The 72,089-nt window shown below is 40.3% G+C and overlaps 1 protein-coding gene across 1 annotated transcript; it reads right to left on the reverse strand.

Moving 5' to 3' along the window:
* Nucleotides 1-5,896: 5,896 nt before the first annotated feature.
* Nucleotides 5,897-51,890, reverse strand: LOC126248571 (lysosomal aspartic protease-like). Its single transcript, XM_049949675.1, has 9 exons — nt 51,733-51,890; nt 50,644-50,794; nt 36,031-36,154; nt 35,828-35,946; nt 18,304-18,503; nt 18,063-18,185; nt 13,612-13,771; nt 10,863-10,955; nt 5,897-6,216 (listed from the first exon to the last, which is right to left on the reverse strand). The coding sequence occupies exons 1-9, from the start codon at nt 51,810-51,812 to the stop codon at nt 6,064-6,066; spliced, it is 1,203 nt and encodes a 400-aa protein (XP_049805632.1). The 5' UTR covers nt 51,813-51,890; the 3' UTR covers nt 5,897-6,063.
* Between the last annotated feature and the right edge of the window lie 20,199 nt (nt 51,891-72,089).

Consider the following 72,089-nt stretch of genomic DNA (forward strand, 5'->3'; position numbering starts at 1 on the left):
AGAATTTGAACAAAATTGTTTGATAGTTCCAGAACTACATCAAGATTTTATTTTGGGAGCAGATAGGTTACACAAAGTTAGTGCTGCTCTTGTCGGAAAGAGAAAACCTTATGTGTGACAGAAATAAAGGGAAACATAATCTGAACAAAATTTATAAAGGAGGGAAAGGAAGTTGCTTGTGAAAACGTAAATAGGTTGTCATTTAAGAAGGAGGGAAATCATATAGTAAAGAATAATTCAGAACAGGAAGTTGAAGACAAGGAATTAACCCCCAAGCTGGCACACTATTTTTCATAACACCAGCAGGTACGCAGCGCACATTGTATGCATGTAAAGAACTGCTGTCTTCAAGATACCAAGGTAAATATGTATGAGCAAAATCACAGTTTAATTAAACAATGATAAAATAAACTTACATGATATAAGCTAAAGCACTGATTAATTAAACAATAGTGAAATAAACTTTGATTGAAACACTCTGATGCCACGGACAGGAATTACCCTACAGTAATGACTCACTCAAGGCATTAAACGGTGCAGATGCATCAGATCCCATCCAACCATTTACTCGATTACAAATTATATCATTGAGAAAAGCCTCATTGTAGAATTGTGCTGCTAGCTTGTAATCTGGGTCACTTTCTTGCACCGATCCTAATTTTTTCTCACTTAGCTTGCTGTTCATTTTATACTATTGCTGCTCACTTGCACATATGGCAACACAATTTATCACTGTGTTTAAAGCAGTAATGAAGGTATAGTTATGAGCTTACAACTGTGAAACAACAATGGAACAACGCAAAAAAAAAATTATTTGTGGCTGGTGCACTTTATACATAGTCACACCCACTCGAGGGTTAATGAAAACAATTGAGGGAAAGGTATCTGAAACTGAGGGGCTGCATGATGAACAAAAGAATGAGTAAAAAGGTCTGTTATGGAAAGATGGGGACGTGTTCAGTGATACACCAGGACGGATACAGAATTTCTAATGTGTATTAAAACTGAAACCTCTTGGCCCATTTTTTATAAAACTATATAATGTACCAATTGCAAGTAGTTGCAAAAGATGGAAAAGCATGGTATAACTGAGAGAAGTAACAGTGATTATTATAAACCTCTGATGGTTCTGGCAAAATGTGATGGATGTGTTAGACTTGTTTTACACTCCAGACATCTGAAAAAGTTATACATCGAGGAAACAGCAAGCTGGGGAACATAAATGAGTTATTACAAAAGTTTCAGTATATTAAACTGATGACAGGCTTAGATTTGATCTCTGGATTTCATCAGGTTCCACTTGCTCCAGAATCTCAGAAATATACGACATTTTTGTACAATGGTAAAGGTTATCAGCACTGTGATGTATTCTTTGGTTTAAATTAGCTGAGTTCATCGGAGCTTTGAATCATGTTTTAGGTCAGGAATTGTCTTCTAAATTAACCATATATGTTAATGACATTTTGCTTTACATTCAGAATTGGGATGAGAATTTCCTGTTATTAAAAGAAGTGTTTGACAAATTGTGATCAGGAGGGATGACATTAAAATAAGAAAAATATAAATTTGTAGTTAATAAACTGAAGTTTTTGGGATACTGCATTACTGAGAAAAGTACACCTACCGACCACATGCCCATCCACATCCAGTGATGCCATTAGGCTGAGGATGATACGGCGGTCGATCGGTACTGTTGGGCCTTCTGATGCCTGTTTGGACAGTTTTCTAAAGCCATTGCTGAGTTTCCAGTACCCAACAATAAGGATCAATTGAAATCCTTTTTAGTCATGTATGGATATCATAGAAAATACATTAGTAGTCAAGGGTACAAATGCATCACATTTCCGCAACTTACTGAAAAAGAATTCTGTCTAGATATGGGACAGAGTGTGAGGAAGCTTTTCATTCTATAAAAAGTGCTCAGTAACTGCAACGTTCTGTACAGACTCAACTTATCCTTACCATTTTGTTTACAGAGTGAGGTGAGGCAGTGGTTGACACAGTGGCCTCGCATCTGTGAGGAGGATGTGGTTCAAGCCTGCATCTGGCCATCCAGATTTAGATTTTCCATGATTTCCCTAAATCACGCCAGGCAAATGCCGGGATGGTTTCAAAGGGTATGGTCGATTTCCTTCCCCATCCTCATCACAATCTGAGCTTCTGCTCTGTCTCTAATGACCTTGATGTTGATGGGACATTAAACACAATCTTTCTTCCTTAACATTTTGTCTATTTTATGATGATAGTGATTATGGATTTGTTCTATATAAAAATTTTGGATGGGAACAAACACTTGATGGTTGCTTCTGCATGTACGATGCTACAAAAACATGAAAGAATCTAAAATGTAACTAGGAAAGAACTGTTAGCTGTATAATGGACATTTACTAAATTCAGACACAGCTTGTTGTAACAGGACAAGGCATATCTGTGTAGGTCTAGTGGAATGCAATTTGATTGGGCACAGCATTTGAATTACATCCATGTGCAGCATTCAAGGGAAGGTGGCATGCATGCTGTCTCTGGCCAAGGGCATCTTCTGCTCTGCTGGAAGGTGTTACTGACATTGGCCGCATTGTCGCTGCGAGGTCTGTCCATGTGGTTTCAGACAAAGTGTGGACCATGAGTGACCACCAACTCAGAAGGCTGTGGCAGACAGGCAGCCCTTGCTTTGAGGAACCTGGCCGCAGGCCTTTCAAAGCCTCAGTCACCTCCTCCAAAAACTAGTCCCTCATGCTTCCAGCAGGCTCTAAGAGAAGCTGGTAAAGTCCAGGATGTAGACGCTTGATTCATGGGGACATGATGCTCAGCAATGAGCATGACAGTTTATGGTGATTACATTATTTGACTTTGCTGTGTAAGAATGCAAACATAATACCTTGACTTTCAATATAGTTCAGAAAATGAATACTTATGAATGAACATTCAATATCACCAGCATATGTGAGTGGTTAAGGAGCTGTACATTTTAGTTCAATTTGTACTTATTTGTAGTTTTCAATCTTTCACCATGCGCTGATACGGTTTGTCCGTACATTTAGTCACATGTTATACACTAATTGCTATAATATTTGTGTGCATTACTAATTTTCTCATGAAATATTATACTTCTTTTTTCACTATATGGAGGCAGCTTGTCTATTTTCTTCCAAAAAAGAATTTCACAATGAAAATACTGATCACAGATATGGAATGACACATCAATTAAATGGCTCTAAGCACTATGGGACTTAACATCTCTGGTCATCAGTCGCCTAGAACTTAGAACTACTTAAACCTAACTAACCTAAGGACAGCACACAACACCCAGTCATCACGAGGCACAGAAAATCCCTGACCCCACCGGGAATCGAACCCGGGAACACATCAATCCCATTAGCTTTATTAATATTTTTATTTATGCAGTTTTCTCATTGTGTTACTTCTGTCAGGTGACAACCTTTTCGTATTTTGTACCATGGCAATGCATCTAGGCACGGCTCAGGATTTATTTACTTATGTGCATCATGATCTGTATTTTGAACTGTATTAATGTTAAATTACTACAAAAATGAATCAAAAGATATGGGGTGTCGATATTACTGCAAAATTATATATGAAAAAGCTTTGCTAAGTTATTTCATACGATCAACATACATTCTGTGAAACACTCTCTCATATCCTCATCTGTTTCAGTACATGGGTATGATTGGTCGTTTAACTGTTGGTATACACGCCAACTTATGATATTTCATGATGACAGTTTCTTGTATATAAAATTTATCTTCACTTACATTGTTTGTCATCTGAAGATGCTATTGATTGTCTAACTTTACACGTGAAAACATCTTCAATGTAATAATTGTTTACAATTGCTCTGTTGCAAATTAAGTGGTATATGTTAAGAAATTTTACCTCACATTCTTTGGTAGTTTGTCTTCTCATTCCTACAATTCCAACTAAGCTTTGCTTTAATATATTTTGTTATGTGTTAGGGGAACCTGGTTCTGTGTACTAATGCAAGGAATATTTTGTGGGACAAACTGATGGTTCCTTAACGAAGTGAAAGACTACTATTACCATGCTTGAGCAAAAGACACTATGATGAAGAGGTAATAAACTAATGGATAACAGAGTGAGGACCATGAGTGTGGGTAAAGGAGAAGTCAGAAGAACTGATTGTAAGTCAAGACCAGAAGACAAGACTGTACATATTGTAAACAGTTGTAATCTACAATTTTGAAAATTTTTACAGTTTGTCTTGCAATATTGGAAAAAAAGGAGTTTCTGTTAGTACTGGCTTGCTGCAATCACTGTGCTGGCACATTCTCATCCATAAATCTTTATGCGAGGTTTTGGCATTTTTTTTTTTATAAATTTGTGTGTTCATATACAACTATACTCATTAAACTTGATTACTTCCAACATAACAGAAATTATTTATATCTTCTATGTTTAGAAGATTTAACATAAAAACTGTAAATTTAAATACTAAATTTTGCTAAATAGTTATCAGTTAACATATTTGATAATGATTTCAATCTACTGGCTTTAAATGTTATCTTTTTACTAGTTCTTTGGGAATGCTTGGTGGAAAGTTGTCCAGTAATGGAGAAATGTCGTGTTTGTGAAGCAGTAGAAAGCAAACACTTTGTAGTTGGACCTGATAGCTCACAGAAGCAAATGAATGTTACATTTTGTTATTCTGATGATTGAAGGGTTAAAATACAAATATTTACAGATATTTATTTTGTTTCATAAAAAGAGATTCAAAAGGCTTTCAGAATCCTACCAACAGTGGTTTTTATTCATACAAAGTAGGCCTGTGCCATTATCGTACTTCTATGTGAGGACAAGGAAGCCAACTTCAAGACAATCAGCTACGCAAAAATTGCATTTTAGTAAAGTTGTTAAATGCAACTCCATTTATAATAATGACAAACACCCACTCCAGGGACAATTCACTGTATAACCAGTAGTAATGAACTGGTATATTACCATATCCACCAAGCAACTCTTCCACTGGTATGAACAGCCACTGCCAAATTCTGATTGACTGGTTGCAGAGCATGCAACTCAACACAGAATGGTTGATTACAATGGCATCTTACTAAACTATGCCACAAAACCAACTTTTCAGAAACTTCCTGGCAGATTAAAACTGTGTGCCGGACCGAGACTCGAACTCGGGACCTTTGCCTTTCGCGGGCAAGTGCTCTACCAACTGAGCTACCCAAGCAAGACTCACACCTCACAGCTTTACACAGTTTTAATCTGCCAGGAAGTTTCATATCAGCGCACACTCCGCTGTAGAGTGAAAATTTCATTCTAGAAACATCCCCAGGCTGTGGCTAAGCCATGTCTCCGCAAATCCTTTCTTTCAGGAGTGCTAGTTCTGCAAGGTATATATATATATATATATATATATATATATATATATATATATATACAATAATCAGGTGTATACAATAATCTGGAATATAAACTTTCTCTCACCACTAGTGAAGACAAGTTGGTTGGTTGGTTTTGGGGAAGGAGACCAGACAGCGTGGTCATCGGTCTCATCGGATTAGGGAAGGATGGGGAAGGAAGTCGGCCGTGCCCTTTCAGAGGAACCATCCCGGCATTCCCGGCATTTGCCTGGAGTGATTTAGGGAAATCACGGAAAACCTAAATCAGGATGGCCGGACGCGGGATTGAACCGTCGTCCTCCCGAATGCGAGTCCAGTGTCTTACCACTGCGCCACCTCGCTCGGTTGTAGACAAGTCCGTACTGAAACTGACAGAACAGCTAGGTTCTTGAAGCCAGAGGTAGAGTATTTGGATATATATATATATATATATATATATATATATATATATATATAGACACACACACACACACACACACACACACAATGACTATAGCTGCAGAGGATTTTGTTTTTTAAATGGCATTTTTATTTATAATAAATCACATAATTATCAAACAAATGAATAGTAAATCAGTCTGTACAATACAGCAGCCTGTTTCAGCCAGAAAAACAGTGATATAATTGAAATGAACACAAATTACGAGACCGCAAATTTATCATCGACTTTATGCTATATATTAGCTTTTGCAAATCCGATACGGTCACTCTTCATATCAAACTCTGTGTAATACTGTGCAATAAATGATGCTCCTAGTGACCAAATATTACTTGCTTCATTTCCAACCAGTGCAGATAGGCAGACAGTGAAGCCCCACTTTGTAATCTGAAAGAAAAACAAACTTTTATGTATCATAATGCCCATTTATCATATGGTTATAAAATAACCTCTTTCACTTTTATGTACCAGTAGGCACGTGATACTGAAAGCTATGGTTATTCAAATGTGGCATTATACTTGACATTTTATAAACACATATTTGAAGAACAATATTAGCTTCCATCACTATACTAGTATCTCAACAGAAACTTTCTCAGGAAGCCTACAAAAAATGGATTCCAACATATCGAAAAGCACACTACTTTTGTATAAGGACACAACAGTTACAAGGAAAAGTTTACTTTCCATGTTTTCACCTATGATTACCACACTGGACTCGCATTCGGGAGGACGACGGTTCAATCCCGTCTCCGGCCATCCTGATTTAGGTTTTCCGTGATTTCCCTAAATTGTTTCAGGCAAATGCCGGGATGGTTCCTTTGAAAGGGCACGGCCGATTTCCTTCCCAATCCTTCCCTCACCCGAGCTTGCGCTCCGTCTCTAATGACCTCGTTGTCGACGGGACGTTAAACACTAACCACCACCACCACCACCTATGATTACAGCTCTGTGATATCCTTCAAGCTGATAATTTTCAAGCAAAGTATGGCAATGTTTGAATTTAGCCACCCATTTCTGACCTGTTGAAAATGAAAACTGCACATAAGCCTCCACCAGTTTTGGATAAATTTATGTCAATTATGAGCCACTCACGACAAAAGAATTTTATGACTGCACCATGTTCCAGTTTGCCCATTTAAATATAGCATACACAATTGAGCTTCTTTAAAACATATAGACAAGACTTGCAAAACTCAAGTTGCCTCTCTACTTCCATTATTATGCAACATATACCAAAAAATATAAAGCTTATTTCACTGATATCAGTACCATCTTTTAACTAGGCCAAAATATTTTCTTCTTGTCCTTGTTAGTACTACTATCCCTCCCCCCCCTCTCCACAAGCAACTTTTGAATGTGCTGCTGTGGGCAACTTTTACAGTGCCACTTGCCTTTCTCTTTTTCATATTCACATCTAATGTACAAGGGAGAAAATCAGAGTATCAGAGTTACAATGTAAGTATGTAATTTTTTTCAATTCTCTCACTGTGGTGCTTGGATCAAACATGTGGATGGAGGGTGTTGGCAGAAGATGGGGGGGGGGGGGGGGGTCACCTAATTGCCCTCATACAAGAATAAAGTTTGAAATTAATATGAGGTTGTTATTGTAGCCTTTCTTGTAGCATCCTAGATGTATGATTAATCAAGCATTTTACAAACAACGTGGAGCAGACACAGTGAATCATATAACACTTGTTTATTTTCAGCCTTTTTGATAATTTTAAATGGTTATGGTCTCCTCATATTCAAACAAAACTAAAGTATAAATTGCTCAAAAAATATCTATAGACCACCTCATTTTTGAATAAATTACACATTTCAGAATTCTTCAATGGAAAGCAATCTATCAGTATCAGACTTCTATTGTCATTGCCCCTTGGCAGACTGTGAGATGTTATCAACTTAGGAGGTCATTACAATGTGTAGTCTGCATTACTGAGAGTTAATTCCTCTTCACTACGATTATAAGCCAGCACTCATCAGCACATAGTGAATTTACATCGAGTGCCAGTTCTATCCACATTGTCTTCATAACACCTGCACAATTTTGTCACTGCCAACAGCCACTCTAGGACTTATCCATTACACCCAATTAGGGTATCAGCTTTCATTGCTAATCATATTTCAGCATCCGTCATTTTTTGCTCTTTACCTTTTAAATCCAACTTGGAAACAAAACCTATTTTTTTCAGTTTTATTCTGGATTACCCTCTTAAGTTAAATTGAAATACCAAGCAACAACGTCTTTGGCTTGAACTTCTGGTAGAACATGAATAAATTTGACACAACAAATTGGTTACAAGGATTTTAGAGCATAACAACATTATTACTCATCTATGATTGAAGCTATGTAGATTGCATCTTCACTGAGGAACAGTTGTGAACATACTGCCACTGCCGTTACTTTCTAGCCTGGTGTGCTCAAGAACTCACTCCACTGGTGGAGAAGTTTTCTCCTCAGGATGAGTCTTTTTCATTTATGGCAGTACAACTCATACAATCAAGTGTCTTGAGAGGTTTTGTGTCTTCAGTAGGAATTGCCACTGGGCCACACTTGTGTGTAATGGGAAGGATGGAAGGAAAGAAGGAAGAAAAATTAGGGTTTAATGTATCACTGCCATTGAGGTTATTAAAGACGGAGCACAAGCTCAGATTGTCTCAAGGATGGGGAAGAAAATAGCCCATGCTCTTTCATAGGCACTATCCTGGCATTTGTCTGGAGAGATATGGGGAAATTACAGGAAACCTAAATCTGGATGGTCAGACATGAATTTGAACCATTTTCCTTCCAGTAACAAGTCCAGTGTGCTAAGCACGCAATCAGGGACTTAGCAACAAGGCATAAGTCGATGTTGGCATTTTGTCTGCTCAAGCTCAGGATGACGTGTCTCATATATAGCCAGCCTCATATAACGTTGTCTTATACCAAATGTGATAGACCTAAAGTCATGTGTTGAAGTGCTGAATCTGAATTGTCCTTCACTCTAACAAGTCCACAAAATTGTTGATCAGCAGTAATTATGCAGGCAGCTGAAAATACCATTTTCATCATCACCAGTTCAATTTCACCATTCTCATTTGAGTCACCAGCATCACTGTTATTTGTCATGCTGCTCCAAGTACTCAAGCAACACAAGATCAAAATGCCCCAACTGAAATGCCCCTTTATATGACATCAGAATGTCGTAGCAGCACCAGGTAAACCATGCAGCTGACATCAGAGCTACAGGTGGATACAATAATCTGGAATATAAACTTTCTCTCACCACTGGTGCAGACAAGTCCGTACTGAAACTGACAGAACAGCTAGGTTCTTGAAGCCAGAGGTAGAGTATTTGGAACATATTCTCATTAAATAGGAGCTATGGCTGATTACTCCTCAACTAAATGCCATCCTTTGAGTCTCCATACCTTGTAGCACTGCCAAATTAAAATTTGTGATTTGGAACATTAATTAATATCTCAAGATTCACCCCAGATGCAGGCACAATTACAGTATTGATGTACACATTCTGTTTTGCACACCTGAAAGAACCAGCAGTCATCTTAAAAGAGCTTTTCTCAAACAGAGAAAACCACATGAGCCACCTGGTGTCCACCTACAGAGTTCCTTTCAAGTTGGTTATCATCCACAAGCCCTTTTGATGATTTCTGGGGTTGACTGATATATTCCTCATCACATAGCAGAATGACTTCAGGTTATTACAATCACTGCATTCATTTTAAACATACATCCTGCCACATCAATGCAGATACCTTGTCATATTTTCTAGCCAGGTAATAAAAATTTTGACATTAAAGTGGAAATTTACTGCCAGCCATAGGACCAGCCTCTGTGACCCTTCCACTAAAGGTTCAATGCAGATGCAAAAGTGAGAGCCTACACATTATACTGCACTTACTGCTACATGTGATACGACTGGCATCACAGTTTAAATTTAGATCTACAATGGTTTAAAACTCATGTCAAGGCATTCTCCTCATTTCCATGAGGTAGATCACATCTTAATCTCTGTAGCCAAAGAGACAGATCATGTCATGTGCTCTGCATTTCCAGTGGTTATTTCTTTTAAGTGTCACCTGCCTTGAGTGGAATTTATATAGAGTGCTAGTTTTATTTGCATTGTCCACAGCATGCTACGTCAGCAGCTGATCAATATCTCTCTGCTAGTGCCAGTTGTTATTCTGTAACTTATTGAGTCACAGCCACTCTTCGTATCACATTCAATATTATTGTCTTCACTGCATTTGAAAGCCTGAAATCCCAGGCATCTCCTCATTTAGTTTGAATCTTTCATACAAACTGAATAAAGTTTGTACCTATTCTGAAATTGCGTCTGTCAGCCTTCGGGCAGTCACAACACACTGAAAATAATGAAACATGATATGCTTGGCATCCATAAATACCAGCACTGGTTTTCTGTAAGAGGATAGACAGCTTGAGGGCACTCATTTATTTATTTGTTTGTTTTTGAAATCTACATGTAATTAATTATGTTCAGGTATCATGGAATGTACTATTCTTGCAATGTCTGACCTATTCAGTATTGCAACAGTGACCTACCATAAACAGCTACTAAAACGAAGCTGATAGCATTGAAATATACTCTCTGAAAGTAATATTGTTATTTCTTGAGGCTGAGCTTATTTTGCTGTTTTTAGTTGATAGTGTGGTGAGCAAGTTGACTTCAGATTCCATTACTACAGTGTTGCTTCATATAACTTCAGCTTACTTTAAAAAATATTAGTTTCCACTGTGGTCAACATGCAGTTTCTTTCCCTCTACATGAAATTATATTGCATCTTATTTTCAGAACCTTTAGTGCTCCTAAATGTATAACACAGTCACTTTCAGAAAAGCTATATTATCTGAAAGAGAAGCAACAAATTATAGAGTGTAAATTCACACAACGTTCTTGGAAATTAGAGCCACTGTAGATAATCCAGACTAAGGTGATATTTATTCAAACCTTTACATTAATTAAATACAGGTACTATGAAAAAGTAATTTATTACATATTGAACCTTACCTCTTGTACATAATCAGGACCTTTGAGCGTAAAATTTTTTCCCTGCAGGACAAAATGAATAGCAGGGAGTTTGATCACCTTGTTACATGGAACCTTTTTGAAGGAAAAATAAACACATAATTAATAAGTTCATAATGGAAAACTATCTGGAGTTTGTTTGGCAGATTTATACAAAACTTCACTACATATGAAAATACAATAATACACTGGTCACAGCTAATGTTTGGCCGACTTATATACAACTTGACTATATTTGAAAATACAATAATACACTGAGGTGACAAAAATCATGGGATACCTTATAATATCATGTTGGACCTCTTTTTGCCTGGTGTAGTGCAGCAACTTGACATGGCATGGGCTCAACAAGTCGTTGGAAGACCCTGCAGAAGTACTGAGCTATGCTGCCTCTACAGCCATCCATAACTGTGAAAGTGTTGCCGGTGCAGGACTGTGTGCACAAACTGACCCCTGAATTATGTCCCATAGACATTTGATGGGATTCATGTTGGGCAATCTGGGTGGCTAAATCGTTAGCTCGAAGTGTGCAGAATGTTCTTCAAACCAAACGTGAACATTGTGGTCTGGTAACATGGTGCATCGTAATCCATAAAACTTACATTATTATTCGGGAACATGAAGTTCATGAGTGGTTGCAAATGGTCTCCAAGCAGCCGAACATAGCCATTTCCAGTCAATGATTTGTTCAACTGGACCAGACGACCCAATCCATTCCATGTAAATACAACTCACACCATTATGGAGCCACAACTAGCTTGCATACAGCCTTGTTGACAATTTGGGTCCATGGCTTCATGGGGTCTGCAGCACACTCGAACCCTACCAGCAAAACTTACTAACTGGAATTAGAATTCATTTGTCATCTAGGATCCAACTAGTATGGTCACCAATTCCTGGAGAGGTGCTGCAGCTGATGATGTGCTGTTAGCATAGGCACTCTTGGCAGTCATCTACTGCCATAGCCCATTAATGTCAAATTCTGCTGCACTGTCTTAGACGAGACATTCATCATTTATCCCACATTGATTTCTGCAGTTATTTCACACAGCACTGACAATTCTACACAAACACTGCTGCCATCAGTCATTAAGCGAAGGCCACCAGCCACTGCACTGTCTGTGCTGAGATTTAATACCTGAAATGTGGTATTCTCAGCACACTCTTAACACTGTGGATCTCAAAATACTGACTTCCGTAATGACTTCCAAAATGGATTGTCCCATGCATCTAGATCCAAATGTCATTCCGTGTTCGAAGTCTGCTAATTCCCACTGTGCAGCCATAAACATGTCGGAACCCTTTTCACATGATCTACATGAGTGCAAATGACAGCTCTGCCAATGCAGTGCCCTTTTATACCTCGTGTATGTGATACTACTGCCATCTGTATAAGTGCAAACACAAAGTACCAACACATTTCCCTGGGGCACATCTGAAGTTACTTCTACCTCAGTCGATGATTAGCCATCCACAACATGTTGTCTCCTCCTTACAAACAAATACCCAACCCAGTTACAAATTTAGTTTGAAACCCAATCTGAATGTACTTTTGTTAATAAATGTCGGTGTGGTATAGACTCAAAAAGCTTTTCAGAAGTCAGGAAATACTGCAGCTACACAACTGCCTTGATACATGGATTTCAGTGTGTCATGTGAAAAAAGGCATAAGTTACATTTAACATGGCCAATGTTTTTGGAATCCATATGGGTTTGATGGAGAAGACCTTGTGTTCAAGGTAACTCATTATATTTGAGGTCAGAATATGTTTGGGCATGTCCAAAAGAACAGACATCATGCATTAATATAACTGATTTGCCTCGATGGCCTGTGAATCTGTCACCTTCAGAGCTTATGCACAATCACGTTTGACCTCCTGTGAGAATCTCAAAGTAGCGACAGGGCGAGGGGGGGGGGGGGGGGCATGGATGGGGAAACCAGATAGGTGCAGTTGGTGGGGATGTTGGTCAGCCGAGGGGCATACTGAGATAGTCGATGCAATTGTGATAAACACTGTGTCTGGGTGGTGCAATGGTTAACATAACTTCCTACTAAGCAGAGGAGCCTGGGTTCAAATCCTAATCTGGCACAAAATTGACACTCGTTTGCACTGATTCCGCACGAAGTCCCAATGCAGCTGATGTCATGAATTCCTTACCTTACCTTTCCTTTCCTTTCCTTTCCTTTTCCTCCCCCTCCACCTTCAAGTTGCATAACATTCCTAAAATATGTCAGATCTATTTGTTGTTATGAGATTGAATGAATTCTCATGATGAGTGGTTTTGAGAGAAGGCATTTAGTTTTGCTTTGCAGGATCTCTTGTCATGCACACCACTTGCAAAACTTCAATTATTGCATTGATCCAGACTGTTTTGTTGTCAGCATTTTCAATTTTGGGAAATCTTAGATACACAAATAAGTAACTTCCTGCACATAAAACATGAGAAGAACAAAGATCAGGACACCTTTTACCTGCAAATTTTGATCATGTTTACTGTCAGAAGGCAACTTCTACAAACATTTTTCATAACAGTTACTCTCAGGATGTGAATGTCTTGAAAATTTTTTAATACAAATTACTGACTCTCCAGAAAAGCACATGTAGTCAAAACGCGGTGTCCTAATCAAAATTACTCTATGTCTTAACATGTAAATTTCTCATGTACATCAGTAAATAAATGCAACACTCCTTATATCATTACACGATGAGGAAGGAAAAGCCGTGCTTACCCGATACCGTCCCAGGACAAATGATGACACTGGCAATAGTTCATGAATTTTTTCAATTTCCGATGCCGGACCAGTTATTGTTGTGGTACTTGTATCAATAAGTGCTTCACAACCCTTTTCACAAAATGGAATCAGTTTTGTTCCAAGGTCGACATCTATTCTGTACATATGAATGAAAAGAACAGTTATGTCAGCAAGTTGAATATATCCACAGGTACGAAGAAGTTTGCTATAAATTTCAGCATTCTAATATAATGTATGCTACGTGATGAATCAATATTTCAGTTATCCACCTACGTCTCAAATCATCTTTTAAAAAGCAAAGTAGTGCTTCAATCTTAGAAGGTGCAAGAAACACTCTATGTTAAAACTCCCCCTGTCAACTATCTTCTTTGAATAATTTTAAATATTATGAGATAAGACTGCCATTACCATCTTCTATCAGTGTCTGTTAATTCCAGAAGAGTAAGCCGAGAGTCAAGTACAGTTAATATGTCTTTTCTTACAGCAGTTGACTGATGCAGCACCCGTCTTACAGGTACCTACCGTATTTACTCGAATTTAAGCCGCACTTGAATCTAAGCCGCACCTGAAAAATGAGACTCGAAATCGAGGAAAAAAAATTTTCCCGAATCTAAGCCGCACCTGAAATCTGAGACTCGAAATTCAAGGGGAGAGAAAAGTTTTAGGCCGCACTTCCAAATCGAAACAAAGTTGGTCCATTGTAATATGAGACACAATTTAGGTTGAATGAATGACAATACAGCTGTAGTAGTTTGGTTTGAGTCGTAAGCTTAGCAGTTAAGCTTTACCAGGTAGCCGTTGTTATGCGTCAGGCGCTCAGTCCGTATTTATACGGGTACCCTTCCTTTTTCACGTGCTTCGTCTGGTTTGAATTGATTGCTTATTTTTCTTTGATCTGACAAGTGCAGTTCTCTTTGTTATAGGTGTTTCCGTCACTCAGAGCTGAAAATGCATTACTGTACTGTGTCATCCATTGTTTGTCGCATTCTGAAAATGAGGGTTTACGGCCTGTCGCCGCTCGCGGCATGGCTTGCTTTTGTGCACGCTACCGCCGCTTAGAATTAAAAAAAAAAAAAACAAAGAGAGGAATCGTCTCATTAGCAAAACAATGGCAAGAGACTGCTATTCGTTGCTACGTTCACTGCTGCTTTCTTTGATAATGATCAACAAGAGCCAAATAATAGGCTGCGTATGACAGAAGATGTTCTGCATGAGAGTTTAGCGAAAATTTTTCTCCGTTTGAAAATCTTTGCAGACGCCTCTTTAGTACATTACATTATGCACAGAAATTAGAGTCATCTTAGATTTAAAAATCTAATCAATTGCCGTGCTTCATTTCTGACTGTATCACTATTAGGCATAAGAATAATACGAATATAAACATGACATGGTATGTATATTCTTCCGCGTCTGCTGTTGTCTCACTCTAGTTTCGTAGTTTATTAGGCGGACAGGATTTAAATGACATAGCAGCAAACACGAAAGAATACATGGCAAAATGTTTATATTCGTATTATTCTTATGGTGAAGAGAATACTGCATGTGATTCACAATTCATAAAAGTTCTTATTAGCAACCATTTCTTCTCACAGTTAGGAAAAAATTCAGAAAGCAGAGCTGGCCATATTGACAAATATCCCAAACAGTCTTGCCAGTCGGATTTTCGTAGTACATTGAAATGCTGCTATGTTCGAAGAGGAACAATACGGAATTTGTATTTACTTCGTTGGATAATGTATGAAAAATGCAGTGGCCGAAACTCGGGGCGGAGAAAAAAAAAAGCTCGTCTTCCACCTTTTTTTTTTTATTTATTTACTGATGCAGAGGTTTTGGTGGTAGTATTTGTCTTTGTGTCTGCGAAGCATGCCTGCGTAGGGCTACATATATTCGACGACAGAAGTTAGTTGTGGCGGCACCTACCAACATTTTTCAGAACTTCCGCTTACTTTGCACTCGATTCTAAGCCGCAGGCGGTTTTTTGGATTACAAAAACCGGAAAAAAAGTGCGGCTTAGATTCGAGTAAATACGGTAAGTCTTATCAGAGATTGGTAAGTGACTAATAATGTCACATATGGAACAAATATGCAATTTTCACTGTCCTCTCTGCAGTTGGAAAAAGCATACTGAGTTTGTAACAATGCCAAGTGAACACTAGTGCCTTCCTGACAAATAACAACATGATCACTGCTCTTAATCACTCGACATACACCCACTCTTTTGATATACATTTCTTCCTTTCCAGTTGAGAAACCAACACTTCAACTCCAATGAAGAGAAACAAGTAGAATCATAAAGAAATTTAGTAAACAAGAACTTTTACTACTTTTTTCTACAAAATTCTTGGCATGTTTGGATAGCATCATGTACTGAAATAAATATTAACATTCAATGTACAAAACATTTACTAGATGACTGAAAGTGATGGTGGAAGAAACATGCACAAAACTTCAAAGCCGTCTTATCGAGAAACATTACACATGTCTTAATAGCCCATTAGATACACACAGTATAGTATGTGGCAGTAACTGACTCCAGTATTAAGTATTCCTAATCTTACCAGAGCTGGAGCTTGAAAAAAAAACAACTGTCTGAGCAGGCCCCAGTTCTGATTTGTTCTACACTGATATATGTGAGTAGCAAAATAATTCACTACAGATATGGTAATTGAATTTTAACACCTACTCTTGAAAACTGCATTTCTTTTTAAATGTCTTTTAACACATCTATTGACTATTTTCACAGTACTTCAAGATGGAGTCACAAACACATTATAAAACCATTTATTTTCCTTTACCCTTGCTCAACCGTTTCTGTCAATTTGCTTTCTTGGACTGTACATTCTTCAACAACATGTTTTATAGTAAGGGAAGATAACCATCATTACCCAATACTGCATTCTCATAAAGATCGGTTGCTTTAACTCTACTTTGGCCAGGCTACCTTCTGTATGTAATGTAATGTCCCATAAAATTAATACAATAGTCACTTGTCTACACTAGCCACTGTGTTTGTCATCAACTACAATTGCAAGAGTCTTCCTCTGAGAGACAATCATCCATCCTGCTGGTTTCCAGGTGGAAAATTTGTCTGTACACTGTATCCTGTTTTTATTTTTGTCTCTCATACAATCCAACACCTGACTATGTCTGAAATATAGTTATAGCAGCAGTGGGTACCTAGGTAAATAACACTGTGAACTTGAAATAAAGAGTATATTGCAGTAAATAGGCTGATATGAAACTTCCTGACAGATTAAAACTGTGAAATAGGCTGATATGTTGCATGACATTGTTTTCTTGTTGTGAATACATTGTTTTTTTATTATCCACTTGTTCATATTGTTACATCCATGCCTCAGATTGACATGTACAATGATGCTGAACTTAGTGCCATTTCTACTATGGCTTCCACATTGTTACGTGAGACATCTAGACAACGTATCTCCCAGCTCATAAAACACATTCAAAGACAATAGTTGTTCCAGAGACAAAGCTGACAATTCATACTCCTGAGCATACAGTTCACTCTCATTTACAGTGTAATTTTTTTTTAAATCTTTGACCATTTAGGTAGCAGTGACACTGTTGTCATAGGTACAAATGTTTGTGCAACAGCCTCTGTGCTTGTCATAAATGACTGAAGCCTGACCCGTATGAAAATGATAGTCCTATTCCATAAATATTTGGACCAACTCCATTGTCTTAGCAACCGACAAATCTGTTAGACAACAAAATTTAACAGTTACATGTTAGTTTGTGCCTCAATTCCAACTTTGTCATAAGTGAACAAAATTTATGTTGATAGGCCAAGAGTTGCATGTTATTAATGATAAAATGCACTATAACCAGAAAAGGGTGGGATTAGATATTTCAGCTGTACTTTCCACCCAATGAAATTGTATGAGCTCTTTATATTATTCTGTTGCAGTTTTTATTCTGAATCCCTGATTAATGGTAAGTTTGTTACTTGGTAGTTTAAAGATTCTAACGCACAGAAAGTAGGACAAAAACAATGTGTAGATAATGGAACAAAGCAGTAACATATCATGTACTGAAGTAGATATACATGGTATTCTGTTACATGCTACAAAAAATTCTAATATGACAGGGGGGGAGGGGGGGAAGAGAGAGAGAGAGAGAGAGAGAGAGAGAGAGAGAGAGAGAGGGGGGGGGGAGGGGGGGAGAGAGAGAGAAGGTGGGGAGGGGGGGTGGAGGGAGGGGAGACAACTGGAATAAGTGGGGAAAGTTGGGCAGGAGCACTTAATTCAGTATGCAAACTGCAGTTTACATATAAAGAAATGCTTCACTGGTGTCCTCTGGTGCTGCAACAGCAAATTTCTCAACATTTTCTGATTAGACTATCTTGTACTTCTATATTCATAGTAAGTCGATAATTAAAAAAAAACAAAAAATTCTCTGACACTAACTTATCCATATGGAACTGCCAATACTCCTTTTTTGTTACTGGCAGATATGTAAAGCTTCCATTGTAATGTTTTTTCTCTGAAGCTCCTAGTATTAGATTGCCACCTCTGTCTGTTGTCCTGTCTCTGTGGGACAAAGAAAATCTTATATAATGTTATGTCTACACTATAAGGATAATTAATTTCTATTATTTGGAGTTCTGCCTATTCTAAAAAGCAGAATAATTTTTCTATTTTATTTTACCTGTTTATATAGAAAGAGAATATTGGAGGGGCTTTGATCAGGTTTTGTTTCATTATATTGTAAAAGACTGGAACAACATTATCAATGGAAAGACTGTCATATGCCAGTCCCACTACCCCATCTGCAATACTAAATAAGTACATCATTGGCAGCTTCACAATTTCGGCAAAAGTCTGATTTTCAACTACAAGATGACCAATCTGAAACAGAATAATAGAGTTCATGTGACAAAAGTTTATGTGACGCATAACAGTAAACAAATTTACTACAGTATTAACTCTGTTATAAAGTTCACTTTCATTTTATTACATAACACAGACTCTGAAGTGATAGGTGCCAATGGGATTGTACATTCCACCAGACTACCAAAGAGCTTAATTTATAGAAGACCTCTATGACCAGCGGTTAGAGAGAATAAATTAGTTCACTTTTTTATATAATGTTTATTAAATACAAATACAAACTCCACAATTGCTGTTTCTCATTTTAATTATGATCTAAGGCTCTATTATCCCTTTTTTCCAAAGAAAATTCCGCACTGGCTGTATGAGTGATTTTTATTAAATCTGTGACCGGTTTCGCGCCACTTATCGGTGCATTCTCAGGCAATCTGTACAAAAAATAATATAATAAGAGCTCATATAAGCTATTCGATCCCCAATTCTGAGGTACAAATTAAACTTTTAAACAACCATTTTTTTGAATGAAACAAGAAAAGTACTCACATACACTATTTATAACATAGTAATGTTGAACATTGCCCTGTAGCCACTCCCCACCATTCACATCCAATATACTGTCATCTGGTGAAATCTGTAGTTAAAATTTAAAAATCTTTTTTAAATGATGGGAACGGCAATGACCTAGAAAATAAAAATAAAATACGATGCTGAAAAAAGTGGTGCGAAACCTGTCGCAGATTTAATAAAAATTAATAAAAATCATTCATACAGTCAGTGTAGAATTTTCTTTGGAAAAATGTCCAAGATTGGCTGTGGTTGCCCGCCCTACAAAACAATCTATTATCCCTCTTTGACACAGCTAGTATTAGTGGAAAATTGACTATTTATGTGCTCAATAAATTTTATACCATTTTGGTAATCTTTCCCTTGAGTGAATTTTTCTTTCATAGTAATCACATCTGCTTCATGTATGCTGAAATACTAATTTATATTTACTTTAAATCATGAAGATGTAATTTGAAAAAAACACTAACATAAACAGAAAGAAGGCAATCATCTATTAATCTGGTCTCCCTCCCTTGATTTAGTGATCATTACTCTTTTACACACTTGGCATCCACTTATAAAAGGACACATTGCTAAAAATATGGCTGGTTAAAGTGAGACAACATAAGAGGCAATCTAATATAGGTTACACAGAATATTACATCACTGGAATAAAGTGAGATTTCAGGTCTTGGCGTCTTCCCCATATGAATTAAAATCAACAATCTTATGTTTTGTGTAATTATGGTGTAGTCAGGAGGAGTTGATGTATAGTTTGGTTAAATGATGTAGTATATTAACAATCAACACAACAGCTCCAACTACACTGATGGAAAAAGAATTGCGACATCAAAAAATTCTTAACATAAAGTAATGAAATATAGGGAGTACATCTGTCTACGTCACATATTTAAATGATTAACATTTCAAGATCACAGGCTAATGTAAGTGCAAGATAAGCCACTCAAAATGTGAAACGCTGGTATATTAATAACTAGTGTAACTGCCAGAATGTTGAATGTAAGCATGCAAATGTGCATGCATTTTGTTGTACAGGTGCCAAATGTCAATTTGTGGGACGCAGTTCCATGCCTGTTCCACCTGATCAGTCAATACAGAGACAGTTGTTACTGATGGTTGTGGATGACGCTGGAGTTGTCGTCCGATGATGTTCCACATGTGCTTGATTGCAGAGAGATTTGGTGATCAAGCATGCCAAGGCAACATGTAGACACACTGTAAAGGCCATTGGTTTACAACAGCGGTATGTGGGAGAGCGTTATCCAGTTGGGAAATATTCCCTGGAATGCTGTTTATGAATGGCAGTGCAACAAGTCAAATCACCAGACTGACATACAAAATTTGCAGGGTGCATGGGATAATCCTGAGAGTGATCTTGCAGTCATATGAAATCGTACCCCAGACCATAATTCGCAGGTGTAGCTGCAGTGTGTCTAGCATGCAGACAGGTTGGTTGCAGGCCCTTTGGCCTCCTCCTAACCAACATACAGCCATCACTGGCACCAAGGCAGAACTAGTTTCCATTAGGAAACAAGAAAACACAACAGACTTCCACCATACCCTCCAATGAACTCTCGCTTGACACTACTGAAGTCACATATGGCGTTTGGTTGGGATCAGTGTAATGCACACTACAGGGTGTCTGGCTTGGAGCTGTCCTTGAAGTAACAAATTTTTAACAGTTTGTTGTGTCGCTGTGTTGCCAAATGCGGCTCAAATTGCCACTGCAGGTGCAGTACAGTGCAGCCAGAGCCATACCCAGAACACAATGGTCTTCCTTCTCTGTACTGCCACGTGGCCATCAGGAATCCGTCTTCTTGCATCATTACATTCTCATGACCACTGCTGCCAGCAATCATGTACAGTGGCTACATTCTTGCCAAGTCTGTCTCCAGTACTGCAGAAATGAGGTGCTGATACTAGTTTTATTTTTATTTTTTTTACCTTAAAGGCATTCTTGACTTACATCAACTTACCACCTCCAACCTCAAAGGTGGGAAATGCTCATGACCATTATAGTATGTATTTAAAGTAAATCCTATTTCCATTTTCATAGTGGTGCTACTAGTGCCACTCTTATGCCACTGGTGTGAAATTTGAACAGGCATCATATCTCAGATGTAGTATAGTGGGAGCTTCTGCCACTGAATGTATCATGATGACCAAATATAGTGGGAAGAGGTAGAAGGCACCGTATTTAGACTCATCCGAACTTTCCAAGTGATTTATTGTTTCCAACTACAGTGCCCCCATTCCTCTCGATCTGCGTCACTGGGTCCCGCAATGCTGAGGGACACCACTTCGCTGTCTGCGAAACGGCTTGGCGCAATGGCTGCCCCAGCAACCCGTGGATGCACTGTGTGTCGGCCTTTTATGCCAGCGTAGTTGCGGCGTCATCAGGACGCTGGCAATTGACTCAGCGGTAGGCGTCCCTGCCGACTCGGCGCCGCTTGGTGTGAGCCGCAGGCGGCCAGCTGCATGCTTCTCGCTGGCGTGAATGAGATCGCGGCGACAACAAGCGCCCACAATCCGGCGTCCGAATCTGCAGCCCTCGCCTCGGGATGCCTCCGGCATGTGTTGGAAGCCAGGATGACTGCCCGCGGTAGTGAGCTGTGGAGTGGCCCACCACTGGCTGGTTACGGACCCCGCGTCGGCCTCAGAGGGTCGAACCAGCAACCTGCCATGGACTGGAATGCTGGCACCCCATCTGCTGCTGCGTGTAACTGGTGGTGTGACATGCCCTGCCGTCCAGGAGAGCTGCCACACCTCAATGAATCTTGTTAGAAACCTGCACCTATTTATATGCAGCTGTGCACCTCTGTTTTGCCATATGCGCCGCTTCGCGTCACATACTCATAACACGCTAGGTTGGCCAGTGGGCCCCTTCTTCCTGTGATTTGTAACATGCAACACCGCTACGTATACTCTTCCAGCAATTTGATGGCCCTGTGGCCTCTATTCTAGTTTGCAACTGTTGGTATGCGTAACTCACTGCAATCTGGCCTGCCCCTGGCTGTAACTTGTGCTCAGAATATTGCACAAAACTAACTTTCCCTACCCTAAACGGTGGTGCCACTACAGTAGAAAGATTCTAACACTAACAATGGTTGCATAGTCTGTGCATCAGCTCCACAAAAGCAGAACAAAGTACATATATTTCTTTCACCATTACCCGAGTGAAAAAGTTAACGAGTATTATTCAGTTAGACTATCTGGAGTAGTTTCTGACACTGACATTTTATGAACAGTGTGTGTGTGTGTGTGTGTGTGTGTGTGTGTGTGTGTATACTCGCGGATGTTTAAGCTGCTGTGAGGAATTTAGTAATTTCTGTAAAGGATAGAAGGAAAGTGTCAAAGGAATTCCTGTAATTCAGATCTGAAAACCTGAGGTTTATCATTTCTGTTGGAAGTTTCCTGAAAACTGAACCTGTAGAATGGTGCACACTTTTCTTCACAATCATTACAAACAGGTTACTCACATACAAGTTGTTTTTGGGTCCAGTATTCACACAGTGACTGCTGCAGTTTCCCTTGAACAAGTCCATATTATTAACCACAAACACTATGTCTGTACATGTACAGAGATGACAGAGTCAGAATTGAGAACTTCTAGGAATCCTGATTCCTGTTCTAGAGTACCCACCGAAAATAAATATAAAGCTTAGAGCCAAGAACTTTTGTAAGTGCGACTAGTTGCATACCCCCAGAGTACAATTACACGTGTCCCTATATATTTGCTGCCTGCCAGCTGTCACTGGACCCAAAAACTTCTTAAAATTCTAGGGGGTGTAGGTGAAGCTCTGGACCTAGAAATATTGTGTTTTACTAGACTTGTAAGTAATAGGTGAAGTAAGAGTAGTTAAAATTTCAGACTGCTGACTAGCTTTGCAGTGCCAGAAGCAATGATGAAATCCTACTAGTGTAGGAATGAACTGTCACTTCACGTCTTCAAAAGTTACATTTAAACAACTGCGGATAGAAATTGTATAATAAATCATTATTTTTGCAGCCTAAACTGTCAATACAACTACAATAAATCATACCTATTTTTATGTAAATTTTGCTTTTGTCAGAAAATCATTTGAAATATTTGTTGCGACAGAGTATAAAAACATTTTGAGAACTTACCTCAAGAATTACATCGAAGACTATTTGACTACAACTTTTTCATCAGAAGTTTGCAAAATACATTATGATATCCTGTTTTTTTTTTTTTTTTTTTTCAAAATTAGTAGAACAGCTTGTAGTGGAAGTCTATACAGTTGCATTCCTTCAAATAATTTCTGTACAAGCAACAGAAACGTATACAGAACTGAGAACAAAGCACTTTTTTGAGTGCAGCGAACGACTATTCTCCTTCCAGTTTCAAGTTTTAACAACATGAGCCAATTTGTAAATTGACACCCAAGGACTGGTTCTTCAAAGTGATGTGTGAACACTCAACATCACAGTACCCAATAGTGTAAGTTGAAGTACTAAGTGTGTGGAATTTTAAGCTGCTACTTGTAATGCAGGTATAAGCAATGAACAGAGTGCAACAGAGTCTTCCTAAAATTTTCTGGACTGTTTTGTACCATACCAGCGGATACACTTCAGGTGATGTTCTGGGAATGACCACTTGCCCTAAAAGGTGTACCACTTGCCCTAAAAGGTGTAAGGAAGCAGCTATGTACTGGATGAAGAAGAGATAGCGTTACTTACAAGGAGAGGTCCCCAGTGGTGGGATCGACTTTTTGAAACAATCTACAGTATAACTCCACTTTTACGATCAAAAAATTAACGTTTTCCTGCTGTTTACGACATTTTTATCACTCCCATCAAATTTCCTATGTCCCCAATGTTAATTCACACCCAATTTTGCGTCAACATATTTATAATTTTCCTGTGATTTACACTTCATGAAAAACTGTTCATGGAATAAAAACTGACACAAAATGACGCTGGCATGATGTTGACCATCAAGTAGTGTTTACAAACATCATGTGGTCAAGTTTCTTGACACCAGGGTGCTCCAATTAGCAGATATAAACCAGTAAACATGTTATAGTTGGAATAATTCGTGCCATATCTCCTACCACTGCCAAACTCTACTCTGCATGGTGGATGACAGAAGTAACTAGGTTCACACGAATAAAGGATCATGATCAATCGCAACCATTTGCAAACTCTCTCTACAGTGCATGCACAATTTTGTGATTGTTGTCACACCTGTGTGAAACCATATTTAATGTTTTTCATCTTTTGGCCACTTGTAGCGCTAGCTGACACCTTCATTCAGTTTGCATTACTCAAATTTTTTTGGTTTGAGCACGGTGTGAATTACGTATATCCCCATTCTGAGCAAAACGTGTTTCAAGGATTTATTCTTGATGTTAAGTGCAATATTTACCTACGTATTTTTTGTGATGTTACACAGAAAAGCAATGTGAATGATAGTTTGTGTGTGTGTGTGGTTTTCTACATAACTGAGGAAGCATAGTACCAGATAACCTCAGAAAGATGCCTACAGTTCAAGAGACGCAGAACAACACATATGCAAACACCACACAAAATACTTATGTAAATATTTGCACTTGATATTGATAAAAAGTTCGCAAAACGCACGGTGCTAAGCATGAAAAAATATGTAACTGATGCAATGTTTCATTATTTAAATAATGAGTGACAGCTGTGGCGTTCCAAAAACATCGATAATGACGTATGAAACTGAGTCAAACGTTTCTGCTTCCCAATAATCAGATCCCATTATATCAGCAGTTTTATTAGATAACAGACCATTATTAGGTAATAAACAAGTCCCTGGCATGAGTATTTTGATGCCTATTATGTGCACATACATAAAGTGCAAAAATGCAAGGGGGTATCCTATACATAACTTTTACAGCTTAAAATGCTGTTTCCCACATTTTACACCTTTTTGTTTGAAGTTCCTTGAAAAGTGTAAAAGCAGGGTTTCACTGTATATGGTGTTGTAGGTTAAGACCCAAGAAACCATACTCTGCACCCATTCATCCTGGTGGGCCCTTGTCAGGCAAAAGGATGAGGGTTTGAATTTTGCCAGGTGCTATGAATTTTATTTTAAATCTTTATCAGAATGACTTCAATGACTATTTTAATTCAATTAATTGGTTTAAATGTAATTTTTTTTCCATTCCTTTGTCACGGCATATTAGTCACTGAATAAAATTAATCGTCAGCTCTCATTTTTCTTCCTATTCAGTCTTTGTCCACCGGGAACCCTTCTTCGTGTGATTTTCATTATTGTTATGTACCAACTTTGACTTAATTGCTTATATTACATCATCTTACATTTTTGACATCCATGTTTTTGCATTCATTATTTCTATTTCTCATTCTGCTTGAATTTCATTTCACTTATAATCCCTGCTTTTATTTAAATCATTATCCATTTTATTTTGTGCATAGTGCAATAAGAATTTATGCTTTAAATGTTTACATGATGATTGCCACTCAAAAAGACATACACCTTTTAACAACGAATACATTCTTGACACCAATGTACAGTCAATATAAAAGATTATTTCATCTTTTTTTCTTTTTTACTGACAGATTGGTACTTTCAGATGTTTAAACATTAAGACAGATAAATAAAAATAGTTAAATTCACATGCACGAAGATTGCAAGTGGAAAAAGAATGATAGCAAGAAATAATAAGAGCCATCGAAGAAGTTAAAATGTTGATTAAAATGATGTGACCAAGGAATACGAATAAAAGAAATTGTGTGTAAACCAATTAATTGCATACCAATAGCGATTAATCACAATGAGGGCCCACCAGGATCAAGGCTGCAGGGTGTAATTCCTTGGACCTTACCTACATCAGCACATAGATTGTTTCAAAATGTCGATACCACTGCTGGGGATCTCTCCTTGTTAGCCCAGAACGTCACACAGATGTCATACACATAAAGTAGTAAAGAACTAGATCTTTTATTTGGTAAGACTGCAGAGATGATGCCAAGAAAGGAAGACATAGTTATAACTTATCCTCAAAATTAAGCAAATGATTAGTTTATGATGCTTTTCTCAGAAAATTACTGCTAACTACTGGGTGCCAACTGTAACTAATAATGAATGAATTAAAATGGTACTGGGAAGATGATACTTGTAAACACGAAAACAATGAAGAGGCAGGAGGGGGGGGGGGGGGGGGAGGGATGACAGATGCCAATTCAAAGCACGGTCTTGCACCCTGATTTCAAATTTTCAGCTGAAAAATTGGCAGTATGATTTGTTTTATAAGGGCACATCATATCTTTGAATGAGATGGGTCACCCATTTCTAATTGAACTTATTTTGAAACCCTTATCAAATTTTAGTAAATAGACAACTTATAAAAATATCAACTAATTCCACTGCATTTATTCATCACTGTGTCACAAAAAATAATGAATGTTTTTCACTGTTTTAATGAAAGAAAGTTGAGGCTTTCTTGCTATTAATATACCTCTCTTTTCTTCGACTTATCACTTCTAATGTGAATAATTAGTCTATTTACCTTTTGGTTTCCACAATAAACAATTTTATTACAAGGCATTTTCAGTTCCTGAAAATTTTAGTATTTTATGTCTTAATAACATAGTTTCTACTGACTTCCACAATATTTGTTCTTTTGGTAATTTCTTCTTCTCTTTCTATGGGGGGTGGGGGGTGCATAGCACAAAAACAACTGAACAACTGTGGTCTTAATCACCCATGTCATAACCTTAGAACACTAATAAGTACAAGAAGTTAAAAGTAACTAAATGTTAATCCCAATCAATGGGAGGAACGAGAGCTAAAAACATGGATTTCCCCTTGGAGAAAGGACCACAAAATATGCCACAGGCACAGCGGAGGCCCCGAACCTAAGATTAAATGTCCTTTGCCACATTGCTATGACAGATAAAAAGTAAAGCGTGGTTTACAGCTCGCGCGTCATTCGCTAAAATGGCCGATAACTGAGACGGCAAACACACACTGAAATGTAAACAGTTAAAAAAAAAAAAGTATTCAGTCAGAAACTGTCAATGAGCATGAGGTGATGGGGGTCACCACTTAACAAATGGCGATGGCTAAAATGACAGTGTCCAATACACAATTTAGATAAAAAGATCTTGCAACAAGAGGGCTGAGAGGAGGTTGGCCAAGCCGCTGGCACAGATTTAATTCTCCGAAGCTTGTTTCAATGCAGAGAAGGCCAGTGGTGATCCCAAAGTGACACCATCTGCTGATAGCCAGCAACATGGAGATCATCCGAAGGAATGAAAGAGCTAGCAGGCTGAGGTAGGAGGACTGCAACCTTGGCAACAGTGTCAGCAGCCTTATTCCCCATCACATCGATGTGACCCGGAACCCATACGAACATCACAATGGCTCCTAAACAGTAAAAAAGCTGAAGCTTCCTTGGGCCCATTGCAATAAGGGGCGGTCTGTGTACAACACACAGAGGCTCTGAAGGGCACTGAGAGAATCAGAGCATACAACACAATTAGAAAGCTTGTGTCACCGGATGTACTGCGTAGCCTGATAGATGGCGAAAAGCTCTGCTTTAAAAATCGAGCAGTGTTCTAGAAGCCGATACTGAAAATGGTCAGTACCAATGTTGAAGAGACACCCAAAACCACAGTCAGTCTTAGAGCCATCAGTGTACACAAAGGCGCTATTGTGGGAAGGTCAAGAAACTTACAGCGATAGATTAAATTTGGAGTAGTGTCCTTGGGAAACAAATGAAGTCCAAGATGAAAGTGGGCCGCAACACCAAGTCAAGGCGGTGAACGGTTCACGACCATCGGGAATGTGGCAGGTAGTGTGAAGTTAAGCTGCTGGAGCAGTAGACAAAAACAAACTTCAGGAGCTAACATAGAAGAAAGGTGCACCCCATCCTAGAATTCAAGGGAGTCATCAAAAAAGTGGGCATAGGATGGGTGGCTCGGCATGGCAGACAAATGGCATACATATCTGTTGAGGAGGACATCACACCGGTATGACAGTGGTAGTTTGGCAGCTTCTGCTTAGAGTCTCTCAACCAGGCTAGTCTACAAGGCACCAGTGGCCAAACATATTCCATGGTGAAACTTCCTGGCAGATTAAAACTGTGTGCCGGGCCGAGACTCGAACTCGGGACCTATGCCTCTTGCGGGCAAGTGCTGTAAAATTGGAAGGTAGGAGACGAGGTACTGGCAGAAGCGAAGCTGTGAGGATGGGACGTGAGTCGTGCTTGGGTACCTCAGTTGGTAGAGCACTTGCCCGCGAAAGGCGTAGGTCCCGAATTCGAGTCTCGGCCCAGCACACAGTTTTAATCTGCCAGGAAGTTTCATATCAGCGCACGCTCTGCTGCAGAGTGAAAATTCTGGATATTCCATGGTGGTTGATTGTGTTAAGATGGTGTAAGATGGACGTGCATGCAGAGGAGTAAATGAAACACCCATAGTCCAGTTTTGAACAGACAAGAAATCACTATGAAAGAAATGGAGGAGGGTGGTTCGATCCACTCCCCATGAAGTGACACACAGGACATTGAGGGATCAGGGATAGCATGCAGACAGGTAACACACGTGGGAGGACCAAGAAAGTCTCCAGTCAGCATGTGCCCCAGGAATATCATAGTTTCAGCAAATAGAAGAGCAACAGGCCCAAGATGTAAAGACTGTGGAAGAAACCCATTGCATCACCATAAATTCATACAAACAGCTTTTTCTGTGGAAAAGCTCAAGCCATTGTTGACACTCCATGAGTAAAGACGATCGAGACATCACTGAAGACACCTCTCAAGAAGACAAGTCCATGGAGAAACACAACAGATGATGGGGGACAGTCCATAATAGGGTTAATGGCTATAGCAAAGAGGATGGTGCTCAGGACGGAGTCTTGAGGCACCCCATTCACCTGAATAAAGTGGTCCGAGAAGGCAAAACCCACAGATACATTGAAAACTCCGTTTTCAAAGGCTGTCACTCGGCACCCACCACAGTGACTGCCCTTCATTTGTTCCCTCCTCCCCATTCCCCATTATGACTCTTCTTCGATGGAACATTTCTGGCATTAGACCCAACAAGGTGAAATAACAGCCGCTATTGTAATTGCAGCATTCACTTGTTTTCTCCCTCCAGGAAATGAAATTGTGTCCTCATGACCGTTTTGACCTCTCGCGTTTTCTTCTGGTGCACTTTGATCCCACCTCCCTCCCCAAGGATGGCATTCCATCTCATAAGAGAGTCATGCTGCTCATCCGGCTCGATGTTCATAGCCAGGCCATCTCATTGAACACCTGGCTGCAAGCTGTTGCAGTCCGCATATTCCTTCCCTGTTTCACCTTTTTTCTTTGCAAAGTCTACATCCCTTTTTCATTCTCTGTCTCCAGGGCAGACTTACTCCAGCTTATTGGTCAGCTCCCTCACCGCTTTTTTGCTGCTTGGCAACTTTTATCACCCATCATCCCCTTTGGGGCTCTTTGAGATCCTTCCTAAAGGTTCCCTTTTGACTAACCTTTTGAATCAGCTCCATCTCGTCTGCCTTAACACTGGAGCACCCATGTTCCTTTCAGACTGCATGCACACTTATTCCCATTTGGTCCTCTTGTACTGCCCATCTTGCCCATTATCTCAAGTGGTCCATTCTTTCTGACACATATTCTAGTGACCATTTCCACTGTGCTATCCATTTGTTGACCCTTACTCGACCTAAGTGGTCTGACTGATGGTCAGCCTACCCAATTGGCAGCTTTCTAAGGCCGACTGGAGGCTTAATTCCTTCCTGGCAGCCTTTGATGAACAGCATTTCCGCTGTTGTGATGACCAGGTAGAGTATCTTACAGATGTTATCATTATCGCCACAGAATGTTCCATACCTCGCATTTTATCTTTATTGTGCCATGTCCAGTCTCGTGGTGGACTCAGGCATGCCATGACGTAATTCGCGCTCTGAGTCATGCACTCCACATTTTTTACCGCCAATCCTACAATGGCAAACTGTATTCATTGTAAACCGTTGCATGCACAGTGTCATTGCATTCTACGGGACACCAAAAAAGATAGCTGGATTTCATTTACTAGTTCTTTGAACAGTTTAACTCCCTCTTCTTTCATGTGGGGCAAGCTCCGTTGGCTCTCTGGGACCAAGGTGCATTCCCCGATTTCTGGTCTGACCATTGTGGAGCCTGTTGCTATCTCCAACACCTTGGGTCACTATTTTACTGGGATTTTGAGCTCCACCCCCTATCACCCTTCCATCTCCCCTCGCAAATGAGTGGAGGAGGCTCGGGTAATATCCTTCCCATCTCAGAATCATGACTGTTATAATGCTGCCTTTACTATGAGGCAGCTAGACCATACTCTCACTTCAACCTGATCTTCCACCCCAGGGCTGGGCAATGTTCACATTCAGATGTTGCAGCACCTCTGTCTTGTAGCTAAGCACTTTCTCTCTGGTACAGGCAATTGCATTTGGGCACTGGTGTGAAACCACTGTCATACCTGTACCAAAGCTCAGTAAGGTCAAACAGCTTTCTTCTAGCCACTGCTTCATTCCTCTCACCAGATGTGTTTGCATGCTGATAGAACATATGATTCATGGCTGGCTGGTATGATGGCTCGAGTCTCACTACCTACTAGTCACTGCACAGTGTGGATTTCGAACGCAGGGCCCGAGGATTCTGTCTGAAGAGATCTATAGAGATGTCGACATTTCCCTGGGTTGGCCTGAGGATTCCAGGGCAGAAAAATGGTACGCAGTGTGCACTGACGAAATTGAGGTTGGCCAGGTGAGGGTATCAGGCGATGACACCACTGAAGAGGATCTTAGAGTCAGGGAAGGAGAAGACCATTTGCTTTTGGTTGGTTGGTTTGTGGGATTAAAGAGACCAGACTGCTACAGTCATCGGTCCCTTTTTCCAAAGAACTAAAACCACCCAAAGAGAATAAAAAACGAACAACAGGAAAGACGGCAGACGACACAGGACAAGAAATACTCCGACAGATAACAGACAAAACAAATTAAAATCACACCGAGTGCGACGGTGGTTGGCCGACCATAGAGAAAAAAAGGAAAAGCCAACCACCGAGAACACATTAAAAACTCAGTTTAAAATCAAATCGGAGGCCAAAAGCCAGAATCAATATTAAAAACAAACACTCAGATTAAATGATAAAAAAACCCTGCTCAAATAAAACGCAAAACTAAGCTAGACATAGCATCGTCGTCAGTTAAAAGGGTAGGGAGCGTAGCAGGCAGCCCAAACGTCTGCCTGAGCACAGTTAAAAGTGGGTAGTCCAACAAAATGTGGACCACCGTCAAAGCCGACCCGCATCGACATAGAGGTGGGTCCTCATGCTGCAGTAGAAAGCTGTGTGTCAAGCGGGTGTGGCCAATGCGGAGTCAGCAAAGGACTACCGAGTCCCTGCGGGTGGCTCGCAGGGATTACAGCCACACAGTCGTTACCTCCTTGACGACAAGGAGTTTGTTGGGGGTGGTCATACCGCGCCATTCAGCGTCCCATAATGCAAAAACTTTTCGGCGGAGGACTGCTCGCAAATCAGTCTCCGGGAGGCCAACGTCCAGAGATGGTTTACTGGTGGCCTCTTTCGCCAGGCGGCCAACATGTTCATTGCCGGGTATCCCAACATGGCCGGGGGTCCACACAAAGACCACAGAGCGGCCGCAACGGGCAAGAGTATGCAAGGACTGCTGGATAGCCATCACCAGACGAGAGAACAAGGGAAACACTGGTCGAGAGCTCGGAAACCGCTACAGATAATGAAGGACTCACCTGATCAGGAGCGGATATACCCTAGGGCTCGAAACATGGCGACCAGCTCAGCAGTGTAAACGCTGCAGCCAGCTGGCAAGGAACGTTGTTCGGAATGGTCCCCTAGAGCTAGGGCATAACCGACACGACCAGCAACCATCGAGCCGTCAGCGTAAACAATGCCAGAGCCCTGATACGTTGCGAGGATGGAAAGAAAGCGGCGGCGGAAAGCCTCCGGAGGGACTGAGTCCTTCGGGCCCTGTGCCAATTCCAGCTGAAGGCGAGGGCGAGGCACACACCACGGGGGTGTACGCAGAGGTGCCCGGAAAGGAAGCGGAAGAGGTAAAGCCCCAAGCCCGGAGAGAAGCTCTCGGACGCGGACCGCGATCTTACATCCAGCCCTGGGCCGGCGTTCCGGAAGATGGACGTGCGACTGTGGGAATAGTAGCCGATAGTTAGGATGCCCGGGCAAGCTGTAAACATGGGCAGCATTAGAAGCCAGCAAACGTTGGCGGCGTAACCACAGTGGAGGGACACCCACCTCCACAAGTATGCTGTCCACTGGGCTGGTCCGGAAAGCACCAGTGGCAAGGCGTATCCCGCTGTGGAGGATTGGGTCCAGCACCCGCAATGCAGATGGGGATGCTGAGCCATAAACCAGGCTCCCATAATCCAAACGGGACTGGATTAATGCCTTGTAGAGCCGTAACAGGGTAGATCGGTCGGCGCCCCAGCAGGTGTGGCTCAAGCATCGCAGAGCATTTAGATGCCGCCAACACATCTGTTTAAGCTGCCGAATATGAGGCAGCCAAGTCAACCGAGCATCAAAAACCACCCCCAAAAACCTATGTGACTCCACCACTGCAAGGAGTTCGCTGTCAAGATAAAGCTGCGGCTCCGGGTGGACAGTGCGTCGCCGGCAGAAATGCATAACACACGTCTTGGCTGCTGAAAACTGGAAGCCATATGCTACAGCCCAAGACTGCGCCTTACGGATAGTGCCCTGTAGCTGACGTTCAGCAGCTGCAATGCCAATAGAGCTGTAGTAAAGGCAGAAGTCTTCAGCATACAAGGACGCTGAGACAGACATTCCCACCACCGCAGCGAGCCCGTTAATGGCTATTAAAAACAGACAGACACTTAAAACAGATCCCTGTGGCACACTGTTCTCCTGAACGCGGGAGGAACTATGGGAGGTCGCGACTTGCACGCAGAAGGTACGATACGACAGAAAATTTTGGATAAAGATCGGCAGAGGGCCCCAAAGACCCCATCCATGAAGCGTAGAAAGGATGTGATGACGCCATGTTGTATCGTACGCCTTCCGCATGTCGAAAAAGACAGCGGCCAGGTGCTCACGGCGGGCAAAGACAGTACGGGTGGCTGACTCCAGGCTCACCAGATTGTCGGCGGCGGAGCGGCCTTTACGGAACCCACCCTGAGACGGAGCCAGAAGGCCCCGAGACTCCAGAACCCAAATCAAGCGCCAGCTCACCATCCGTTCGAGCAACTTGCAAAGAACGTTGGTGAGGCTAATGGGACGGTAGCTGTCCACCTCCAAAGGGTTCTTGCCTTGTTTCAAAATGGGGATAACAATACTTTCCCACCATCGCGACGGAAACTCACCCTCGACTCAGAGACGGTTGTAAAGGTCAAGGAGCCGTCGCTGGCAGTCCACTGAAAGGCGTTTCAGCATCTGACAGTGGACGCCATCTGGCCCAGGAGCGGTATCAGGACAAGCGGTTAGGGCACTGCGAAATTCCCACTCACTGAATGGAACATTGTACGATTCTGGATGGTGGGGGCGAAACGAAAGGCTCCGACGTTCCATCCGCTCTTTAATGGAGCGGAAGGCCAGGGGTAATTCGCAGAAGCGGAACTCATAGCAAAATGCACCATTTGCCTTTGTTTGATTTCTTAGAGTGTTTATGGTTGGCAGACAAAGACTGATGTTTGTTGGCTGGAGTGACATAAAAAGTCTTTGTGGGGGTATTCCTTTTGTCCTTTCCAGCCTGCTGGTTGTGTAGCAGGTGATTTTGCCACCAGAGATGAAGATTTGGTGGCTTGTTGCACAGATGTAAGAAAAGGAGATGGGAGTGCTACTGTGATACTCGGTGATTTCACAACTGCACCACTGAATTGGAGGTCACAAGTCTGCATGGCCATGTCCTTCTTGGAGTGAGGTGTAGCAAGAACACTACACATGCCAGATGGTACAATGCAGGGATTTTGACTAGCCGAAAACTTATGAGTCACAGGGTAGGGTACTTTTTCCTTCATACATATCTTCTGGATGGCCCCCTCATCAAGAGACACAGGACGAGGTGGCACGGTCATCATTAATATTAATACTGCAGGGAGGAGGCAGGCAATCACCCTCATGAGCACCTCTACCACAAGTGACACATTTGGCCATTTTTTGACAGGACAAGTGAGTGCGATTATAACGTTGACACTGGTAGCAACGCATCAAGTTTGGAATGTACAGTCAGACCATGATGATTTCATAGTCTGCCTTAATTTCGATGAAGGCACTTCTTGATCAAATGTGAGAAAACGAGTGCGTGTAGGCACCAAATTTGCATCAACCATTTTCCTAACTCGATGGATCACAGTGACACCCCAATCAGAGAGAGAAGTTTGGATTTCTCCCTTAGCCAGACCATCAGGCAGCTGAGTGTAAATAACACCACATGAACAATTCAGTGTACGATGGGTCTTGACATGAACAGGTCAGGTGTGGAGAAGTAAAGCTGTAAGTAGTTATTGGGCTCGAAAAGTGCCATTGGTCTCCAGAAGCAAAGTCCTATTACGTAAATGAAAGCAGGATTTCACAGAGCCTGCAACTGCATCAAGATCTTTCTGAATAACAAATGGATTGATTGTAGCAAAGGACTGACCTTCTTTGGTATGTGATACCACTGAGGAATCGAGGTACAGCTGGAAGAGTCTTTGAATCTTTAGCCTCATTCCATTTACATTTAGTAGATGTAGACTGAGATTGTGATTGGCTCATTGCAAAAAAAAATCCCCTACGACTGCCAGCAACTCCAATGGTATGCTCCTTCCAACTGGGGGCTCACTCACCTTAGGTGACACTTCACACCTCACGTCAAACCTCCTTAATTCCTGACAGAGGGACACAACTGGCAATTAGGATGGTAAAAGCTCAGGCAATCAACCCTCCCTGGACCTGGCCTATACCAGGGAGTAAGTGCAAACCCTACTTGTTGACCTGGAGCTGGGATTTAAGCATTACCGAGTCACCTGTTATGTGTCAAATGCATGGGCTGGCCTTCGTGAGAACACAGGGAGGAAACAGAAACAAAGAGAAACCTCAAATGCTGAAGTGGAGGAAGGGGAGGAGATGGAGAGTGAAGAAAGGAAGAAAAAACAGATGAGGGCCTATCCTGATGGCAGACTATCGAAACTTGGGAATGCATTACCAATACTATCCAAGACACATTCCCTAAGGGAGGAAAAAAGAATAGCAGGAGAATAGACATGCAGAATGAGAAAGGAAGGGGTGCAGCAAAGGCTGGGGCCCTGCAGTAGCCAAGCATGAACTCACCAAAGAGTGGTGAGCCCCCGGAAGAGGGGTTTGGTGAATTGTAAAAACTATGAAGAGTAATACTTGCCCTTCCTCCTTTAGTAAAAAATGTTATTACAAATGAACTTCATCTGCAAATTGCCTTTAATTTTTTATTTATTTCCAAGATGATTAATTTTCTAGTTTAAATTGGATGCAGATGTAAGGAGTTGTCAACTGGTGTCCCTACCTCTATACTAATTATAAATATGGCCTTAATTGTTTTGTTCTGCTCTACCAGTATAAGCTACCAGTCTTTTTAAAAAAAAGTATGCACACTAACGAAAAAACCTTGTAATAATTCAAAGATGGTATTACATTTCACCACCTGTTGCAGTTTTGAAATCAGCTTACATCTAAATGCTTGTCATAATACTTCACATTGTGAACAAGTTCAGTTTTCTTATTTACATAATTTCATAATCTGAGTAATAACTTACATTCAACCTGTCAGTTGACAGAAAACCTGTAAGATTACTTGAACCCAAGTCAACATTAAAAGGCGTTCCATCTTTCACGTAAGTTGTAGACTTTTTTGCGTCATATCTGTTATGTAGCCCTAAAGCAAATAAATTACACAGTCTGATATTAATTCCAATTCTTTAAGTATTGTGTTATAAAATATAGTACACCAGCTACTTACTGCAAGCAATATTAAAATAAGAGCATTTTTCTGAGGCTACATATGTATTTGCCCAAGCTGTGTCGAAGATCATTTTGACTTTTTGAGCAGGGTGTCCAAGGCCAATTTCACCATAAAATTCATTCTGCAAAGAAGAACAACACATGACACATGTACGTATATCCAGTAAAACTCTCTCTCTCTCTCTCTCTCTCTCTCTGCACGCACGTGTGTGTGTGTGTGTGTGTGTGTGTGTGTGTGTGTGTGTGTGTGAGAGAGAGAGAGAGAGAGAGAGAGAGAGAGAGAGAGACATCCATGAATCTGTTTGTGGGAGGATACATAATTTCTTATTTCACTATTATAACAAATGATGTTCAAACAGATACAGAAATAGGCTTAAAAAAGAGAATTAAGAGATATGTAATACAGGATGGATGGAAAGGGGATTGCAACCAGTCATGGTGTAATGTACATAATAAATTGGTTATTTATTGTGCTAGCTGCATAATTTCATACTACTATTTCCAGTTCAACTTACGAACTGTAATCAGACTCATCACTTGTTGTAGATGGCATTTTTGATTTCAAGTAATTTACTTGGTAAAAACAGAGGTGTACATTCTGCTGTTTTTGGTCACCACATATTTTAAGCCAGTCATTGATTCATCAAGCTACAAAAATACAATTAATATTGGAACACGATTTATGTTTAAGACAAACACAGCCTTTCACATAATATGAAAGGGCACACTTCTGAAAAGTAAGAAACAACACCAAAAGTAAACAATACTTCCAGACAAACTGTAATTAAAGATCAGTGAGGTTCAATCAAATTCACTAAATTTACAGATGGCTTCAAATTTCTGTGTGATCTGACAAGACTACTTCAAGCACTATAAATGTGGTAGCTCCAGAAAGTGTTTAAGTGTAAGAACAGGTTTGTATCTTTTAGGAACTGATTTTGTAGTCCTAGTTTGTATCACAAAATAAATAAATTAACACTTTTCTGAACATGCTATAACACAAAATAAATGACGTATAGTTCATAGGAGTTATTGATCCTAAGAATTTTCCATGACTACAACTGAAAACAATCTCAATTAATACAACATGGATTATTGTGATGGAAACCACTCTGAAGTGAAGCTCAAACCAATCACTTGGTTAAAACAATATCACAGTCTGACAAAGTAGAACTTAATAGTACTACACAGACGGAGATATCATTATACTCAGATCCCAAGAAGGTCCAGTTGTCATGAAAAAATAACACAATCAGTCCAAATATAATATCCAGGTATAATGACTGTAGTGCAGTCATCATTGATATTTCAGTTGGTCACGGAGAGGAACACATTTGCTATCGAACAAAAGTGGGAATGGGCCTGTGCTCACTTGGCCTTAAAAAGACTGGCTGATGGGCCCATGTGACCTGCCAACCTACTCACCACTTACAATGACCCTTCTGGAAGTAAGTGTAGTGAGACGTATCGATAATATGGCATCATCCATCAATATGTCTCATGGGATTACAAGAATTACTATGAATCTTTTTTTTTTCCTGACACATACTGAATTCTTCCATAAACTTATTGACATAAGGTTACTATGACAAATCGAAATGCTACAGGACTAAAAAATAAAATTAATGTACTTATTGTCTGTTTATATGATATAGAATATCAAGTGGGAGTTGACGTATGTTGCATATTTTAAACTAATAAAGTAATCTTCCAAAAAGAGAGAAAAGTTCGTTGCACAGTTCTCATGCACTCCATGTCATTGACATACTACAATGGGTCATGTGTTTATTCAGTTCCTTTGGCAACAACAAACTCAGCAAGAATAGAAGTAACATTGCACCCACAAACTACACAAGCCATAAGGGTAACAGGAACACACTAATCAAACATCCATCTCTCTCTCTCTCTCTCTCTCTCTCTCCCCCCCCCCCTCTTTCTCTCTCTGTCTGTCTGTCTGTCCATCTCCTGCTCCTTCCCTGCTATTTACCATTTTTTGTAAGAATCCCAGACAGGTAAACTGTGCACAATAACTGATCTGAATACAGAGTTTTGCCAGAAGCTCCAATCACAGATAAGTTCGATTTTATCAGATTATTCCAATGAAACTGCCCAACATCTGCTTTTCTGGGAACAAGATTTATGTAATTTTCCATCTTCAGTAATGTAGATGGGAGATAATTGCCCATTGCAGCTGACATTAATGACGAACAATGTATAACTCAATAATACAGGAACTTGTCATCTGTTCACACTTATTGAAATTAACATGTTCTTGTAGCAAGCCAATCTTTGAACTAACTACGGATAGTACTGTCTACCTTTCTGCATCTTGCAACTATTTTCTGCTGATACAAATTTCCAATACATACAAATTTCACCCATGAACAGTCACAAACAGCTAACATTAAGTTGTTTATATGTTTCATGAGCATTAACACTCTTTTACACTATCCTGAAATAAACACAGTGTTACTTCTATTGTTTTCTCTTCATTGAGGACAGGAAATACAGTTCTATCTGCTACGAGCTTATTAAGTATAGTTGCATGAGCATTTTGATATTTTGTAACCACATACTTTGTTTATACAATAACATTGTGAAACTTTATTTAAAGATATTCAGAAGTCAAGAAATTTAGTGTTAACCTGGAGCCTGGGTCTATGGCTTTTCCAGTCTCGTGAATGAAAAGGGCAAGATGAGTTTTGCATAAGTGCAGATCTGAGAATCTATGCTGGCAGTTTAATAATGAGAACTTCCAATAAGGAGCTGCTAGAAGAGAGATTAATTATGCTGTGTCACTTATATAGCATCTAATAGGTATACCAGCTGGTCCACCGCTCTTACCATTACTGAGTGACTACTCATGAAGTCTGCAGTCACTTATCTGTGCATCTATGATTCAGATTAACAGCTTTCATTACATCGTTATCCTATTTGGTACCGGTACCTGTACCTTCAAGAACTGCTGTACAGTTGGTTTCAGTCACATAATTGATTTTTAAATGAGACTTAAATCTCTCTTTCTCTCTCAAAACCCGTTTTAACAATATTATAGAGAGACATTTGGTTTCACATCCACTGGCTGTTTCTCTCATAGTTCCCTTGGCAAGTAATGAACCTTCTTGAAAGTAACTCCTCACTAACAGCACAGCTGTTTGGCTTTTGGAGAAATAAAGCCATAAATGAAGCCCACTTCATGAAATTGACCTGATAATACCCTAAGAAGTGATCAAAAGTATCCAGACACCCCCGAAAAACATACGTTTTTCACATTAGATGCATTGTGCTGCCACCCACTGCCAGGTACTCCATATCAGCGACCTCAGTAGTCATTAGACATTGTGAGAGAGGAGAATGGGGCACTTCACAGAACTCATGGACTTCGAATGTGGTCAGGTGATTGGGTGTCACTTGCGTCATATGTCTGTATGTGAGATTTCCACACTCATAAACATCCCTAGGTCCACTGGTTCCAATGTGACAGTGAAGAGGCAAGTAAAGCACAAAAGCGTACAGGCCAACCTCATCTGTTGACTGACAGAGACCGCCGACAGTTGAAGGGGGTTGTAACGAGTAATAGGCAGACATCTATCCAGACCATCACGCAAGAATTCCAAACTGCATCAGAATCAACTGTAAGTACTACGACAGCAAGGCGGGAGGTGAGAAAACTTGGATTTCATGGTCAAGCTGCTGCTCATACGTCATACGTCACACATCACACTGGTAAATGCCAAATGACGCCTTGCTTGGTATAAGGAGCATAAACATTGGACAAATGAACACTGGAAAAATTTTGTGTGGAGTGATGAATCACGGTACACAATGTGGCGATCCAATGGCAGCGTGTTGGTATGGCGAATGCCCTGTGAACTTCATCTGCCAGTGTATGTAGTGCCAGCAGTAAAATTTGGAGGCGGTGGTGTTATGGTGTGGTCATGTTTTTCATGGAGGGGGCTTGCACCCCTTGTTTTTTTCCATGGTACTATCACGGCATAGGTCTACATTGATGTTTTAAGCAGCTTCTTGTTTCCCACTATTGAAGAGCAATTCAGGGATGGCAAATGCATCTTTCAACACAATTGAGCACCTGTTCATAATGCACGGCCTGTGGCAGAGTGGTTACACAACAATAATATCCCTGTAATGGACTGGCCTGCACAGAGTCCTCACCTGAATCCTACGAAACACCTTTGGGATGTTTTGGAATGCCGACTTTGTGCCAGTCCTTACCGACCGACATCAATAATTCTCCTCAGTGCAGCAATCCATGAAGAATGGGCTGCCATTCGCAAAGAAACCTTCCAGCTCCTGATTGAACATATGCCTGCGAGATTGGAAGCTGTCCTCAAAGCTAAGGGTAGGCCTACACCATATTGAATTCCAGCATTACCGATGGAGGGCGCCACAAACTTCTAAGTCATTTTCAGCCTGGTGTCCGGATACTTTTGATCACATAGTGTATATACACTTAATGAAACACGTGATGCTTCTTGGCTTTTCATTCACCTTGAAAGGCATTTGATGAGTCTGCAATGAGTAGTTTCAGTCATACCTATCAAAAAGTGGACACCCAGTAGCAGTAACATCACAGGACAAAAGAACAACCCATTCAGAGATAATCATTCACTTCAGGTGTCCCAAAAAGCTCAAACCCTATGATCAAACCTCTTTATTCTTATTAATGAACTCCCATAAAACCTACAATCAACAGCACCAATATTCATGAACAGCACGCATATTAATCACCAATGATATGAGCCTCCACTCTCTCAACATCTCTCCAGAGCAGGTGGGAGTTAACGTAGCTGGCAGCAGTGACAGGTCCTTGTAATGGCTCTATGATAACAATTTCTTGCTCAATAAGGATAAAACAGCTCATATGATGTTCTGCCCATCAAATAATTGTACAGCATATGTAGAACCAACATTCTTTAAATTCCAGAGAACAGGGAATACTGCCTATATATGTCTTAGTAACTTTCATTTCTGAATAAAAACTACAGTGATATGGAGGAAAAAAAGGATGTACACAATCACTATGCTTGCACTAGTGGTACATCTACATCATACTCCCACAAGTCACCTAACGGTGTGTGGCGGAGGGTACTTCTGGGACTACTAACATTCATCTGAAAAGATGGAGACAGAGGGATATAGAAAGCATACTTTATAACAGATTGCCTTGCTCAGTCTGAAACGACAAGAACTCATACAGGAAGAATATCACCAGCATACTGTTCCAACAATGCTTTTATTTGATTGCTGAACATATGGAGACCTACTTATGCCAAATCATTGTCAACTTTTCCTGCCATCCACTATCACAGTACAACCCTGGTTAACCAAACTAAAGGGGGTAAGCCATTTCAGATATCAATTTTTTTGGTTAAGCTATGAATATCTAATAAGTACTGCAGTAGTTTGTTTCGTAATTAGTACGTATTTTTGGAAGGTTGTTTCTACAATTTCTTGGTTCATGACTTTTTGTGAATGATCCACGACAATCAATTCATCATTTAATTCATGTTTTTGTTTCGTGTGTCACTACCTTGCACGATGGTTTTCACAAATAGCCCACAGTAGTGGCATTTAAATGCTGCTATTAAGCCCTGATCCACTGTCTGAATTATACTGCTATTTCTTGGGGAAGGAAAAAAACAACAAATTCACACTTTTTAATTTCAGTACTTTAGAGAAGCCTTTTTTAGTTAAAAACTTTTCAACTTTCGGTACAACTGATTGCTAAAACATCCGGCAAAGAGTTCACTAGATGCCCAAGAAGTTTTCTGGGCTCTATAAAAATCTGATACTGTATTTTGGGAACATCTTTCAATGCTCGAGGTTTTTTAACTTCCTGATAACATATTGGGGGCAGTCTATGTGTGCCATAAATGTCTGATGCCAAAAGATCTGTTTTCCATTCTTTTTTTTTCATTTTGTGTCCTGAGGTAGACCTTCCTTTCAAGAAAGCTAGTGATGCTGCAGTTAATATCTTAAAGTTAACAACCATTTTATTAGCATTGTAAATATGGCCCTTAGTCTAACATCGACTGTAATCTTAAAATTCTGTTTTCAAAATGTCAACTCCATCTGGGTCTGCTAATAACTTTCCTCCACATACAATACATTGCTGAATGCTCTGTTTGTAAACCTGTCTAACCACCCAGAGCTTGAAAACAAGTTAGTAAACATTTTAGCTTTTTATTGCATTATCTGGCCACTGACAAGCATGCCTTTTTCTTGTTTTTGGGCGAACCAAAGATAAAGAGCTCTGCCTACTTTTTCAGAGTCAGACATTTTCAGTGTTTTTTGCAAAGATTTATCACAGCTTGCTCTAGAAACTTAGACTTCCTCCACTCCAAACAATAGAAACACCAACTCTGTGATTATCCACGACAGTTTTCAGTAAACTTTCTTTCCCAACTTCTTTGATAGCAACTAATTTATCAGTGAAAGTAATCGCAAAACACTTCCGCTTAGTTGCCATAGTATAAAAATACACATACAACAGAAGTAAACAACCACTTGAATTCATCATTGTTAGCAGTGTAGCTATACTTAGACTGGTGAGTTAGTGGCTGGTGAAGCAACTCAAGGTCGGGCGCCCACCCCTCCATAACATTCTCATCCTCAAATTATTTCCGTGCAGTACAATACTGATTTTTGGTTTTGTCATTTTTGGAGGCATTTTGGGTGATGCAGGTTTCAGTTGATCTGAGTTAGGTTAACTGGAGTTTTACTGTACTTCTCTAGTGCAGTTCCTACAGTATACTTTAATTTTTGCCATACATCATTCATATTTCCACCCCATAACTGAAAGTATGCTGTTGACAGCAACAGAAATTAGCACACAGTTCCATCCTGTAATTTATTGTCAATATTATTTCCCTGTCTCTCTTAATGTAGATAGTGTCGGAAGTTCCATGCGGCTTTTCGCGGATGATGCTGTAGTATACAGAGAAGTTGCAGCATTAGAAAATTGCAGCGAAATGCAGGAAGATCTGCAGTGGATAGGCACTTGGTGCAGGGAGTGGCAACTGACCCATAACATAGACAAATTTAATGTATTGCAAATACATAGAAAGAAGGATCCTTTATTGTATGATTATATGATAGTGGAACAAACACTGGTAGCAGTTACTTCTGTAAAATATCTGGGAGTATGCGTACAGAATGATTTGAAGTGGAATGATCATATAAAATTAATTGTCGGTAAGGCGGGTGCCAGGTTGAGATTCATTGGGAGAGTCCTTAGAAAATGTAGTCCATCAACAAAGGAGGTGGCTTACAAAACACTCGTTCGACCTATACTTGAGTACTGCTCATCAGTGTGGGATCCGTACCACGTCGGGTTGACAGAGGAGATAGAGAAGATCCAAAGAAGAGTGGCGCGTTTTGTCACAGGGTTATTTGGTAAGCGTGATAGCGTTACGGAGATGTTTAGCAAACTCAAGTGGCAGACTCTGCAAGAGAGGCACTCTGCATCGAGGTGTAGCTTGCTGTCCAGATTTCGAGAGGGTGCGTTTCTGGATGAGGTATCGAGTATATTGCTTTCCCCTACTTATACCTCCTGAGGAGATCACGAATGTAAAATTAGAGAGATTCGAGTGCGCACGGAGGCTTTCCAGCAGTCGTTCTTCCCGCGAACCATATGCGACTGGAACAGGAAAGGGAGGTAATGACAGTGGCACGTAAAGTGCCCTCTGCCACACACCATTGGGTGGCTTGTGGAGTATAAATGTAAATGCTTTTTTCATCTAGACTGATGCTATAATAGCCTTGCAGGTGTTTACTCCTTCCTCTACACAAATGAAATGCATGAGTTCAGGCCTGTTCATTGCCAGGACGTCCAGAGCATTAGCATCTCGTGTTTTAAAACTGTCTAACCACCAAGAGCTTGAAAAAAGAATCTTTTTGTTCCTCACCTAACAACTTAGTTAACATTTTTGCTTTGTACTGCAATTTTTATATACTAAATGTGTGCATTCCTATCAGCCTTTGAGAGATTGAAATTACCTCCCATTACTATGGCACAAAAAAGAACTATACATGCAATAACCTTCAGATTTTCTTTGATGCATTCCACCACTTTTGACAGTTGAGGCAACAGAGCCATCCACTTAAATTTTTGATCATATATAAAAGTAATTTAACAGAGGTTTGACCGTAGTTAACGTACAATCTACACTGGCATCCAGTTTAGCTATATAGCTTACCTATGTTCTATTCACAACAGAAGAATTTCACTATAGCATACATCTGGTTGTAGCTAGATTTCTGTTTGCAGCACTATGTGTAAATTAATACTGTTCTTGTGAATAATGCTTGAACTTAACCTTGGATGCTCTGACAGCTGTGTTGAGTCAATGAGGTCTATTTTCTATGACTGGCCTACAAGGAAGTATTTTCCTCCTCTGCCATGATGAATGAGAAGATCAGTTTACTGCCCTGGGAGTGTCTACAAGTTGGTGCTCAATGTGTCAAACTTAGTATAACTCTGATCATATGAGTGCTGCATGCAATTTCTTACCAGAGTAATGTATGCTTGACCTAGTCAGGGGAGCCTTGTAGCTCTCCGTCCAAATACTGCAGTTACAGAAAGCTAAATCCAAAGTTGTCACACGGTTGACAGAGCCTCAGGTTTAGGGGCCCCATCCCATTCCAAAACATAAGACCACGATAAGCCCTGGGAACAATGCTGCAAATTATGATTCTTGCTTTCATGATACAAGCAAGATTAGTGGCAGTCATAACTCTGAACATATTTCAGAAGTGGCTGAAGATAGTCTCTGAATTGAGGTGAAAGGTATAGTCAGTGAAACGCTGCTAAATTCTATTAATATCTTGTGCAAAACCCCTCAGCAAACATACTACACATATGCTGAATTTACAGGACAGTAGCTATTTTATGTGGCTTCATTACCTCGCTCATGAAGGAAGGTTCCAGTTTAGCATTCCATCAATGATTATCACTGGAAGCAAAACACTGGCTCAGATTTCAGAAAAGAAACTGGCTATGTCCTTTTCAAAGAAATCATTCCAGAAGTCAACTTCAGTGATTTAAGGAAACCTTGGAAAGCTTAAATTTGTATGGTGAGATTTGGATTTGAGCCTACAGTCCTCCCAAATAAAGAGTCCACCACCTTAGCCATTGCACCAAGTTGTTTAATGGACAATGATGGTTCTCCCTATAATTAACAACACCTTCTCCCTTTCATGCCTTCTCACATCTTGTAGGGATACTGGTCCCATTCTAAACGGAAGAAGCAGTTCATCCTGGCTCACACATCTTATCAGTAACATACAGTGTCTCGTGCCTGCCATTAAGGCATACAGGGAATGCCACATGCGAAGTAATAGTGTTCATTTTCCCAGATTTGCAACTTTGACATTGTCAGTTCTTCACTGATTGAAACAGACTGGAATAAATATATTTGGCGCCCCAGTAATATGTAATACCTTATTTTATATTAGCATCTTTAGCTAACATGTAGCCCTCCAGATAGAAATGCTTCTGTCTGCTAATCAGCACTGATTTAGAAAGCATTGTTCCCACGAAATTCAGCTCGTTCTTTTCTCACACAATGTCCTGTGAACTAGCATAGAGGGCAACAGGCAGAATCTGTGCCCCACTCCAGACAGTTAACGAAGGTCTGAGCATATGAAATAGATTCACAGATATATGAATGGCATGAAGGCTTCTTAAGTAATTGAACCCAGTATGTTCTCCTCGACAGTGCACATTCATAAAAGACTAGAGTATCATCAGGAGTGCCCCAAGGAAGTGTGATAGGACTGCCTGTTCTATGTATGCATCGACAATCTGATGGGTAGGGTGAGCAGCAATCTATAACTCTTTGCTGATGATGCTATATTGTATGAGAAAGTGATGTCAGTGAGTGACTTTAGGGTACAGGATGACTTACACAAAATATCTATTAGTAGCAGTAGTAGTAGTAGTAGTAGTAGTAGGCTTCAAAGGGACTCTAAGCTCCCATGCCAATCTCACATCATTCCTCCAGATGCTCCTGTCTTGTGCTGCCTCTTGCCAGTTATTTATTCCCAAACTTTTGCATATGCAATCAATTTCAAATATCTATTTGGTATGCGAAATGGCAGCTTACTCTAAATGTAGAAAAATGGTAATTAACATTGATGAGTAGGAAAAACAAACCTTTATGGTCAAATACAGTATTAGTGGAATGCTGCTTGACACAGTCATGTCAATTAAATATGAAAAGGAATAAGCATGTAAGGTTGGGAATAGGGAAAGTGAATGGTTAATTTAGGTTTATTGGGAGAATTTGAGGAACATGTAGTTCATCCACAGAGCAGATGGCATGTAGAACACTAGTATGACCTTCCTTGTGGACAGCCCAAGTGTTTGGGAGCTGCACCAACTCAGATTAAAGGAAGGTGGCAAAACAATTCAAATGTGAGCTGCTAGAATTGTTACCAGTAGTTTCAATCAACATGTGAATACTACAAAGATGCTTTGTGATCTCAAATGAGGATCTGTGGGGAGAAGACTATGTTCTTTTCATGAAACAATATAGAGAAAATTCAGAGAACTGGCTTTTGTGGCTGACTATGGTAAGATTCTATTGCCACAAACACACGTTTTGCGTAAAGACCACAAGACAAGACAAGAGAAATTAGAAATCATATGGAGGTGTATAGGTAGTAGTTTGCCCCTCATTCCATTTGTGAGTGGAACAGGGAAAGGAATGTCTAGTAGTGGTACAATGTACCCTCTGCCATGCACCATGTGGTGGCTTGCAGAGTATGTATGCAGCTGTAGATGTAGTGACTTCTATTTGAAGTTCAGAACTGAGTTTTCCTTATATTCTAATATCAGTGTTGGGGAGGTGCCTGAGGGGGTCCAGAAACCCCACATGGGATGGCGTAACCCATCCCAATTTGGATTACGGAAAAATGTAGGAAGATGCAAGGCAATACTGACCCTATGACTTATCTTAGAAGATGGGTTAAGGAAAGGCAAATATATGTTTATAACATTTGTAGACTTACAGAAAGCTTTTGTCAATGTTGACTGGAACACTGTCTTTGAAATTCTGAAGGTTGCAGGGATAAAATATAGGAAGCAAAAAACTGTTTACAGGTTGTACAGAAACCAGGTTGAGGGGCTTGAAATGGAAACAGTGGTTGAGAAGGGATAAAGACAGGGTCGTAGCCTATCCCTGATGTTAATCAATCTGTACAGTTACCAAGCAGTAAGGGAAAAAAAAGGAAAATTTGGAGTAGGAATTAAAGTACAGAGAGAAGAAATAAAAACTCAAAGGTTTGCCAATGACATTTTATGATATAGCAGTGCATGTATTATTCTGAATTATGATGTAAAGTTCCTTCAGACATGTATGCATGTCCAAAGGAACTTCACATTGTAATTCAAAATAATACAGAGCCTGCAATATTTTATTTATGTGCCAATGCCGAGCAAGCGACTTTCAAGTAAAATATCTCCCCCATATGGGGGGATGTGACACATAATGAACGAACGAGTACAGGATGTAGACACATGGTTTTCGACATATGGAAATTTGGGTCTGGCCGTGAGTTGAGCTTGGATAGCTTAATGGTGAGGTGCACAGTATCTTTCTACAAGGAGAATGAATCTGGTGGGTCATTGTGCAGCCTCTTCAAGCTGATGAAACACAATCTGAAGGTACATAAATGATGCAGAATTTGCAGTTAGGTCTACAGGCAGGACATCTGCTGTACTAACTGGACATCCTTGGGCAGTTAAGGAAGCATAACGAGTCTAATACTGGGCTTTAATATGCGGCAGTCCTTGCCCATAGGGCCACTTAGTGTTTCCTTTTCCTTGGAATCATCTCCACAATCTTGAAATGGTGCCACAGGTAACATTCAACTCAGTCCACCTTGTGGTTACTGTGGATGGCTGGCCTTTAATCTGCCAATTATCCAGTCACATGTAACATCATATTCCCTGTAATTCAAATGCTGCTTGCCAACTTCCAGTAACATGCAATTATAACTAATACAAGACCTCTGCACACAGAAACTGTTACGTGGTCTTATACTGGTGTATTTCTTATCTGTTTCCCACTTCCTGCACAGTGTCACAATGATTTTTCATAGATATCAAATATCGTTCAACTTTTGCACATGGGTTAGTGTACATAAATGATTTACTTGTTCAGTCCTTAATCTTGTGAAAAACAAGAATAGAAATCATTCTTACTTTTCATTCATACATTCCCAAAATGTTCTATATACCACAAAAGCATGCACACACACACACACACACACACACACACACACACACACACACACACAGGAGAGAGAGAGAGAGAGAGAGAGAGAGAGAGAGAGAGAGAGAGAGAGAGAGAGAGTCCTGGTTCACTACACTGACCATGAAGAATTAATAGCAAATTATTAATCACCTGTGTTCAGTCAAGGAAATTATGAACTACTGGCGAGAGGTGTCAAAAATGCTCATGAAGAAAATGCTAGGATGGTGAGTCGTTACATGCTTGTGCAACATCCCTGGCACTACTGGGCTCAAAAATAAGTGAAAACCTCAAATGAAAATGACAAGATATTACTATAACTGCTCCAGAAATGATACACAATTCAAGTGTTTTCTGACAGTTCATAATCTGCAGTCTACTGAGTAAAAACCTAAAATGCTAATAAAAACTTAATGCAACTGATCTAATGGTTTGGTGATTAATATGACAGTCTGGAGATGAAAAAGTGCTGGTTAATATCTGAACAGTGGTTAAAAAATTCAACATTTTCTTCTATTCTTGCCACACAAGGCATATAGATCACACCTTTGATTTCAGTAGGTAGTAAGAATCACAATGAAATAAATAAAGGGAATAGAAATGAAAATAAGTGTCTGAATTGTTATGGAATCTATTGTTATTTTGTATCAAATATATCTCAAAAGAATAGTGAAGAATACTTCAGAACCAAGTGATAAATAGTTGTCTTTTACTGAGTCGAGTTTTTAGAATGTATTTCAGGCTTTTAAACTGAAGGCACAAACTGAATTTTTGGCATTTCACTTGGAATGTACCATCTCCTAGGCACAGGTTTTTCCCTTAAAAAAAAAAAAAAATGGGCACTTCTCAGGCTTATGAATATCTGTTTATATTCAAGTATACAACAGCTAACAACACAAGCAAGGTGGTACATAATACTGTCATTTGTGGAACAAGGAAATGGGATGGGATGTCCTCTGAAGAAAGGTTTCTTACTGCAAGGAGAAACACTTTTATAGGGAAACACTGGCAGTATGTGATCTGTATTATTCCCAAGAATATTTTAGTATTTAGGAATATACTTCCACTTTGAGACTGCTAAAAGAAGAATGAAGTTAGATTTCCAAATGCACTGAACTCCTGCACATTCACAATCCCCACCAACAGCTTTAAACACCAACTACTGTTCAGACATTTTATGGACACACATCAGTGGAAGTACTGCTGATTATAGCTCCACAATTTTGAGTAGTGCTAATAAAACTGAAATTGACACAGAGAGAACTTCTAACAGAAACTACCAAGGGTAAATGTATACATCAATTAAAGAATTATATACGATTTGACAAAAAGTAGCTTGCAAATCATTGTTGAATGAAGGAGAAACAATTTGAATCCCTTTCAATGCTTGGTGTACAAATGAAAATGTGCATTCAGGTGACTGTGAAGCCTAACTCAGAGAAAAATTAAATATGTTATTGCTTCTTCATTATAACATTTATATTAAGTAGCCACAGTTATTGTGCTGAATTCACAGTGCTTTTAAAAAACTGGTACAGCTTTACAATCACATGGTCATTTGTAAGCCCATACAGAGCTTAGTAAGGGGGGTATAGCAAATGATGTTTCATTAAAACTAATACATTATGAAAAAGGAATTGTCAAATTCTAGAATGAGCCACCTATCACTCACACAACTAAATAACTGTACATTTTGACATTAGAATTACTGCATTTAGTTCTGTATCATACACATTTAATGTAGATGACATAGGGGCAGTAACATATAATAGGACAGAGACTGAGATCTTATGTTCAGTCTTTAAAAAAATTACCTTACATTCTCTTGTAATTCCCTCTTCTTTGAATATCTATTGCCATAAAATTCTCTCCACTAATTCCAAAGACACTCATAACATAAGCATGTAGTTACAGATGAAGCCACTCCCTTGTCCTAACACAACCTACTTAAGCAGACTTAAATAAATCAAGCACTGTGCATGTGAACATGTGGAAGGAGAATGAATGAATTCCCACCTGACAGTACTAACTGACAGCAGTAATAGTTTCTGGACAGTGATGAGGGAAAAGACATGATACCAGATCGTGAAACATCCTTTAATATTTGTTCTACTGTCTTGACAGAGTGTCCAACATAATGCCAGTAAGAATTTTTGCAGTGGAGGTGTGCATGTCAAGTTTTCAAAGTAGAAACTCAACTTAAGCTCCAACTGCAACTTGAAGTGGCATTATTAACACCGTGTGTAAATCTTGTGGCAGTTCTGAGCAATACCACACAACATACCATGCAACACAAATTGTTAATGTGACAGATACACTTATGAAACACTTACATCAAGGTATTTAAACAAGGCAACAGAATCATTATATTTGGGCTTCGGTGGCTTGTTCCACATTGCTCTCTCTAGCTCTTCAACTTGTTCAAAATCAGTCCCAACTTCCATCATCATGTGTAGGGGTGATTTCATCCTCTTGAGAGGTATGCTAGAAAGAAAATTATTATTTATTCCATGTTATGTAAGAGCAATAGTATTACTCTGTAATCTACTATGGAACAACTTACACATTTCTTAATTATGGTACTGAATTGTGGGACTCTATGGCATGGCATATCTACACCTGCATAGACTATTGGTATTGGGATGCAGAAAAGAGCAATTAGATAAATGCATGGTCTAAGTTCCAGTGAGTCCTGTTGTGGACCCTTTGCCCAACATAAATATTTAACTATATATTCCTTATATTTGTATAAACTGTTTACATGTTATGAACAGCAAAAACACAGTAAGTGAGGACAGTGACACATATAATTACAACACCAAAAGTATAGGTAACTACTTCAGGCTGAGGTCAAAATTAAAAATAACAGACAAAAGTCCTTGATGGCAGATATGGCTCACAAACTTGTCACATACCTTTGAAAATTGCAAAGTAAAGCTGTCCCACAGTGAGTTAAAAGCTTTCTCAGTAAATAAGTGTTTGTATTCAATCAGTGAACTCTAAGCTCCAGGACTTCTGTTATCCCACTCCTACATGTTAGTATTATTTATTACTCAACTATGTATGCAGAAGTATCCCATATTGATGGCAGTCTCCAGGTCTTAGCTGAGAAGTGATTTTTTGGTGTCAAGTTACAGCCTACAATCTGTACATTCTTTTTTACTCATCCCCCCACCCCCGAAATAAACCGGCTGTAAGTAAAACCTGTAGGATAATTAAGGTAAATTGGTCTACAGGCAACCTACCAACGGTATGCCAAGGGGGTGTAAAATATTACATGAATACGTTATTGTATTGGGATTAATTAATTTCGGTACTTTTGAAAGCTAAACATAGCACAAATTTACCTGTTGGTTATTTTCTGCGCTAAAGAGGAGAACCAAAACCAGAACAACGTAAATATGTATTGATGATTATCTCACCTTAGCTGTTCGGTAAATCTACCGAACAACAAGAGCATTCCCACAAGAGAATACAACACAACACATCGCACGAACACCATCCTCACGCCGGCTGAGCTTGTGGCTGACTGAGTCCCTTCCCGTTTCCTCCTTAACCAAATCCAGACTCCAGAGACGCTATGAGTGCGTTGCTCAATGAATCTTTGTTGATACATAACGGGGATTCCCCTAAACTCCATTATATAATGTACATACTAAACAGAGCACAGAAAACAAATCATTCAAACTACCCTACAGCATCTACTATTATGGATAAATAACGTATTTTATAAATGAATCAGTACAATTATCGCTGAAATATGTTGCATGGCATTTCTAGCGGTGCGATATGATGTGTCGATTCACAAAGTGTGCAGTGTTGAACGACCGTAAGTGTATGAGATACAGGTCGATTCGAGGCCGATCCAAAACAGACGTCAACGGGATGGAACGAAACATCATAGTCACATGGTGGGGTGTTCAAACTAGGCGGACCGTCAAAACGGTGTCAGTTCAGTTAGGCCAGTAGCTTACGGTGGAGGAGTGATTACGAGATAACATTCGTGATCAAAAGTCAGAATATAGTATGAGAATTAAGGGACTAACGACAATAAAATTTATTAATGGTCAAAGCAAACTTCGTCACAGACGTTCTTGATTAATTTTCTATGGTCTGTTGCCAAGTGAAACGACATTTAAAAACATCTACATTTATTTACTAGCGAAAATATATGTGGTACACTACACACAATTACATAAAACAATATTTACAAAGGAATACATGGAGAATGATGTACTTAGCTATTATCTTTTTTTTCCTATGTCACAAACAACGTTGGAAATAAGTACGTTTTTCTCCTTCAGTAGATCTAAATATTATAAATAATTTATCACTTTTAAGCATTTAGCATCTCTTATTGCACGACATCAAATATAAAAAAATTTCAAGTCGTTATGAAACACTTGCAATAGGTTGCTAAAACACCGCAAAATAATAAAATAAAGACTAAGAGAACGCAAAACCACTACTACAGCAAGAGCGAGTGAGCCAAAATACGTTTACTTCCGATGTTAGCAGATTTTATTCTCGAGAGACTTTGTCTTTGATGTCCCCTTCCTTTGATGCCCTGCGAGAATGCAGCTGTTATACATCCACTGGGAAATGTTTTAATATTCCGTTCCGTCCATTTTCATCCCATTAAGTGTGAAGGTTGATTCACACTTAAAGGATCGGCACGGAATATGAAAACATCCCACAATGCATTTTAAATGGAGGCACTCTTAGATGACATCAATGGAACTTAATGGGACTGCTCAGAAAGGAACGTCAAGGTCGAGGATTCTCAAGAAGAAAATTTAGCCATTTACATTCGTCTATGAAAACGGCGTCATCGTCTGCACTCATCGGAAGTCTACCTATTTCCGTTGCGCTAACTTATGTTATAGTAGTGGACATTGTGCTTCTGAGTCTTCTAAGTCTTTATTTTTACACTGTCCAGTCACGTTAATGTGACTACCTCTCAAAGGCATGGATAATCACCTCCTGTAGCGTAAACGTGCAGAAAGGTAGTCAGTGACATTCTGAAAGGTATCGACAGGGGCGTGGAGCTACGACGGTTCCGGGGCCTTGGCCAACTGTCCTAGGTTTCAGACATGGTGCAAGCAGCCTGACTGAGCTGGTCTCACAGATTCTCGATTGGGTGTAATCTGATAGGAGGGCGATTTGATGGCCAAAGGAGTATGGTAAACTCATCGTGGTGCTCTTCAAACCATGCAGGTACACTGAGAGCTGTGTGGCATGTTGCACTGTCCTGTTGGTAGATGTCACCTAGCAGAGAGAAAACAAACTGTATGAAGGGGAGGACATAGTCCCTGAGGATACGTAAAAACTTCTGTTGATCCAGTGTGCCTTCCAGAATTTATGATTTCCCAGACCATAACGCTCCCTCTTCCAGCCTTCCAGCGGTTGTTGCTGGGCTGTACACACCGAAGATCATCTGTCAGATGGAGCATACGATGTGATTCATTTGAAAAGGCCATCTGTCACCACTCGACAGACGTCCAGTTGCGATAGTGGCTTGCAAAGTCCAGCTTTCGTCACTGATGAACAACAGTCAGCATAAGGGGAGTAACGTTTACTGAATGGTGGTTGTGGAGACACTGTTGGTAGCCCCTTGGTTCATCTGGCTGGTCAGTTCCTCAACAGCTGCATGTTTATTCGCTCGTATACATCTCCACAGCAGTTGTTCACCCCTGTTATCTATGGCCCATGGTGCACCACAGTTTCCTCGCCCATTTTGGATAGCGCTGTTTTGCCATGCACAGTATACTTTAACAACAGTGGCAGGCAAACAGTTTACATATTCAGCCATTTTCGAAATGCTTCCACTCTTGGCCTAAAAGCGAATTATTATGATCTTTCTAATGGCAGATAAATGGCTCCGTTTCTGCATTACAACAATAACTGCACTCTTTTCCTGATCCTTCTGACACTTTTTACATCCTCTCCACTGCTAGTGCTGCAATCTGCCGTCTGCGAGTGGCTGTTACGTCGAACATAGGCGGTGGTCTACATCTACATCTATGTGATTACTCTGCTATTCACAAGTGCCGGGCAGAGGGTCCAATGAACCACCTTCAAGCTGTCTCTATACCATTCCACTCTCGAGCAGCACGCCAGAAAAACGAGCACTTAACTTTTTCTGTGGTAGCCCTGATTTCTCTTATTTTATCGTGACGATCATTTCTCCCTATGTAGGTGGGTGCCAACAGAATGTTTTCGCAATTGGAGGAGAAAACTGGTGATTGAAATTTCATGAGAAGATCCCGTCGCATCGATAAATGCCTTTGTTCTAATGATTGTCACTCCAATTCATGTATCATGTCAGTGACACTATCTCCCTTTATTTCGCGATAATACAAAATGAGCTGCCCTTCTTTGTACTTTTTCAATGTCATCTGTCAGTCCCACCTGATGTGGATCCCACACCACACAGCAATACTCCAGAATAGGGCGGACAAGCGCAGTGTAAGCAGTCTCTTTAGTAGACCTGTTGGATCTTCTAAGTGTTCTGCCAATGAATCGCAGTCTTTGGTTTGCTCTACCCACAATATTATCTATATGTTCGTTCCAATTTTGGTTATTTGTAATTGTAATCCATAAGTATTTAGTTGAATTTAAAGCCTTCAGATTTGTGTGACTTATCGCGTAATCGAAATTTAGCTGATTTCTTTTAGTACTCATGTGAATAATTTCACACTTTTCCTTATTCAGCCGGCCGTGGTGGCCAAGCGGTTAAAGGCGCTACAGTCTGGAACCGCGCGGCCGCTACGGTCGCAGGTTCGAATCCTGCCTCGGGCATGGATGTGTGTGATGTCCTTAGGTTAGTTAGGTTTAAGTAGTTCTAAGTTCTAGGGGACTGATGACCTTAGAAGTTAAGTCCCATAGTGCTCAGAGCCATTTGAACCAATTCCTTATTCAGGGTCAATTGCCACTTTTCGCACCATACAAATATCTTATCTAAGTCATTTTGTATGTCGTTTTGATCATCTGATGACTTTACAAGACCGTAAATGACAGCATAATCTGCAAACAATCTAAGACAGTTACTCAGATTGTCTCCTATGTCGTTAATATAGACGAGGAATAGTAGATTGCCTATAACACTTCTTTGTGGAACGCCGGATATTACATCTGTTTTACTCGATGACTTTCCGTCTATTACTACGAACTGTGACCTTTCTGACAGGAAATCACTCAGGCGATACTCCATAGGCATGCAGTTTGGTTAGAAGACGCTTGTAAGGAACGGTATCAAAAACCTGCTGGAAATCTAAAAATATGGAATCAGTTTGACATACCTTGTCGATAGCACTTATTACTTCATGAATATAAAGAGCTAGTTGTGTTTCACAAGAACGATATTTTCTGAAACCGTGCTGACTATGTGTCAATAAATCGTTTTCTTCCAGGTACTTCATTATGTTCGAATACAGTTTATGTTCCAAAACCCTACTGCAAATCCACGTTAGTGATATAGACCTGTAATTCAGCGGATTACTCCTACATTCCTTTTTTGTATTGGTGTGACTTGAGCAATTTTCCATTATATAGCTACAGATCTTTCTGTGAGCGAGTGGTAGTACATAATTGCTAAATATGGAGCTATTTTATCAGCATACTCTGAGAGGAACCTGACTGGTATGCAATCTGGACCGGAGGCCTTGCCTTTATTAAGTGATTTAAGCTGCTTCGTTACTCCGAGGGTATCTACTTCTATGTTTCTCAACTTGGCAGTTGTTCCTGATTGGAATTCAGGAATATTTACTTTGTCTTCTTTGATGAAGGAATTTCGGAAATCCGTGTTTAAAAACTGCTTTAGTGGCACTGTCATCAGTGACTTCACCGTTGTTACCGCTCAGTGAAGGTATTCATTGGGTCTTGCCACTGGCGTGCTTTATGTATGACCAGAATCTCTTTGGGTTTTCTGCCAGATTTCGAGACAGAATTTTGTTGTGGAAATTATTAAAAGCATCTCGCATTGAAGTACGCGCCATATTTCGAACTTCTGTAAAACTTTGCCAATCTTGCGGATTTAGCATTCTTTTAAATTTGGCATGCTTTTTTAGTTATGGACTGGACGGTGTATTATAGTGACGACTTGAATATTTTTTACATTGTGTGTTGTTCCAGAAGAGAGCCCAGATGTCTGAAAATGATAAATTATTTATATTTTACAGCTACTGAACAGAGCTGAGAGCTATACAGTGTAGAAACAAGAACGTAAATTGATAAAACTAGTTTCATTAAAACATTTTATAATTGAAAAAGTTACCTCTATTGATGGAGAGGAATACAGTTGTTTTGGATGTTATTTGTTACATAGAAGAAGAAAACACAATGAATAAGGTAAACAGACCATATGTATTCCCTTGTAAATACTGTTTGAAGTGATTGTATGAGTTGTGTATATTTTCACTAGCAAATAAATGGTGATATTTTGAAATGTCATTTCACATCTAAGCAGTTTACCATACAAAATTGCTCAAGGTCATCCATTATGAAGTTGCTTTGGCCATCAATAAACTTTGTCTTTCTTAGCTCCTTAATTCAATGTTATAACCTCACTTTCACTGTTCAATAGTAGGCTACGAGATTGATCTTGTAGTGATATTACATATAATTTGAACACTCCACCATTGACACTGAAGTTGCCTGACGTTTAGTCTCATTCTGTTGAAGTCTAGTGTGAACTGACCTTGAATGAGGCACTAACGATACTGTCAGTTCTGTTTATAAGTGAGCCTCTTAAAGCCCACGTGATGTAACTCACATTATTCTTGGTTTGAGATGTTTAATGGATTTTGAGGATTATTATTCATACGTCAACAGTACTTTTTTAATTACTTTTTTACAATATATGACATCTGAATGGCTTTATTCTACTTGAAATTACCAATTTCAATAAATTTTGTGTAGTCACAGACTTGATCTGAGAACTCAAATGAAGTTAGACCACTTGTGGTACAAACATGTAAAGGATTTTATTTACTACAAAAATATACATGGCAATCGACAACACCTCAATTTTACATGAACTTTGCTAACTATATTCAATATTACAATTTCCATGCAGAGCCCCAATGTCTTCAGCATTATCAGAAGGAAGAAAGCTTTGAAAGTAGAGGTGATAAATGGGTGAGATGAGGGGCAAAGGGTCTCCCATGTTCTGTTTCTTCTCTTTTGTGACAGCCTATTGTCCTGTGTACAGCTGAGGTATGTGAGTCATAGAAAATTAGCATCCAGTTTTAGATCCCTGGCCGAAGTCCGACTTGTAAAATTTCCTATCCACTGAAATATTTTCCTGAAAACAGATTGTGAGTCGTTCACTCTTTTGGTACTGAATTCACTACATCTACAGTCATGACAATGGATTTTTTTAAGTATCAGCTTTCTTTTGGTTGACTGACTGCAGCAAGATTTCCACAGAGAAGGAGCCATTGTCATTATAGTTACATAAAGAAATTTTTTCCCTACATTTGGCAATAATATTGTACCACTTATTGTTACTGCAGTTTGCTACTGAAGCAAAATCACCATAATTGGGGAGATATGAATAGTCACTTTTCATGAACTTTGGGTCCATGATTTCAGTGTTATTCTTTTCATTTAGAACAAGTTTCATTAATGTCATGGCTATTTTCCAATTCCTCTGTTGCCCTGTAAAGGCACTACTGTAGATTGCAACACATTTTGTGGATGGCACTCTTGTTTTGTTGTATTTTACTAAATAGGCACAAATTTCTTGAGGATCTTGACATGTTGTCACTTCATCACAGAATTACATGAATCCTAATTTTGATGCTGGTTTGTGGCAAATCAAACTGTATACATATAAATTAAATTGAAATAAGCTACTTGACAAATCTGTTTAGGAATGGATGCAGACATTGTTGAATAAAAAAAAGGTATCGCAGGAGCTGCCAGAAACTGAAAATTTTTGCCCCTCTTATTGATCCTCGCGCTTTTTCGTTCTTGCATAGATCTGCATTGTGGTCCTGTTGAAGACATAGGAATCTCCCGGAATTTATGACGAAATTTTCATATATTTACAGCAACGATTGTCGGTGAATCCACTGAAGTGCAAATCTAATGAGCACGACTGTGACTTACGCAATAATAGTATTTTCAAACAGAACAGTACTTCAATTGTATCTCCAGTCTTTTATCATTCAATCCTGACACAGCCGTTGTTGACGTGCAGGAAGGTAGTGGTCCAGCACCCAGGCGCAAGGATTCCCAGCGCATCATAAACATGGCAGCAGTATACCTGTAGGTGCTCATCATCTGTCCTCCATGTCCTCAGAAGGGTGCCTCCTGCTGCACAACGGAATCGTGACAGCAGTTAATCGTTTATCTGTATAGAAAGACTGCTGTATCTGCTGTATTGATCAGGAACCGATCAACAACAGCATCCATGAAGCCATCCAATTCCAATACATGCACATTGACTGCACAACACTTCCACATTTTGCAACAAAATACTTACCTGTCCTTTACTTTTCTTTCCGCACACCTAATACAACCGTCAGAAACTCCGGTAAACTCAGCTGGTATTTCTGAAATTGGCTATATCGCCAGGGACGGATTTTTTTCTAAAGACTTTTCTTCTATAATAATAACCTGAAGACATTAAGTACAATCTCTTTCTTGCTGTTTTGGGTTTTACGTGCCTATGTCTCACTACAGAACATGAAGCAACTTTCACACCTTTTCACAGCACGTAGGAACAGCAAGTCTACTTGGAAACGACTGGCGAATAGAGAAAGCGACTGTGCAGGAGTTTTGAAACAAGAGCTATACGAGTTAAACATTTAACACAGTGACTGACAAAAATAGTAAAGACTTTGAATGTTTTAGCGTGCCTCGCTGTGTCTTTCATGCCAGAACAGCAACGAAATAATTAATGCTTAAATAGCGTTTATTTCCAATGGTCACAACACCTGATGTAGGTGTACTGAGTCTAATGAACTGGTATTGGTTTAAATTGCAGTCGAATTCGTGATGTACAAACTGTAACCCGTTACCTGCACGTTGTGAGACCTTATTTTGGTTTAGCTGTAAAATATATGTCATTTAATTATGTATCGGAACACTGTGCGCGGCAAAGACGCAATGTAAACATGCCAGCGCCAAAAAGAATCAACGAAAAGAAAGATGAACACATATCTGTATTCTAATGTGTCCTTAAGACGATATCAAATTTTCCCCCCTTCAAGTATCTGTCTCTTCCCGCCCGTGATTCTGGGTGGAGATACTGCTTGTCTGTCAGACAACAATATATATTTGTGTAAAAGATTTTACAAAATATCTTCTGGAAAGGAAGACAGTTTCCTTCATTTCTGAATTTCCTCATCCTGAACGACCTCATCCTGCAACGACCCGCCAGGATAGCCGAGAGCGCTAACTCGCTGCTTCCTGGACTCGGGTAGGCGCGCTGGCACCGGATCGAATCCGCCCTGAGGTTTAACGACGACGGCCGGTGTGCCGGCCAGCCTGGATGTGGTTTTTAGGCGGTTTTCCACATCCTACTAGGTGAATACCGGCATGGTCCCCACGTCCCGCCTCAGTTACACGACTCGCAGACATCTTATTATACGATTTATGATAGACACAGACAGCTGGGGTACACTAATTCCGTCCCAGGGGGTATGGGGTGGCGGCAGGAAGGGCATCTGGCCACCCCTTAAAATTAAGCATGCCAAATCCGTACTTAATCCTGCCGACCCTGCGCACACTGCGGGATAAAGGCAGTAGCAAAAGAAAGAAAGACACTGTAACCTGCAAACTTCGGGACACACGGCGACATTATTTATGACTGTATTATACTACATTTTCTTATCACGAAGCTAGATGCTACGTTTTCTTCTTCAAGAAAGAAGAGGTAAATATCGCTCTATTCAAAGGAGAGCTAATATATCAATCAATTTAGACTGTTACAGTGATACCTATGAAGGTGAGAACTTATACTTGTGAATTGCTGCTGGTGAAAGTATCCGCCAGCCACACACCTCGAAATAATGCACATAACTCACACCTCCTTACGGCGCCAGTACTTAAATACCAGTATAACGTTTTCCGGATCTGAACCTACTACGGTTTTATTGGCGGGCCATTTTAAAGCTGTTGACTACTGAGCTCAGATACAATATCCAAAAGGTCTCTTTGCTCGTATTATGCATGGCTGCGAAACTACACGCAATATTCCAGAGATACATCAGTGCATCTGGGAAACAGTGCGATGACGGGCTGGTGCACGCATCAATGCTAACGGAGAATATTTTGACCATTTCACGCAAGAAAGAGTTTCCTTTAGTATTTTGCTGCTTTCTTTTCTTGTTTATTTCCAATTATTAATGCGCGATGAAGAGCTTTAGAGTATATGTCCTGACATAGAAATCAAGCATTTCGCGGTCCATGCTTCGTAATATACTTTCTTCCTCTTGTGAGCAATATGTTCCGAAAGTTTGGCGATAGCTTTTATTACACCCTGCATAAAGGTAAGAAGACTTTTGCACGATGTCAAGAAAACGTACCCTCTGCCGTGCACCTTATAGTTAAAAAAAAAACAGCTATGGTATGCAACCTCACCTAATGAGGATTGTGGATATTCTCAATATCTACCGCAACATCAAGTAAACAACGCAGTCTGAAGTTGTGTCCTTATTTCAGAACAGTCATTAAACTGCAGTTGATCGTACAGATTTTGCTTCTTCTCTGCCTTAGAGATTCCTGAGATGTATCGTAGGTTATATGTGTACACGACATGGTCACTTCAGCGTTCACCGACTGTAGGCTATGGATTAATCGAGCAAGCTATACCCAAATGGGTCAAATGGCTCTGAGCACTATGGGACTTAACTTCTGAGGTCATCAGTCCCCTAGAACTTAAAACTACTTAAACCTAACTAACCTAAGGACATCACACACAGCCACGCCCGAGGCAAGATTCGAACCTGCAACCGTAACGGTCGCGCGGTTCCAGACTGTAGCGCCTAGAACCGCTCGGTCACCCCGGCCGGTGCTATACCCAAAAAACATCGCCAACATGTTTGTCTCCAAAGTGTGCAGAAACTCTTGTTTCAGTTTTAAGCTGCTTGGAAGAAAGCTCTAATTTTGGTTTAATAACATGATTGTGTAGGTCTGAAGTTGAATTGATTTATTCGTGACACTATTACTTGTAATGTAAATTTCTTGTCTCTGGTTTCTGTTCAAAATGGTTCAAATGGCTCTGAGCACTACGGGACTCAACATCTGTGGTCATAAGTCCCCTAGAACTTAGAACTACTTAACCTAACTAACCTAAGGACATCACACACATCCATGCCCGAGGCAGGATTCGAACCTGCGGACCGTAGCAGTCGCGCGGTTCCTGACTGAGCGCCTAGAACCGCTAGACCACCGCGGCCGGCCTTTCTGTAATCATTCATTTACAGTGGTGCAATGTGGACAAACACGGTTGTATGTATTTAGCTGACGGTCGGGAGACAGCTTCGTCTGCATAAAATGTAATATCGCGAATGACATCATCTAAAGCGTGCATATATAAAAAATAAATAGTTAATTTCATACATTGTCTCAAGAACAAAGGCTGCTCTACGTCATTGCGCGTAACTTCATATTTTGTTACAGTTTTCTATGTGTGAATTATCTACTCTGTAAACTAGACAATATCGACAACGAAAAAAAGTGAGAGCTGCAGGTTCTCAGTCGTTGCCAGAATAACTTTCAAACAGCAGTGCCTCGTATGTCTGGCCCATCTCTTGTCGCTCCGTCTGGCCAGTGTAGTGTTGGGGACCGATAAAATATGAAAGCCGATAACGATAAAGCTCAGCAAATAACAGGAACGACATGCTAGCAGGTAGGTACTCCCCGTAACCATGAATAAGATATGGAAGATGAATACGATATTTCTAAATTGGTGAAGCCCCTTCTTCCTTGACAGTAAGAGGAAAGGCAACAGTTAGGTAGGAAACCATGAGCTCTTTGATTAACGTAATCGTCCAAAACTCTGAAGTTTATGAGTTACATATAAATGATCAACACCTGTAAGTAATTTTTCTCCTTGGGATGTTTTAACTCTTTTTACTTACCATGATTACAAATAACAATTGGGGAGAACTTTCCGTCTTATAAAAGACAGTTTTTGCTTTACCTAGAAATGTTTCACTACTATATCGCTACAATAACACGGTGGCTGACGGAAGGTACATTGAGTTTTTGTGACAAAAAAAAAAAAAAAAAAAATACAACGTGCGTGTAACAGATAAATAGCGAAGAAGGTATTTTAACATATAAAACAACGGTAAGCCAACCAAGGAAAACTGCAGAATGTATGATACCAGCACAAAAAACTGCTATCCTCATGTACAGCGGAACAATAAAAAAAAACAAAAAAAAACGCTAAAGATAGCACAGAAAGTGCTGAAACTTGTTTGGATAAAGCAAAAATTTACAAACGGTGTCGTGAATAAGGTGGAATTTCTCTCCAGGAAGTAATTTTCCATTTAGATTCTTTTCTTATTTTTGCAGCAGAACAATGATTCAGACCACTGACAGCTCATCCGATAGGTTATTACGGAAAGAGTAGCCTACAGATGGTGCGCTTTCTTAAAAGCTTGCCGTTAAGTTTGTAATTTGTTAAAGAGGACGTCTTGTTCCGCTTATAGTTGTCTTATTTCAGTTGAACGCTATTGCAATTTACGCGTTTCTGCCATTTTCAAGCACAGTCAACTAGGGGTTTATCACTAATACAAATCTCATATCACCATATGTGTCCATTTTGGATTATCTGAAATGTTCCTTTCATATCGTCCTGGGAGGGATGGTGGCATCGCGCGAAGACCCACTCGTGGCCACGGCGAAAAGCCACTTTCTTGAGGTGCGTATAAACTTGTGAGCATAGAGAACCAGGAGCCGTGCTCTAGGAAGTTTGCCACAGGTTTCTACCCAAAGTTAGCAGCAATGTGTGGCATGCGAGAAAATTACACGATGTGCTAATCCCAAGATTTACTAGGAAATCTTTATTGGAAGGCGCGAATTAATTTTGTATATTGCCACACTACTGGAACCCGTCTAAATGCCGGGCGTTTGGCCGAGCGGTTCTAGGCGCTCCAGTACGGAAATCGCGCTGCTGCTACGGTCGCAGGTTCGAATCCTGCCTCGGGCATGGATGTGTGTGATGTCCTTAGGTTAGTTAGGTTTAAGTAGTTCTGAGTTCTAGAGGACTGATGACCTCAGATGTTCAGTCCCATAGTGCTCAAAGCCATTTGAACCATTTGAACCACTCCGGCCGGTGCTGCCAAGGCACTTCGTAAGTTTTTTTCCAACAAGTGCTGGAAAACATTGCCTTCTTGGGAATGTCACTAGCTTTTACGCCCGTCTAGTAAACCGTGACCACACCCTGTATGGCCGATTAGCGGAAAGACCAACCCATCAGCTCTAGCTGGACAAAGCCTATATGTATCTTGTGGGTGCCACAAGTTGGTTCTTGTGTCCTAAAGGGCCAAGAAGTTGATCAAGTGATGAGTCCAGAAGTGAAATGTTATATGTGGTTTCTAATCTCAGAATCCTCTATTTTAGCGTCCTCCATAGTCTAGATAATTTTGATCCCATAGGCTTGAAGTATCATGCATATACCGATGAAGAAGAAGGCGTTTGATTTTTTGGGTTGTTATTTTCTTCTTGGTACATGCTGTTCGTATGAAATATGGAGCCTGTTCAGAAATGAGAGCAGAACACTCATCTGCATGGTGGGGATAACTAAAAATAAAAGTTTTATGTAAAGTAATTAACCCAACAGTTATAAGTATCCAAATTGCTTGTTTTTGGAAAGGCAAAGATATACGAGAATCAGCCAGAATCAATGTATTTTTTTAATTTTTTTGTCCAGTGATACATACGGATGTCTCTTTGGAAATACGTATATCATTGCAAGTTGTGCCATGGTCATGAACACTGACTGAGCGATATTTCGAAGTAGTTCAGAAAGGACTAGCATTCGTCAGACCATTCTGATTTACGCTTTCTGCTTTCTGTAATTTTCTGAAATCACTTTCGGCAATTGATAGGACAAAGGCCACAGCCAATCTCTCCCCCTTAAAGGGAACGACGTTTAACTGATTGGCAGACAAGCAAATACAGTCTCTGTTATACAGTCGTTTGACTAACTTAACATGGTAGGGAGGCAGTAAGTGTGAGGCTGAGCACTACGTATTTTTATACACCATCTGATGAAAAGTATCCGGATACCATTTTGTAATGCGGAACTGACCACTAGATGTCACGAAAGGCACGGCGGTCACTGGATGTCACCTGAGTAACAAATCCACTAAAACATTTCCACGCTTCTAAAGCTGTCCAAGATGAGTGATGATGATGTGACTGCGAAGTGGAAACGCGAAGGAACAGCGACAGCTAAACCCAGACCAGATAGTTTTCATGTAGTAACCCGGCGGGCAGGGACCATCGAGCATTGTGGAGGTTGGTTGTAAAAAGTCACATGAAATCAGCGGAAGGAATCACTCGTGAGAGCCAAAATTCTAGCTGTAGTCCAGCTAGCACAGTGACTGTGCTTAGGGAGTTAAACAGAATGGGGTAAAATAGTCGAGTAACTCCTCATAAGCCACACGTTTCTGTAGTCAACGCTATGTGACGCTTGAAGTAGTGTAAAAGGTGCTGTGAGGGGGATCACAGTTTGTTACTACATTATTTACAAGTATAGCATGCCATCACCCTCACTTTTAACGAGCGACCGATGTAAAAGACTTATAAAATAACAACAATATATTACTTGTAATCACCAGTTGCACTTTGCGTCAAACATAAATGCGGCAGGAAGAGAACCCCCTACGACCGAAAGCATTTGCTGTTACTGAGATAACTCGCTTTTTCAAAATGGTTCAAATGGCTCTGAGCACTATGCGACTTAACTGCTGAGGTCATCAGTCGCCTAGAACTTAGAACTAATTAAACCTAACTAACCTAAGGACATCACACACATCCATGCCCGAGGCAGGATTCGAACCTGCGACCTTAGCGGTCGCTCGGCTCCAGACTGTAGCGCCCAGAACCGCACGGCCACTCCGGCCGGCAACTCGCTTTTTATTTTTTAATTAATTATTATTTATTTTGGCTTTAGGCAAGACTGAACACACAGTCAGTACGCAGCAATTGTTCAGCCCTGTCACAGGGCCATAAATCTTAGGCAACATCTACGCAAAAACGATGGCAACACAGATTAGCAACAGTTTACCATAATTTATTGAATGATAGTATACATTACTTAACAAGAGTGAAGAGGATGCGTGGCAACGTAGTTAACTGTTCACTTGTACTGATCAGTCTTCGAACTCTGGTCTAGTCTTGAATCCAGTGAACGATGACTGATTCAAGTAGGAGAATATCCAATTGGGCTCTTGTAGACGACGACTGTAGATAGTCCTAATGCTGTTTTGAGGCACAGTGTTGATATTGTCGATGGAAGTGTTGATAACGCTGTCTAAGCGGAGTTGTATGTCCGTTTGAATCTGCGTTTAGTGGATGGATTTCAACTTGGGAAATTTTAGTGCGATGTAAGGCACCCTCTGTGGTATCCGACCATGGCTGTGTTGTGCCTATCTGGAAGCTAGCCTTGCTGTATGGCGCCCTCTCTTTGTATGGCTGTCTCGTCTCTTCTGGAGGACACAGCAATAATTATTATTATTGTATTAAATTTTTTTGTATAATTTTTTTTACGTAAGACCTTAGTACAACCATAAAGGAGTGATGCACATTGGTCAATCTAATATTCACACAGGTATCGACGTAAAATGCAAAATTGTAATCTTTGCGGCTGATGGATGAATGTGTGACGTTGCTGTGCAATTTCATCGCGCAGCTGGCTACGATGTTAAATAGTGGACACGTCAATACCAGGACATAAAGTCTTTGCGAATTTGAAGAAGAATGAAGGATAAACAAAGACAATAAATAAATCTGGCGCACCAATTGAACAAAATTTGGCAAGATATCCCTCAGGAGGACATTCAACAACTCTTCAATTAACCCAAAGCGGGATAATTGTTTGCACAAGGGCTCAAGGAGGACCAACGTGTTCTTGACTTGCTCAGTTTGTAAAGCTCTCTCTCCTGAATAAATCATCCAGTTTTTCTGAAATTGTAATAATTTGTTTGTCCGTATTTGTACATCGCATCTACCGATTTTCGTTTTTTTTTTTTTTTTCATTAGGGTGTACTTCGCTTCAGCGCAACTTCCAAGAAATTACAGTTCAGATAAAAACATAATCTGAGATGCTTTTGTGCTTTTGTCTAAAAATTTGAGAAGTACCTGTGCTACACAATTGTTTTAAGACCTACACACATAAAAAAGTTTTGCATCATCCCGGTTCCAAGAACTCCTGAAGACAGATGTTGACTGTGGATATTGTATCACAGAAACAGTCCCTTTGACTGTTCAGATATGTCACTAAATGCTCCCAAAGATATAAACAACCATGCATGAGCAGCACATATTAGGCGGAGGGGGCCGACAGCCGATCAGTTCCAGTCATTCCACCAGGAAGGAGGTACACGGCTCGTGTTGTCTGTAGTTCAACCATGCCGAGACGGTCTATATCGCGGATCGATCGCGTCCGCATTGTTACTTTGTGCCCCGAAGGGCTTTCAACAAGGGAAGTGTCCAGCCATCTCGGAGTGAACCAAAGCGATGTTGTTCGGACATGGAGGAGAGACAGAGAGACAGGAACTGTCGATGAAATGCCTCGCTCAGGACGCCCACTACAGTGGATGACCGCTACCTACGGAATATGGCTCGGAGGAGCCCTGACACCAACGCCACCATGTTGAATAATGCTTTTCGTGCAGCCACAGGACGTCGTGTTACAACTCAAACTGTGTGCATAGGCTGCCTGATGCGTAACTTCACTCCCGACGTCCATGGCGAGGTCTATCTTTGCAACCACGACACCATGCAGCGCGGTATAGATGGGCCCAACAACATGGCGAATGGACCGCTCAGGATTGGGATCATGTTTTCTTCACCGATGAGTGCCGCATATGCCTTCAACCAGACAATCGTCGGAGACGTGTTTGAAGGCAGCCCGGTAAGGCTGAACGCCTTAGACATATTGTCCAGTGAGTGTAGCAAGGTGGATGTTCCTTGCTGTTTTGGGGTGGCATTATGTGGGGCTGACGTACGCCACTGGTGGTCATGGAAGGCGCCGTAACGGCTGTACGATATGTGAATGCCATCCTCCGACCGATAGTGCAACCATATCGGCAGCATATTGGCGAGGCATTCGTCTTCATGGACGACAGTTCGCGCTCCTATCATGCACATCTTGTGAATGACTTCCTTCAGGATAACGACATCGCTCGACTAGAGTGGCCAGAATGTTCTCCAGACATGAACCCTATCGAACATGTCTGGGATAGATTGAAAAGGGCTGTTTATGGACGATGTGGCCCACCAACCACTCTGAAGGTGCTACGCCGAATCGCCGTTGAGGAGTGGAACAATCTGGACCAACAGTGCCTTGATGTACTTGTGGATAGTATGCCACGACGAACACAGGCATGCATCAATGTAAGAGGACGTGCTACTGGGTATTAGAGGTACCGGGGTATATAGCAATCTTGACCACCACCTCTGAGGGTCTCGCTGTATTGTGGTACAACATGCAATGTGTGGTTTTCTTGATCAATAAAAAGGGCCGAAATGATGTTTATGTTGATCTCTGTTCCAATTTTCTGTATAGTTCCGGCACTCTCGGAACCGAGGTGATGGAAATCTTTTTTTGATGTATGTATAATGGCACCAAACTTTCACAAATTCGAGCACTTCATTATTTATTCGGTATAAAGTGTGCAGTCAGCGTGTCAGTACTTCTCTTATATCTGAGGTTGTGAACTGAGAGCTGCACACTACGGCTATGTGAGCATATAAATGGGAGGAACGCTGTCTCTTTCAGCTGTTTCTCCCTACGTTCGTGTAAAAAGTTCTTATTTTCTTCCTAGTGGGGCATCTTTCTCCTTCTATCTTGCTTCTCCTCATCTACCTGTAGTGTGTCGGTTCGATGTGAGACTCACGAACTGTGCCAGGTTTTTTGTGGCTCAATGTATATCAACCTGCGAGTATGGGCATTTTCCTGGCTGGGATTTTTTCTACAGCCCAGTAGTTGCTTTGCAAACCAATCTATGTGGGATAAACCTCAGGAACGTTACTGGAAAGTATTTTGTGCTAAATGAAGCTTCTAATTTTTTAGAGTTTACTGTCATTTTCTGGACCCTTAGATCTCACTATACTGCACTTCCCAAAAAGTAGATGAAAAATTTGGAAATTAATATATGTAAGAAAACCGCTTTTAGCAGAATGTTGTCTTGGGAGAGGGTATAGCCCCATTGACCCCATGACCCCTGACCCCACTTGGATCCACTCCTGGGCAAGGATATATACCGGGTGGTTATGGTTAAACTGCAGATACTCACAGAGGTTCAATGTGGGCTATAATTATCGTATGGTAGCAAAACTTGGGAGATATTCTAACACGTTAATGTGGAACCGTTTTACACTGCAAAACATTGGTTCCAATTTTGGAAACCAGGTGCAAGTCTGGCACTTGTAAATGCAAGAAAGACATATAGAAATGTTTCCCTAGGTATTGGATTAGGGAAGAAAAATGATCAGAAAAGGCCAAACAAATGAGAAAGGCATAACGTTGATTTCAATATTAACCGCCGCTTACACAGTTTGTTCAATATGAACACCAGACACATCGACGAGAAGCTGTACAGTGCCAGATTAGCACCTAGCGGCAAAAATTGGAACTAACTTTTTTCCAGTGTAAATCAGTTCCACTTTAACGCATTATCATATCTACCAAGTTTCTCTGCCATATGATAATTACAGCCCACATTGGACCACCTGAGTAGCTTCACTGCAGTTACAATCACCCAGTAGCATGGCAAACAAGGGAAGCAGGTGGCTGGAAGCATGAACTGTTGCAAAGCAGGCAGAAGACGCCGCTTCAACTACAATGTCTTTCAAAAACATTCATCCGGCTGCAGAAGACTATATCCCAGTATTCTACTTCAATAAAGACAGAAACTTTGGGCTAATTTTAAGGTACGTATCTAAACTAGAAGTTTATCTTAGCATCAGTTGGAAGTCACAAGTGCGTATGGTTGCTATAGTGACCGGCACGAAAATAGGGCTTCAAGGTCATCTCGCCGTTTTACGGCATTGCCAATTCTTTTATAGTGATAATTTCAAACGTTCATAAAAATTAAAAAAAAATATTGGGCAACTCTATTTTTAGTCTAGAATATGATGGAGTACTTTCCAAAAGAAAATTTTCACTAGCTGCTAGGAAAAAAATGAAAACTAACTTCACAAGAAATTTTGGAGGAAAATAATTTTTTACTTCAACCTGTGACAGTAACAGAATCACTTATGTAATTGGACTGAAAAAAATGAACATCCTCAAAATTTACAGATGCATATGCTGCGTCTTTTCTTTCGCAAACATAAAAGTTTTCTGAGATAAAAAATGAAATACTATAAAAGATGTGAAACTGTGCCGAATGCGTGGCGAAAAATGTAGTCGCTGATGAATTTTAGTTCTGTAGGACTGCGAAGAAACTTCCCACGAGAAAGTTGTTAAAATTTTATTTTTGGTAACATTTAAGACATCATTATTGTATCGTATCACGTACAGAGGCAAATTACTTCCGCGATGTTCCGTGCGCAGCAGTGCGCGAGTCAGTGTAAGCCGTCGCCAAGAGTTTTGTTCGGACGGCTCGCTTTAATATGACCGAGAATATTCCCTACTTCCCGAAAATATTTTACTGGCTGCTAATACATATCCTTCGTCATTGCATCCATCACTCAAAACGTCAATACACGCGACATAAAAGTAATTGTAATTATTTTGAAGCCAATATTTTCACAGAAGTCGAGCAAAATATTTGTTCGAAAGGTTTTGTGAAACCCAAGTTTTATCTAAATTTGCTGTAAACCTATTACTCTCAGCACACAATATGTGCTTGTTACACGAAAACCTCGTTCTTACTACTGCAATGTCCCTGTCTTGTGTTACAAATTTCGTCCATTATTACAGTTTCTGAATTAAAAACCAAGTGGGCAGAGAAGACGGTGCATTGAAGTGACTGGCCAGAATAATCAATTTTATCACGGGCATTACTCTGTATTTCTCTAGCCATCGGTTACTATCCTCTGTCATACTAAAGTAATACAGTTCTACGTTCTAGCGTTTTGTAAAAGTCGTCAAACATCATAGATTTCCATGCTCTTCTCGGAGAATCAGAATAGGTGCTGCACTGTTCTGATGTTACTGCACTTTTTATACATGCGGTCGATACAGAAGCACAAAAACGTTTAGTCATTTTATGAACTGCATTACCCTTACTACGAAACAGCCAGTAAATCCTTCTATGAAAAACAGGTGTTAAATTTAGAATGTACAAGTAAACCGAATGCAGTAAGATTATATCCGAATGTAAAGACATTCGATACAGGTTTTTAGGGAAAACTGTTATTAATTAATGCAGAATTGACAATCTTATTTTAATTGAGAGTTACTGTCGAGTAAACTAATCGCCACCACTTATGACAAATTTACCAGACGTCTACTGTAAGGGAAAAACATTCGCAGTATATCCTCCATAACTGAAATGAATAGACAAACATTTAAATCAAGTCGGCTTTTTACATGGACGGCACTTACCTAAAATGAAGGATCTTCTGGTTCTGTGTCTTCAGATCACTGTCGCTTGTTTCAGCCAGGTGTATCATCACAGATTCCACTATGGTGTCTCCTAAACCCTGGTCCAAGAAATGAGTTTCTTGCAATGCTTCTGCGCGTTTTACGCACCTCTCCCAGTCCTTCCGAGTAACATTGTCAAGAGCTTCAGGTGTTAGCTTCTCGACATCATCAAGGTTGAAAGTAATATTTATTTTCGCCACTTCTCGCTTTACTTGGGCCCATATCAATTCAATGGGTTTATACTGGCAGTTATATGTTGGTAGAGGTACCACTTGGTGCCCCATTTCGTTCGCCCGTTGATCTAATTCGTAAGTCTTTTTGGCACCTACGATTTCTTTCTTAGACAGGAGCTCAGCCTTCGTTTCATTTACTGAAAATGAAACATTCTTTCTCTTTAAGCACTCCATAATATCTGCCTTGCGCCAATTTGAACGTGGCAAATTTCTATCTGAATGGAGTGGTAGCTGGCGTTATTCATCACGATAATTGACCCTTCTTCCAGTGCAGACAACAGTCGAGTAAACCAATTCTTAAAAACTTCTCCATTCATTTCTGAATGGTAATCGGATTGGCAAGAACTTTTCCCACCACGAAAAACAAGTTTGGCCTCTGGTATGAAGCATGTGGTTGATGAACCAGCGTGGACGATGATTAATCGGTCACCTCTACCAGTAGGCACTTTCAAATTGCCGTTTCCTTGGAGTCGTGCCATATATACTTATTGGTGTGGTTCTGTGAAACCCAAGTTTCATCCAAGTACACTACAGGCCTGGTGTCTTCAGGATGCAAGAAGTGCATTGTACGCAAAAAATTCACTCCTGCTGCTGCAATGTCTCTGTGTTCCATTAAGAATATCCGTCCGTCATTACACTTCTTAAATTGGAAACCAAGGGAGCTCGAGAAATTAATTTTTTCACGGAGATCAGTCTGTATTCTTTTAGCCGTTGGACACTCTCCTCTGTCGTAATATTCAAGTACAGGTCTAGGCACGAGGTC

Source organism: Schistocerca nitens, chromosome 3 (genome assembly GCF_023898315.1).
Source record: "Schistocerca nitens isolate TAMUIC-IGC-003100 chromosome 3, iqSchNite1.1, whole genome shotgun sequence".
NCBI classification, from domain to species: domain Eukaryota; kingdom Metazoa; phylum Arthropoda; class Insecta; order Orthoptera; family Acrididae; genus Schistocerca; species Schistocerca nitens.

Bases quoted from the DNA above. Each gene is read 5' to 3' on its own strand.
- LOC126248571 (XM_049949675.1), bottom strand. From the start codon at position 51,812: ATGGTGTTCGTGCGATGTGTTGTGTTGTATTCTCTTGTGGGAATGCTC. The intron at 10,956-13,611 runs GTAAGCACGGCT...TCCTTCAAAAAG, and splicing joins TTGTCCTGGGACGGTATCGG to GTTCCATGTAACAAGGTGAT. The intron at 6,217-10,862 runs GTAAGGTTCAAT...TTTTTCTTTCAG, and splicing joins GTCCTGATTATGTACAAGAG to ATTACAAAGTGGGGCTTCAC.